General features: G+C 39.4%; 4 protein-coding genes across 4 annotated transcripts in view; 1 reads left to right on the forward strand and 3 right to left on the reverse strand.

The window, feature by feature from the left end:
* LOC140926030 (uncharacterized) overlaps positions 1–5669 on the reverse strand; it is a 23167-nt gene extending 17498 nt beyond the window's left edge. Inside the window, exons 1-5 of the mRNA XM_073375841.1 lie at positions 5544–5669; positions 5362–5444; positions 3200–3277; positions 2543–2666; positions 344–1092 (exon numbers count right to left, since the gene is read on the reverse strand). Of these exons, the coding sequence (XP_073231942.1) occupies positions 344–1092; positions 2543–2666; positions 3200–3277; positions 5362–5444; positions 5544–5586 (1077 nt within the window). The 5' untranslated portion in view covers positions 5587–5669. The remainder of the gene's footprint in view (positions 1–343; positions 1093–2542; positions 2667–3199; positions 3278–5361; positions 5445–5543) is intronic.
* Positions 5670–6435: 766 nt separating this feature from the next.
* LOC140928281 (GPI mannosyltransferase 1-like) lies at positions 6436–10375 on the reverse strand. The gene is made up of 4 exons (XM_073378020.1): positions 9607–10375; positions 8122–8380; positions 7651–7752; positions 6436–6658 (listed from the first exon to the last, which is right to left on the reverse strand). The coding sequence occupies exons 1-4, from the start codon at positions 10335–10337 to the stop codon at positions 6497–6499; spliced, it is 1254 nt and encodes a 417-aa protein (XP_073234121.1). The 5' UTR covers positions 10338–10375; the 3' UTR covers positions 6436–6496.
* On the forward strand, positions 10287–15866 carry LOC140926031 (uncharacterized). The gene is made up of 3 exons (XM_073375842.1): positions 10287–10466; positions 11535–11595; positions 13262–15866. The coding sequence occupies exons 1-3, from the start codon at positions 10395–10397 to the stop codon at positions 15451–15453; spliced, it is 2325 nt and encodes a 774-aa protein (XP_073231943.1). The 5' UTR covers positions 10287–10394; the 3' UTR covers positions 15454–15866.
* An 11151-nt stretch (positions 15867–27017) lies between these two features.
* LOC140928282 (cleavage and polyadenylation specificity factor subunit 2-like) lies at positions 27018–41642 on the reverse strand. The gene is made up of 20 exons (XM_073378021.1): positions 41414–41642; positions 40501–40660; positions 38102–38207; positions 36417–36546; positions 35902–36017; positions 35505–35593; positions 34669–34767; positions 34207–34274; positions 33889–34111; positions 33443–33546; positions 32573–32663; positions 32119–32219; positions 31429–31486; positions 31304–31352; positions 31134–31191; positions 29882–29969; positions 29632–29772; positions 29281–29523; positions 28036–28170; positions 27018–27656 (listed from the first exon to the last, which is right to left on the reverse strand). The coding sequence occupies exons 1-20, from the start codon at positions 41560–41562 to the stop codon at positions 27564–27566; spliced, it is 2301 nt and encodes a 766-aa protein (XP_073234122.1). The 5' UTR covers positions 41563–41642; the 3' UTR covers positions 27018–27563.
* Positions 41643–71791: the final 30149 nt, after the last annotated feature.

The following is a 71791-nucleotide window of genomic DNA, read 5'->3' on the forward strand; positions in this document are numbered from 1 at the left end:
AAATAAGACCCATTGACAGAGATCTTTTTTAGGGAAAGACTAGCTGCTGAGATCTTTTTTATGTTAGACTACCTTCCTACCTTCTCTTTCTCCTCCGAAGAGGCCTCTTTTTGTCGTCGAAAGATTGGGGAGAGGGAAAAATGAGAGCGCACAGGGTACGATGGGAAGAGAAAATAGAGGGAGAGAGGCTCCCACCTTTTCCCTATTCCCATCGCTCACCGCGCGCTTATTATTATTATTTTTTATCATAATCTGTAATTATTGCTATTTTTATTGGAATACCTAGCGGTAGCCTCTGCGGAGGAAAGAGCCACTTTCTAGTGAATTAATATTCATAGCTCACCCCTCCCAACCGGCGCAGTTCCAACGGCATATCATCAGGTGGCTCAACCTGATCGTCACTACCGGTAAGGTTGTAATCGACACCTTCCCAGAACCACCTCTTCCATTCTTCCAACTTCCTCGCGCGAATATCTTCTTCCGTTTCTGTGACACTCTCTGTTGAAGAAACGCGCTGTGCTTCCATAAATTCGTCGATCTCTTCTTGAAATTTTGTTTTAGAGAGTGGGATTTCTTGCTCAACATTTTGAACCAGCGAGAATCGTCTGATCTCTGGTCTTAACACCGATTGACGACAGCGTTTCTCTTCGATAAATTTCTCAAGACGTTTCTTGTGTTCTATGTACTTGGGAACCCAATAACTTATCAAACGCTCCAAAGCCATCCTCTGCCCGGGTATGAAAACGTTCCCTGAAAATATCGAGGCATCGGAGAGGTACATTCGCCTAGAAACACTTTTCGGAAATTTAAAAGAAGATTTTTTTTCCAAGTTGGGCGTTCCCCCGCATATGCTAATCCATTTCATGATCTCAGGAAGTTCCCTAGGGGATCCACTACGTAGATATTTGGCTTGAATATCGCGGAAAACGAACCTCCGGTGCTCCTTTTTTGTCACCCTACGGAACCGCTCTGCTTCGATCCAAAAAAGCAAGATTTTCTGTCCTGAAGTACCGCGCAGGAAAAGATGAAAAGTACGCATTCCCTCGACAGTGCCCAGATAGGTTCTTGTTTGATCAAGGTCCACTGAGGTACCTGCAAGAAGTAGAGAGATTTCAAATGTCATAAAGCCTCTGCATGCTCAAATTACAAGCGGTTGAAATTCAGAACAATTATTTGACTCAGAATCCAAGAATGAGACTGTCGAAACACGTGGCCTCGAGCCAAATGTTCTGTACACGGCAGCATCAATCATTTACTGCAATTTGCAAATTTTAAAACAACTACAGCATTGTAAAAAACGTTTCACTTTAAGTTGGGAACAAGCCCACTTAGAAGATTCACCTTTGTTGAATGTAATGTGGTTAAGAATTGCACGTTTTGGTATAGAGTGAGGGTTTCACAGTACAGTGGAGCCTCTATACAACGAAGTCCTCGGTATGACGAACAATTTTCATTACCACAGTAATAGTGAATACATGAAAAAAAACTCGATAAAACGAAACCTCCTTATAGAGAACATATTCAGTTGTCAGTCTCTTGGCTCTTCGTTATATCGAGGTTTCACTGTATATCCAAGAACTTTCAGAGCACATTTTACTCCCCGCGGGAGTTATTGCAAAGGCCGAAAGGAACATTTTGGCACAAGTATTGCAGGTTAGTGTGTTGGGAAAAAAAGGAGGGCGCAAACGTAGAACCACTTTAAAAAGTAAAAACAAACAAAACAACAAAATTTACCAAAATTTGTCACAACGGCAAACCATATGATCTTGTAAAACCTCAATATTGTAGGTTGAAACAAAATTTCCTGCCGATCGGTATCACCGCAAACCGTTAAGGTTGATTTCCACTGACGCGTTTTTGATGATGCACGTTAACATACGTAAATTTTAATCACGCCAGTAAATAAAAAAGAGGCACCACATAAAGTGTTGAGATTAAACGTGAAGTTGAGCGAGGTTCAACTTTTACGCTTACGAGCAACCTTTCATGCATTGCCTCTATTTTATTTGCGAACGTAAATTTTACGCACGTACGCAGGTTAGTGTTGAGGTGGATCACAGTAGGCTTGATGTACGAATCGTGCTGTATTTTAATCCTCCATCTGTTTCTTGTACCCTTTTCTAGACCAGAATGTTTAGCTTCTATAAACTATTCCAAACGTAATTGCTTAGAAACCGCTACCCTTTACAGCACTAAAACTGCCGCTTATAAGCTCCCCCAAATACCCCTCGGTTGATAAGCCCTAACCCCCCCTCCGCCCCCCTACGAAGACGTATAAGCCCAGGGATAAGGTGATGTTACGCGGTAGAATTCGCAACGACGATTTTAAGCGCAACGCAGCACTACAACATTTTTGCGACGTTGCATCGAATGGCTGCAACATTGTTTCAATATTGCTACGCTGTGTTGCGCTCAAAATCGTTGTTGCGAATCGTCCCGTGTAACATCACCTATAAGCGGCATTTTACTGCGAGCATATAGCTTATAGATGAAAGATCATCTCCCGAGGTTGCATTTGTTAACAGCGGGTAGCGTAGCTAACCTGATGAGCCAGCAGCTTTCTTAAGATGGACATATAACAGGTACTCAAGGAACAAATCTGTTTTCCAGAAAAGGTGCAGCCTTTCATTTCTCACCCACTTTTTCACTCGATAATGTGGTAGGTGCTATCAAGAAAAAAAAAATTAGAATGTATAGCCTTAATTAAGTTACTAGATCATTGCAGAGAGGGAAACAGGCCAGCTATAACGTAAAACAGTTTACTTGTCAATTTATACTATTCTACTATGATACACAATTAGCCCGTAACCCGTAGCCCGAAATCATCCATAATTTGTGTTACTTTTGTGTTACTGTACTATGCATCGCCACCCTTGCTACTAATAGCGAGCTTTTAAATCGCCTGTCAGCTAGTTCATTGCGATCAGTGAATTGACGTCAAAGTTACGTCTTCCCACGATGACGGTAGCCTGATTCTCAGACGTCCGAGGTCGCCCGCGGCCCCTTCGCTTCTCTCCCTCGAAGGGGGACGTCTGAGAATCGGGGTACGATGGTAGCGGTTTATGCTGCATTTTGACACGCGGCACGCCTATCGGCATCCAAGGCAGTCACGGTATTCTTCCAAAACTTGTCTTTCCATGACGCAGCAATAAGTCTGTAGGGAGAACATATTACAAATTTAGGCTTGGTCATTACTTACATAACATGTCCGTGGCGGGGGAGGGTCGATGCTGAAATTATCCTCTGCTGGGTTGTAAGTTAATCGTTTACCAAATACCTGTCAAGAGTGTCACGAAAGCAAATGTACATTTCAAACAAATAACACCGAAGGCCGCTCTGTGACACTATGGTAACAGCCATGTTTTAACCTCCGAGTGAAAAAGAGCCATAACAGAAACTCACTCGATCTGACATTCAGGGATGTGACAATGACCGTTTTCTTCTCAAGATGCATTATCCGTTTTGGACAGGACAAAGATGGAAAAAGAGTTTGATCACTTGTTTCGTAGTTCGTCTAGTTTAGAGAGGAGAAGTGTGACGTCAGGTTACCATGGTAGCAAGATTTCTGGATCTCAACATTCTTCCTTGACAGAGACGGCCATTTGCATTGTCGAACCATGAAAGAAAAGCATTGGCTACTGTTTTCTTACGTGAGTGCAGTCATGAATAGAAAACTCATACATGTCAATTTTTCGTTTTTTCTGCCATATTTGCAGAACCAAGGTTTACTGAGATTTAGAAATTTTGCTACCATGGCAATCTGACGTAACGACATCTCCTCTCCATTACCATGGGCATTAGATCGGTGCGGGTAGTCGAAATATCGACTATGGACGTCACGGTCTTTCATGTCTCTCCTAAGTCCACCCCAGTGGGATAATGCGGCTCCGAGTGAAAAAACCGAACTTCATCCTATCCACTAAAGATGAAGATGAATTTATCTAAGGCTCCGTCCATAACAAATCCAGACATTTTTAAAACCACATTATCGTTTTTCAAGTCATGAATCGGTGTTCCAATCATACGAAGCACGTGAATCCGCTTATTGATCTTGTGGTGAATATACCACTGTTTAGGAAATTTACTGGGCAAAATTGTGACTGTGCAATATTTCACCCATGAGGCAAAAAATATAGGATAAACTATAAGGGCCAAATATTTAAACGTAGCTTAGCCATGCAGTGTTTAACAAAACCGCGCTCTAAGTCATTTTCAATTTGCCAAACTATTTTATCTAAACATCATCTATTGTGAACAGTTTTATGAAAGCATACAGAAGAAAAAAAGACAAGCATTTATCTTCTTAAAACAACCAATCAAAGAAGAGATCTGGAGGTTCAAAGATTCGTTAAACCGCGGCTTAAGTTAGACTTCGTTTGAGTATTTGGCCCTAAAAGTTTACATAACAAAGAAGGAACACCGCATTGCAGCCGGGCTACATGAAACTATGACCATCTTCGATTGCGTTTCCGATTCCGATTCCATTCTATATGTTACAAATTAAAATCACCTATTTCCAAAAATTTCTGAAAATTTCGGTCGAAACATAAACTAACATTTCGGCCTGGAAAAGGTGGTTTGCCTCCAGATATGGTTCTTTTTGGCCAGTCGGTCCGGTGCAAACGAAACTCACCTTTCCATTTTTCATAATTTTAATTTCCAATCACAGCTCACTGAGAAGAAATCGAAATTCCGGTCAAAACTTTAGTGGAACGTTTGGTCGGTTCAGAAACTTTTCAGGTTGAGTTTGTTTCGATAGAACAACAGGAATTTGAAGCAACCAGGACGTCATTTATAAAATGCATTGGCGTTCTTTTAAAATTTATGGCGTTATTTCAGCTGGTTCAATTGGTTAAATGGAAGCGAGTTTTCCTGGATTTGAATTTTTAGGGAGCAGATCGAAGTTTAAAAAGAAAAAGAAAACTTTGCCGTCGAGTGTCTAAGTTCTCTACAATACGTCACATTGGAGGGTTTTCTATTTATGATTATAGTCGTGCAGTGATGGCCAAGAAATGTACAAAAACGAATGGTGCACGTGCAGAGTTTTTGTTTTAGTCATTTAACCTTTTTTTTTTTGACATTCTCGTTTCCGTCGAAGTCGCGGTTCCTTGAACTCCCTGGTATCATTCCATTTTCCTTAGTTTGTTCCACTAGTTTTTACTGAGTTATAGGGCGGTCTCCTATGATGGAAAGCCACCATAAATAATCTTAAAAAGTTGAAATAATTTTCGCGCGCTTCGCACTCGCTTGCTTGCAATAAGATGATTTGACTAAAGAAAACTTTGCTTTGTTACTCGCTTTTAACGATTATCGCTAAAAAGTCAATTAATTTGTGTCATTTGTTGTTTAATTAATACTTACCGGAAGCGAAAGGAACGTATTCAAATACTCAACAAAAGCGGAATCGCTCAAAAGTTTTTCAAAGAGTTCTTCGCTTGCAATTCCTGGTGAAAGTAGAGAAGTAAAGCATTTGCGGAAAGTAAGTTTAAGCGTTTGAACAAACGAAGAAAAAGGGAAGCAAGTTATACGGGAAATGATCTTACCGCGAAGCGTGTCTAAATTGTCTAAAGGTTCGTTGACGTCCATTTTTGCTATCCTACCAAGAACATGCTCTTTTTCGTGTTTTCTTTTCACAGTTTTGTTGTTTTCTTGTTGCTATGCATCGCATCTTGGCGCGCGACGCAATAATCGACAAAAACCGTCTACGTCACGCGTGGTTGCTGTGAGAAGAGCGCAGGCGCAGGAAGGCCGCCGAAAATTCGATTGACAGACAGGCGTAGTGCAACACTTTTTATATTATATCCTGTAACTTCTAAAATCCCCTAGATATAATTCAAATCCGGCCCGGGTTGTCCAAAGATGGGTTAAATTAACCGAGGGTTAGTGCGAAATTGGAATGCAGTTAGGGTTACAGGAGCCATTTTTTGGTTTCCATCAAGAATACACCAACAAGGAAATATTCTACGCAAAAGCCAACCCCTTCTTCCCACCCCACTTGAAAAACTTAAAAAAAGATCTTTCTTTTGATGGGTGTAAGGATCACTAACAAAGTGTTTTTACAAACAAAAATTTCAAAAACCGAAAGAAAAAGAAAAGAGAGAAAGAAACAAAAAAGATTACGCAAAAGAAGAACAAAATCTGTACCAGGGGTGGATCTAGGGGGAGGGTGCAGGGGGTGCGCACCCCCCCCCCCCCCCCCTGAGATGACCTGCAATTTTCTAATACAACTGGTATTCTGCAAAAAAAAAAAACTATGTGGTTTATTGGTGTTGAAGTAGAGCAAGAGACGAGTGCACCCCCTCCTAAAAAAAGTCCTGGATCCGCCCCTGTGTACTTAAAAAAGAGAAATGTAAATCAGTTCATGAATTTCCCTCCCTAGTTGGTTTAACATCAAATATGCACAGCTCAGAAGGCAACAACACAACAAGCTTTCATTGGTAAGTTTTCAAGTATTCTTGTTCATCAAATTCTCACCACAAATTGACAAATGAACTGTTTACACTGCTTTCTTTACTGCTCTGTTCATTTTATAATGTTGAATAATCTGATTTAAAATCACAACATTGATGACGAAAAACACTATACTTGCAGCCCAAACAAACACAAATGTATTCATTCCTTCAAACTCCAAGTAGTATGCAGCAATCAGCCAGAGGCCCTAACATAGTCAAGAAGAAAAGAACAGTTTATTAGGGTAAGTTATGTAGAGACAAGACAAACCATTGATTGGTTCCAAGTGTGTACCTTGAAAAAGACCTTGTCATGGTTTTCGACGCCATCTTGACGAGTAGGCAAACACGTTGAAAATTACAGTGTTTGTATGAGAATCTAATGTTGAATAATTTCTGCAGAATGGCTGTTCTGAAAAAAATATCAATTGTAAACTAAAGCTTCATTCCTAAGGATTCTACTGAAAAAAATGGGGCGGTTACGTGCTCTAAAAGACCTAGAACCACTTTTTTAGATTTTCTATACATTTGTCTGTAAGAAAGTCCCAGGAAAAATTACAGACATATATATGGAAAATCTAAAGAAAGCCTCTGGAGAGATTTAAGCACAGGTACGCCCCCCAAATTTTTTAGTACAATCCTTTGTTTCGTAGCTTTAGTTTACAAGTCATAGTTTTTTCAGAACAGGCATTTTACAGAAATTGTTCGACATTAGATTCTCATACAAACACTGTAATTTCTCACACATTTGCCTACTCGTCAAGATGGCATCAAAAACCCTGACAAGGTCTATAGAGGTTCCAATGTATACTGATAGGGTTTGTATGAAGTTAAGTGTCTCTAAGATCAAGAGAATTGTTTATAATGGACATAATGAGGTGGGGGTAGGGGGAGGAGGTGGTGGAAAGAAAAGATTCAACTGTATCTTGAATCTTTTTGAATCTGTATCTGATTTTGAGTACTTCTCTCTTAATCTGGGGCTCTAATGGCTTTTACAAACACCTACCCCAGAACTCTCTATTTAGTCTGTATGCAGGTATCTCCCAGCAAATAATTACTTTCTTTATTGCCTATGCAACAAACAAAATGTACAGGTTATTCTGTCTTTAGATATAAGCATTTGATAGAGCCAGCTGTGCTTTTGTGACATCATACAGTACGTGAGAAAATTCTAGATAAAGCTGAACATCGTTTCACCTACCTGGCTAACAAACCATGTCACAGTGAGAAGTAATGCTCTGCGTAATGTCATGCTTACTGAATCCACAACAAGCGGCAAAAGACACAGGTACCACAGGAAATACTGCAAAGAAAAAGAATAACTTTGCTTGGGTGGCCGGTGTTGGCTAAGTTGCAACTACCCGTAAGTTGCATTTCTAGTACAATAATAATTATTATTGTACTAGGAAATTCAATATGAGTGCAACAGCTAACATTAGAAATGCAAAATAGTGTTCAATTTGCATGTAATAAGGTATACAGCAAGGTTACAGAAATGAGACTGAAAAATGATAGTAATAATAATAATTATTATTATTATTATAAACATGAGAGGGTGTTGAAGAAATTCAAAACAGTTATGCAAACCCCAGAAGAATTTAAGGGTTTGCAAAACTTTTGAGAAATCTCTTCTCAGCTTCTCATGTTTGATATTTGCCTCTCACTATTTTACCTGTGATGTGCAAACTTTGTTGAAGGTAACAAATGCAAATGTTTGCACAAAGCAGCAGAAAGAAATGTCATGATAATACACAATACCAAACACAACTGTCAGAACAAGCTGGGGAATGAAGGAAGCCAGACCGAGGACAATTGACCATCTAGAACCTTCAACCAGGTACATCATGTAGAAATACACTGAAAAGTTATGCTTAACATCCTTTCTGGTGATATGATATAGGTATGTGTGCTCAAGAAACTCAAAACCATACCTGTAGAAAAAAAATAATGCTGAGACACTCAAAAGTTAGCCTGCAATGCAGATGTTTTTTCTGGGTGAACCTATTTGAAACTTCAACATCCCCCCTGGCAAACCCTGGGAATTTGACCATCAATTGTGAGTGGGGAATTTGACCATAACCTGGTGGGGTGGGGAATTTGAACCAGAAGTTTCAAGTTAACACCTTTGGATGATGTGGGTCTAACAATGTGGTTCAATAGATGCGATCTTCCTCAAAGGCGAGATGCAGGATTATAAAGGTAAACGAACAGTTTATTTGGTAAGGACTTCAAACGCTACAGGTGTGCATTTTTAAAGGTATAATCATGAAAAACAAGATCGAGTGTTTAATTTTTGTAGTTCAGTTACCAATCAACATTATGTGAAGACTGGAAAATTGCAAAACATTTCTTCTTAGGGAGGGCCATTTGACAACTACATTGGGCTAATGTACTGTGATGGGAATTTGAATGGGCCTATTTTAAAAAGTTCAAATCCCAGGGGGATCGACTCTGGGGATGTTGAAGTTTTAAATCGATCGGCGCATAAGTTGCTTGTTTATGTTTGCAACACCATGGCCACCATCTTTGATTTTATAACTGAGGAAGAATGGGTAGAGAAGGAATTATAACCCTTGATGTAGGTGATCCAACCCTCAACTAGTTTTGAATTCCATTTTAACATGCCTTTACAGTATCAAATTTGGGAGTAACTGCAGAACACCTGGCCATTTTGAAGCTATACCCCTATAACAGTGGCTATGCGGCTAAGTGGCTAATCATTAGCCAGTCAGGTTTGTCCTTTTGTGGGTGTTCTGCAGATGGGAACAGACGTTAAGTTCTGCCAACCCTAACCCTAACACTAATCCTGACCCTAACCGTAACCCAAACCTCTGGGGCACACCGTTATTTAGCTACACGAGGGGTAATAGCTTTGAAGTGGCTGGGTATTTTAAGTAGTCCTGTAGCCGCATAGCCATGTAGCCACTGTTACAGGGGTATAGCTTTGAAATGGCTGGGCATTCTGCAGTTAAGCCCAAATTTGTATCTACTCTTATAGAGACAATATTTGCCTAAAAAACTGGGGCAACACTACTACACCAGATGCAAAAGGTCCACTTTGGTTGACAAGTATCACTCAAAAACGTCTTTACTTTAGCTCTCTATTATATCCAGCACCCTAAAGGGCTTAAAAGGTTAAGATTACCAGGAGCCTTACCTTTTATACAGTAGTCCAGTTAATCCTAAAAAGGTTATTGCAGAAACAACTGCAAACTTAACTCTGTGAGGATGAAATATAAACATAAGCGCTTGACGAACATATCCCTGTGAATTTCGTTCATTTTTCAGTTTATGCACTTCAGATTTTTTGCAGCTATAAACACTATCGCCAACAAGTAGAACTAGCGGTAAGCTATAAATAATAGGATAGATTTTAAAATGCACAGAAAGTGCAAAAAGTATCGCAGCCATTGAAATGTTTTTGACAAGGACAAAGTAGATAGTCGCAAGAACCAACACGGCCATTAAGGATTCCGCATTGCCACGGGACGATACAGTTAAAGGAAGTGGGTTGAAGAGCCATAACCATGACGCAAAAACAGCCCGGCGATCAGCACAGCCTCTTACACAAAGAATCTTATATAATAAATATCCAGCTAGCACATCGAATAGTACAAATAGAGCTTTCCCAAAAGACATGTGTAGAGTAATATTTGGAGTTAGGATAAGAGAAAGTAGAGGAGTGTAGCGATATGTCGGTCGCAAATATGGCGAGTTGCCTTCCACCATGTGGCGTGCAGCGTCCGTGAAGACATGGTAATCGATGTCCGTATACTTCACCACCATGTTCTTGTCTTGCCATTCGCCGTAAGCGATAAGGAAAATCCTCAAAATCAAAGCAAAAAAGCATGTCACTCTGATAGTGAAAAACGTCTTCACGTCCGCCATGTTTATACTTGGTAGCCCAGCCTGTAACCCACAATGCAGCTCAATCCGTGAATCAATATGGCGGCATTCGGAGCAGGAGTTTATTTTTCCGCCGCTTTCCAAGTTGATTTAGAGGCCATATATTCCAAGGTAATTTAATTTCACAAATTTTAAATGAGTGTTTTTCAATTTATATGTAGATTGCAATATCGATCACTCCGTTATGGTAGTTTTCCTTTGGGTACAATTCTCATGACACGATATGGAAACTCACGTTACGAGGGAAGGGTGTAATGTAATTTACCTAATCTTCATACATTTCTCAGTTTGAGAGAATGTGATGAAGGATCAAAGCATTTTTGTTTGGTGATCTTTAATTCTCATAACCATATCTTTTGACAATGTGTGGATATTGTGAGGAGAAAATTAATCTTGATCATTACACAGGGGCACCCATTGTCAATTTTCGGAAAATTAAGGTAAAACTAATGATGCCAGTTTTTAAATTGCTCCGCAGCTTCTCATGTCGGACCATTTTAAGACAGGGGCACCAAACATTAATTTTTGGAAAATATCTGTTCCGAAGACGATTTGAGATCTAGAATTTTCGGAACATTTGTTGTAAAATTTCTTGCTTGCCTGCCTCTCCCAGGATTTTCGAACATCTAAAAAATGGTATAATTGCCCATTTTTAACAGATTTTTACCCTAAAAAGGTCACCTAGAATTTTTGGGAGCCTTTTTTCTGGCTGAAATTTTTGAAAAGGTAAGTTTTGATCCCTATGAATTTTCAGATCACTAGACTTTCAGCTAGGAAATCTGAACAGATGAAAAATTTTTAGGGGATAAAAATATGCCCATATCTACCATCTAAATACTAAAATACATTTAACAATGCAATGTTTAAGTGGTTTTGAACTATATTGAAGTTGGGTACCCCTGATTACTGTGTCTTAAAGGCTTGCTGGAGCCTGTTTGTCCATTGGTGTGAGAGTCTGCACACGTGAGAGTTTGGGTGGCAAAGCTGCCATTCTTGTGGCAGAGCTACTGGAAGTGAGCGCCAAAGTCGTTACTCTTCTGTCAATGCATGCAATGACAATCCCATCAACTAAACAGGCTAAAATATTGAAATAGTAATGGTATATTTTGCATTTGTTGTGTTGATGTGCATTTGCTGCAGCTCAGGTTTAATGTTTTGTTAAATGTTTTCAAATCTTAGTACACACAGTCTCAAGATGAAGACACTGATGCGATTTACCTCAGTGAAATTTGTGATGAAGGTATCGTAACTTAATATCCCATACTGGTTTGCTATGTGTTTAGAATCATTTTAGTTGACATTGTCACATAGATTACAAGTACAGTTGACTCCGGATAACTCGAACCTTTTAGGGAAATTGAAAAAAGTTCAAGTTATTGAGAACTCAAAGCAAATAGCCGAAAGTAAGCAAAAAAAATTTACTGTACAGTGAACATTTTAAGCGCATGTTAAGAAATGTCAAGTGAAAATGGAACGATGCTTCTAGATTATAAAACTGCAGAACATAACTTACCAAAACATAGCCATAGATGTGTTACTGTTTCATGTTAGATTTTTAGCAAACAGCATCAGCCTCCACAAACAAACTATATGCCTTGGGTGTACGACATGTCGATGGGAAATTCAATGTTTCATAATGCAGTAAATAGCATTTTTCCCCGACTTGTCACGCAGTTAAAACATGGATTAATATCCAGGGTAAAATTATATAGAAATGAGCTGAGAGGAAACAAAAATTGCTTTGAGTTAGCTGGAGGTTTGAGTTATTAGGGTGCGATTTACCAATGGTAAAATTACAGTAAATGTATGAAGGAAATCCAGGGGAAATCTATTTTGGTTCGAGTTATGAACCACCTAAGAATGTTTGCATTTTTTATGAACGGTTAGTTCTTTCATAGGCAGCATATTCACAGGAGAGAAATGTGAATGTTGGCTTACTGCGAGAGGAAGGACGAGTGTGCTCAGCTTGGACATACAACACGGGCACCCAGCGTCAATTTTTGGAAAATATCTGTTCGGAAGACGATTTGAGATCTAGAATTTTCGGAACATTTGTTGTAAAATTTGTTGCTTGCCTGCCTCTCCTAGGATTTTTGAACATCTAAAAAATGGTATAATTGCCTATTTTTAATAGATTTTTACCCTAAAAAGGTCACCTAGAATTGTTGGGAGCCTTTTTTCTGGCTAAAATTTTCAAAAAGGTAAGTTTTGATTCCTATAATTTTCGGATCACTAGACTTTCAGCTAGGAAATCCGAACAGATGAAAAGTTTTTAGGGGACAAAAATATATCTATATCTACCATTTAAATACTAAAATATGATCAACATTGCATGTTTAAGTGGTTTTGAACTATATTCTCGTTGGGTGCCCCGGATAGAAAATGCAATTCATACTCTTTGGAGATTTGTAGTTGAAAAATTCTCGTCATGCTATTTGCCATTTTCTTCTCAAGTTAGACTGTAGGGTAAGTGGTTAAGTCGCCCAAAAGTCCTCTCACCTGAAGTTATATTTCCCGAAACCAGAGTAATATTGCCCTGAATTTTTAGTTAAGTCACCTGAAATGTTACATAACTCAGCATTTCAGGTGACTTAACTAAAAATTTTGAATGACATAACTTCAGGCGACTTGACCATAAATCAACTGTAGAACCTTCTGTTGAAATGGTCGTTAATGATTTCTGCTCTCGTTCTTGTATTATTTTCTTCATAGAACGTGATAAACTGCATCATAAAGCAAGTTATATCTGGATATATATTGAACCGTATGCATTGACTGAAGTAGCTTTTGTCAACGTGCACTAATAATCAATAGGAAATGTGTACATGACCAGTCAAAAAACCTGCTTTCCTTAATTCTCGTTATTAATTAAAAGTATTGTTATAATTGCTATTTTCTTTCTTTAGAAAGCATTACAGACAGTGATAATGATGGAACAGAGGATGACGTCATTATTGCTACTGATGAAGATGACGATGGTTGGGAGTCTGGTACTAGTGGACCTAGTTACATGGAGGACTTTCCAGATGGGTGCTCTTCTGGGAGTGAAGAAGAGGAGCCTGACTCAGCCCCCATAAGAAGCGACACTTACATCCTGTCTGAACGCAGCCACTGCATTGACGACCCGAAAGTCCAAGATTTTGATAATGAGACCCTTGTTTTGGATAATGGTGAATTAGCAGAGAAATTTCGAAATAGAGCCGGTAGCAGCCCCAGCAAACTTGTCCAAGACTCACTGAAAGGCGCTAACGGCTGTCAGGACAAACACCAGAATTACGATGAACGCGTCTGTGATGCAACATACATCATTGGCGGTTCTACACGGCATAAACCTCAGAGAGACGAAGAGCTGTCCAGTGGTTATAAGAAGCCTGTGTCTGTTGTGCAACCTTTTATTTCTTCAAATACAAAATCGGTAGACGTTGCGTCATCTTTGGAGAAGACGTCTTCATCTAGCGAAGATTATTTGAACATCAAGGCCTTTATTACGCGTCTGTCGATGAATATAAGCCACGCTTCTTGTTCGGGCAAGACCTGTTCCCGTTCGAAGGCTCTTAAGCTTAAAAGAAACAACATTGACTATGCAGAAATGAATTCATCACCCACGAAAAGAAGAAGTATCAGCCTCTGTAAGATGCCTGGATCACTGATTCGTGTCGAACAAGGCTCAAATATAGATGGGTGTCAGATGGATTCGCCGATCAAGTCCCCCTGTACCAGAGAACGGGCTACCTTATCCGGTCATCGCAATGCTCTTTTGCTTCAAAGCCCTGTATCACCTGAACAACCATCAAGGTCTTCTAAGACTCTGCGTCGAAGATCATCACAGTTATTAAAAGCAAGCGGAGATGCAATTTCACGTGATTTAAAAATTACGGAGGAAAAGAAAAGGGAGTGTTTGAAGCAGAAATCAAGTCCTAAAAGGAAGAGCCAAGTCTGGAGGGGTACGTTTCTTAAAGATAGAAATATTTTTCCTCTTAACTATTCACCCGCGACAAAACAAAGCTGGAGAGGTTCTGCACCAGAAACGGTATCTCAACATGATTCGTCAGAGCAGTTGTTGAATTGTAGACCGAAGGCAGAAATCACTCGCTCCGCGATACACAATAATTTAATTCCAAAGTGTAATTTTAGTTCCAATCAACAAAATTCAGTCATCTTTCAAGAAAGTAATGGAGCAGTAATGGATAAATTAAGAGAATGCGAAGGGAAAGTGGAAGCTAAGGCAGATGCTGCGTTCAAGAGCAAGCAAGGGCATACGCTTTCGGCGTTAAAGGATGGAAACATTTTCAGTTCAAGTTCCCAGGGAACGTTTCGTAAGGCAAAGCCTCTGACAAAGAAATGCGATTCTAGTCCAACCGGAATGAGGAACGGTCGGGCTCGTTGGGATCTATGCAAACCCGGCGTGGGTGGAAGAATTGAAAAGCCGGGCGAGAAATCTGTGCCCTTGTTGGAGATGATAGGTGATGGTAGAGACAACGATGACAAAAGAAACAGTCTGAGTAAAGCTGTTGACAGTGGGAAACACCACAAACGGGAGATAAGCAGGGCTTTTGATGAGTTCATGTCTACTAATGATCGTTCGTTAGGGATGCAACCTTTCACTTCAGCTTACAGGAAAGATCTGGAAACAAAGGAAAAAGAACAAGGAAGTGTAACATTGTGTAGTTCTAATCCTAGAGGGAGAGTGAAAAATAGTATTGCACTGTCAGGTGATCTGCAGTGTATTAGTTCATTCTCGGGTAGGTCTTCCGCGCGTAAGAGAACAGCAAGAGAGAGCGTTGCCTTGGATACTCCGGACGTGTTGCCTAGGAAACAACCGAAAAGGGGCTCATCTGTGTCAATTTGTCTCCAACAAGGGCCGACACCACATTTTAGTTCACAGTCTCTACACTGCCAGGAAAAAGAATCTACACCAATAAAAGGAAAGGAGTTTAAGAGGTTACGAGTTGAAGGATTCTCCTCCAAAGACATGAAACTTTTGTCGCCAATCAGACGAGCTGTAGCGAGATCTTGTGATTCCAACCTAGAAGGTCCGTCATCTCCTTGCAAAGGGCTTGGATCGTGTGACAAGTCATTCTGTTTTGAGTGTTGTTGAGTTAGACAAAACTCTTCAGAGTTGTTTCCCCAAACACACTGCCACTGACCAACTACATTTTTAAGTAAAATATGGGACTGGTTAAAAGCGCGGGGGAAAGTGTAACTTGCGCGCGAAGCGTGAGCAAAAGCACATAGTTTGGGAGGAAACCACAACTAGCTCGGGACCAGAGTGAGAGTGCGGGAACAGGGTGCGTTTTAATGGTCTTTTTAAACAGTGCCAAAGGAGCTTGTGAATATTTTAATTCAAAGAATTTTTTAAAATATCTGTATATTTTATTGGGAATGTTTGAAAAGGTTTGAATTTTTTCACATTTTAACCTACTTTTAGAGCATTGACGAAACTCTTTTGGGCGATTTTATCTTTAATGACAGGTTGAAGCTATGACTTAATAATAATGACAGACTCTTCGATTGTGTCTGTGTCTCTCTCTGTGAAATTTCTTAAGGAAGACATCAGCATTTTGCTTGATAAAAGATTATTAAATCCATGTTTTCATAAAGATTTTCGTTATCTCAGCACAGACGTTCTCCTTTCCTAAGACAAATGGTAGCTGTCTCACGCAGTCATTTTGTCTCGTCACGCAAAGCTCCTCCTGAGAAGCGTGACGAGACAAAAACGGCATCGTGGGAGACTATATACAACTGCAACCCTACACTGTTGAAGTCCTGTCAGTGTCATTTTGATGTCTCGCAAGGCACAGGTCGCAACCAAAAAGGGTAGTAAGCATGTGATATTGATCGTAGAAACAGAAAAGTTTTATTCTTCTGCTCAATTCAGCAGTTATGCTAGCTATATATTGACGACTTTACATTAACTATTTAGTGGTGAATAAAACATGTACAATGGTTTTACTAAAAAAAAAAAAGTGCCGTGGCGCTTTGTAAGTTTTTGCCCATATATTTATTAGTGTAAAGGCAACGCTTATTAAAAATTGCTCGTGGCCGAATGACACAGTACCACCTAATCTTTCTTTCTTTCAACAGCATAGCAACAAAATTTGTTCAAAGTTATTTACCCCCCCCCCCCCCCCCTTGAGATAAAGTAAAAAGAAATTTCAATGGAATAAGCACTATTTCGTTGGTGAGAAAAAAATGTGTGTGGTAGGGTTCTTTTACCTAATGCTCATAACTATGTTCAATTTCACTTTCATCCACGTTGCACATTTCCCCTGCATTCATTTCGTAGCCATTAATGAGCTCATTGCTGAAATTGTGAATAAGGTCTTCGAACTTCTTGCTTATTTCTGGAACAGCTAGCCCGGGTGGGAAGTTGCAGGCAACGATATCTGGCGGCGGAAAAGACACTACGGCATTGTGGTAGCATTCGACAAAGTCTTCAACGCCTTTGCAAAGGTTCTCCGAAGTCGAGACCAGTTTCAGAGCACATTTCTGGTGAATCGCCTTAGCGCATGACAAAAGGTTACCTACAATGAAAAATTATGATCGTTACTGGTCATGATGATTGGTCAGGCTGGTTCACACGTCTACTGCAAACAGTAGCCACCCAAGCGAGGTACGCATGTGCAATAGCCAATTCAAACCCCAGCCGAACTACCTACCCCTGTACTAATGGTAAGATCATGCCCATGACAATGTAAAATAATAATGGTTACTGATCATGATGATTGGTCAGGCTGGTTCACATGTCTACTGCAAACAGTTGCAAACCAAGTGAGAAACGCATGTGCAGTAGCCAATTCAAACCCCATGTGAACTACAATCTCATCCCCAGAACCCTTACCCTTATCTAGTGGAACGGGCAACGGACGACGTTAGTAATCTTTGGTGCTTACCAAAGGATCGCAGCCTTTCGGAACGAGATTGGCCGGACTACTGGTAAGATCATGCAGGCCGCTGTACTGTGTTTATGATGTTCGGTCTTGTTCAGATGATCGCGTCTTTCGACGGTAACGTCACGTGGTTGGCCTCGTCTCTGTCATCTTCGAATAGTTCGTTTTGTTATAAGAGAGGTTAAACATCACGTTAACGCCAAACGGTAAAGCGAATTCGTACCACGTGACCAAGTTTCCCCTTTATGCTTGTCGTTTGCTGTTAATCATTTCTACACATAATCAGTGATTCACGCAATTTTTCATCCATAAAAATTATTCTGAGCTGTTTTTATCTGCTCATTTTCTATTTTAAGAAATTCTCAACTTGAATCTGACGTTTGCCGTTTGTCGTATACGTGAAGCTCAAACTCACCATAGTTAATTCGAAGGGACCACACCATTGTTTGGAAAAAGTCGGAACAGGGTCTACCCCTACCTCTATTTTCACCTGGGTGGGTCATAGTAAGCTCATGAAACAAAGCAACGGCGGCACAAAGTGGCGTCTTTGTCCAAGCCTGCTGTTAATAAAACGCCCAGGGTCACATTAGCCTCGCACCTTTTTAACGCCTCTAATTTCATTGGACCCCTATATGACACAGCTCTTTTGGTTTGGTGCTAAGTTCCATTGTTATCTTTGTTTTCCCAACCAATCCCATGAAGTTTTGAGTACGCCTGTCCTTTTGGGAAGTTTCAGAAAATAAGGCCGGACTGTGATTGGAGGCGATGCAATTTTTCTAATGTTTTTAGTCTGTTTAGCTTATTTGGATATACTCTGTGGCGGTTCTTTCTCACATCACGTGATCAAATTCTTTCGTTATAACTTTACAAGAAGATCATAGGTTCGACTCCTGTTGGGAGTACACAGATTTTTTTTCTTCTGCGCCGCCTGTATAACTGATTGAAAAAGCATATTTTCCAGTTTTTTTGTTTAAAGGGTTAACAATTTTGAATAAGGCTTAGGGGAATATCTCAAAAGAAAAGAATTTTCCTCTAATGAACCTCTTCGAAATTAGCCTCCCACGCAAGCTCGCTAAGGACTTCGTCACGTGCTGTGGGGAAGGAACGCCATCTTCGAATACCTTTTTTCGAGATAACCATTCTTCCCCGCTAGCAGAGGTCTCCCACGGAAAGAAAGGAAAGAGAGAGAGACTTCTGCCGGCCTCCGATGCGTTTTCTATCACGCATGCACTGGTGTTTCTTTACCAACCAGTAACGTTTTAGTCACGTGCGACACAACTTACAGAACCGGTCTGCGCCATAACAACTGTGGGCTCAGAAATTTCCAGCGTGCGGTCTCAAAAGGGCACGCACATTCCACCTTAAATGAAACGGGCTTAAAAACGGGGAAACGGGGTGGTATCAATCTCGTTCCCAGACTCTGGGAAGGAGATTGAACCGGTTTTAAAAACCAGCAAGTCTCGACCACAAATGTAGTCAGTGGCTACATGAAAGAACGCGTCGGAGGCTGGCAGAGGTCTCTCTCTTTCCTATCATTTTTCTCTTCCCATGAGAGACCTCTGCTGAAAGGGAATAACCATCCACAACTTCTTAATTTACCTGGTATGACAACCCTGGCAATGCTCAAGTTCTTATATCTGTCGTCATTATCAAAACCTACCAAGAGATTAAAGAAGCTGTGTCACGAAAGTTATCGAAATTCAAACCGCAAGAACCGCCGTTGAACCAGGCAAATTATAAAAGAAACTGCTCCAAACATGAAAAGAAGGTATAAATAACACAGCAAATACAAAAAAAGGAGCGGATACTTCAAGAAGATTGAAACAGATTTCAAATGGGGTTTTTGAAAAGTTGTTAGCCAAACAGTTTTGCAGACTTCATTGTTGTACTGAAAAATTTGCTTCCACCAATCAGAATATCTACTCAGAAGACAGTTGCAGTTGCGCAATGACGTCGTTTGGCTACACCAACCATAATCCTTGGGTGGTTTCTTTTCTCATGCAAAATAAGGTCCATTGTATTCTGAAACCGCACACGTTTACGTCAAACGGTAAAGCGAATTCGTACCACGTGACCAAGTTTCCCCTTTACTTGTTGTTTACTGTTAATTATTTCTACACATAAATTTAATAGTGTTTCACGCAATTTTTTCATCCATAAGAATTATTCTGACCTGTTTTTATCTGCTCATTTTCTATTTTCTAAATTTACTTCAACCAATCAGAAGATCTTCCCAGAAGACAGTTGCGAAATAACGTCAGGAATACTAAATAGGCCACTTCCGAGTTCCTAAAACTCTCACTTTCAAAAAGAGGTCAAGTGCCAAACCTTTCTTGTGAAAATGAGTTTTATTTGCGTGAGAATAAAAAATCATTTTCGTATTAGTGTCTTCGCACTTAGCCTCACTTTGAAAAGGAGGCTTGAGGTAACTCAGAAATGGCCTGTTTCAATAGGAAAATGAAAACGCAACGAATTCTGATTGATGAAGTCAAATGACGTCATTGTAAACATGGTGTTAAACGTCGTGGGAGAAGACCTGGAAAAAGGTGGGTAGGTATTGCATTATGGCATTATTTTGAGTGGGAAGTTTGACCCTCTTTCCTTCGACTAAGAAGTTCATTCCACTTTCTCTCTCTTCACCCAAGCCGAAGGCCTCATGGGCTATTGACTCAGAGGCTATGAGGGCGAGAGAATAGTTGTTTTAGTAAAATCCAACTAGTTGGTCAAAATTGTCGAGAATAAAAAACTTTTAGCTAGTTAAAGCTAGACTTTAATCCTTTTATGCCACCAAAAAGCCCGCGCTTTTCCCTACTAGTGGTAATAGCTTAGTAGTAGCTCAACCAATCAGAACGCAGCATTGAAAAAAGAGCACTAGTTGGATTTTACTAAAAATGGGTACCAGCGACATACTGCTGGGAGTAACCCTGCGATGGACTAGCATCCCGTCCAGGGGGGAGTAGCAATGTTTCTAGGCATGCATTATGCTAAGGAAACCGCGATAAGCTCCGGCCGTTTGGGCCTTTGGCGCGTGTGCCTCTTTACATTTTTTTCTACCCTCCTTTGAATAGCTAGATCGTCCACCATAGTGCAATACACAACACCGCTGACCTCAAAAACTGGCTAATGCGAGTCTTCAAGAAGGTCGTACAAAGTACAATATCGTCACGACAGAAACTTACCTAACCTGGCCACCAGTCGTCTCAACAAAGTGGTGTTATAATTACAGATATGCTCCTTTTTACTTATCAGGATATACTGCAGCGAGACAAAGACCCACTTTTGAAGCACTTCACTGGTACAGTTGAATGTATCCTCAAACCTCGCGGTGACATCTTCGGCGCATTTCATCAAAACCTTCATAAGTGAATATATTTGAAAGAGACTTAACTCGGCTACTGATGAGTTAACAAAACGTAATAGACCAGTTAGTTGGCTTTTACCCACTTCAAGAAGCAACAGTGCGAAGGTATAGAAAGGGAGGATGGTGCTAGTTAGGTTTCAACATTCAGCGCCAATGCTTTTACGTTCAGTCGCTCAGTGCTAATATAAGTGATAATGAGACAAACTGAAAACCCTAAAACCGTTGTCCAATTCTAGGTCCTAGTTTACAATTTTGAAAAAAAAAACTGATTTCCGTTGTCTTTGCAGTCTGTTTCATACCCTCAGTAAACAGGACAGGACTTGCGGGAGAGACCATGCTCGTCCCGTCTTTTCTTCTTTCCTCCCCTCTCTTAGAGCTTGAAAAACGATATTGCCCCTACAAAGTTTGGCACGATAATTGCTGGCTCGCTAATACTCGCCAGCACACTATTTAAAAGGGTCAGTGGCGTTACAGAACACATTTGCGCTGAAACTTGTCGATTTTTTGGATTTCAGGCTCGGAAAATGCGCAATTTGACTTTTTTATTATGTAACATCACAATCAATGATTTGTCCTACCCATTCCAAACTACATGCCTTTTACACTGCACACTGCAAATGTTGCTGGCGGCTTAGAGATTTTGTAAGAGGTGAAAGATCAGGGTGCTGAACGTGTTTCTAAATGTGTGGGAAAGTATCCTTCAAGGTGACGATCAGTTTAGTTATGAATCTCTTGATTTTTTCTACATAATTCAGCGCGGGAGATTGTCTTGCTTTGCAGTTTACCTTCATTCCTTTGCAATAGCGGTATCTTAAGGGCTGGTCTTCGTGTTCATTGTAGTAGTTTTTTATGTTGCTGTTACATCTCTTCATAGCGCTCATGGTAGCAGTCCAATGTTCGTTTATGTCACAGGTTGCTACGCGTTCCATTGTGACGAAACTGTTCATGCAAACCAGAATAGCGACACCAGAAAACAAAACAGACGAGAAATTCATTTTTTCTATTAAAAAAGAAAAGAAACTTACATAGTATCATTCGTTGGATCATTGCAACAACTTAACTAGGAGATTGCCTACGGGTCCTAAAATACTGATGTCATGATACTTTCGTCCCTCGAAGACCCAGAAACTCCAAGGATACGATCCATATTTTGAAATTTGTAATTTTGTTTACCCACGGAGCACTTAGGAGTTCTTAAGAACTCGCTGAATTTGTGTGTTCCAGATCGAATTGGAATTAGGAGTTATTGGTTTTTGAGGGGAGGGGAAAGCCGGAGTAACCGGAGAAAAACCTCTCGCAGCAAAGGAGAGAACCAACAACAAACTCAGCCCACATGTGGCGTTGACGCCGGGATTTGAACCCGGGCCACATTGTTGGGAGACGAGTGATCTCACCACTGGGCCATCCTTGCTGCCCAGAAAAGAGCGAAAATATTCCACATTGATAATGAATCGTGGAATTCTCGGGTTTAATGAAGAAGATGGATTCTGAGATTTCATTCAATTTTCAACCAATTCGCTTTCATACTGTTTTCTTTTTTCTTTTTTTTTTTTTATCCCACGGTACGGTGATAATCAATGATAGAGGGATCTGAAACAACGCACCGTAGCAATCTAAAAAACTATATATTGGATTTTGTTTCTTATTGTTGTTTGTTTCTGGAGGACTAAATTAGCCTGAGAAAACAGCCAACATTTCGCGACGCCACCACTGGTTTCCCCTGCAAAGTGACGTCTGAGAAACGAGCGCAGAAATTCCATACTGATGACGTGTCACTACCCAGATCTGGGTTGTGCTTCTGATTGGTCGTGTGGAGAGAAATTTGCCTCAACCAATCTGAAGCGCTACCCAGATCTGAATAGACTAACCAGACCAGTATCTAATGGAATTTCCGTAGTCGTTGCTCAGACGTCTTTTCGCGGGGCAACCAGTAGTGGCTTCGCGAAATGTCGGTTGTTTTCTCAGGCTATATGACTAAATCAAAATTAAAAGAATTTCATAAATAAAAAGGCTGCAAAAAAATTGTTTCATCTGTCAAAGGCCTGAATCTGAACGTTCGTTTTTCAGAGTCTTCTTTACAACTTCAGAGAAAACCTTGGAACTGGAAGCGCAATTTTTAAGAAGAAGATAGAGTGGTTAGTGAGAAGCCTCTCCTACAAAAATTAATAACCTGTTGAAAGTGAGATGAAAGTCCTATTTAACAGTATGTTGCGAAATTCCGAACCAGCTTTTTGCCAGAGCTGAACATGCTCGCTATAGATGTTAAAGATGGGATTGATATTAATCATCATCTTGCTTGAGGTAAAGAAATGATTAAGACTGTTGCTCATATATTATAATGAATATGTGTGCACTTGACATACAGTCAGGGAGGGTTTGTCGGACTGAATTGCCAGTTGTATTATCATATAGAATGAACATAACAAAAACTTATTACCAACAAAACTTTATCAAAATGAGGTTCATTAGTAAACTTAAGTAAACACAATTCTTCGAGTCGAAGTAAATCTTTTTGCTTGGGTGATGTTTTGAGGTCATATCAAAAAAAGAAACCACGACAAGCGAAGCGCGATCTCAGGGTTTACATGGACAGAATTATCAGTTAGTTTTTAATTGACGTCTGGCAAAAGAAGCAACAACAACGAAAATTGACATCAAAAACAACAACGCAAATATGTCTTTATTTTAAGATGTAGAAACTTTTAAAATAAGCTAAAGACCACGTGACCCGAAACGCATCGGCCGCGCGCAATAATAAGGCCTAGTGACTAGGCAAGGAAATAATGTCGATATTTAGTGGAATATGTATCTCGACTTATAGCGAAATTGGAACCGTTTTTAAACCACCTTTCATATCAAGGTGTGAATATGATTATACATGATTGCAGTTTAATGCGTTTCCGATTTGATTTGCACAGAACCGAACTGCGTGGAGTCACCTGCAGTGTGAATTTAATGATAGGAAAAGCAGCTATGTTAATTCAGGTAAAGAGAAATAAAAACCGGCTAAAATTAATACCGAATCAGACAATTCTTATTTTTTGGTTAAGAGGTTTTTGCGGAAACTATTATCTGTGTGGGTATTGTTCACTGTGCCATTTCAGTCTTTTGTATGCCATTTGGTGATTGTACCCTTCCGCAAAACAAGGAAACTATCCTTAAACTCACTAATCAATATGAAGTTCCTTTTTCTTTAACACAGAGCAAGAAATTTTTTGCTTGCGCCCGGCGATAACAATGTTAACACTGGGCAATTCTCTACACTGTTTTCAAAAAGGTTTTTTCTTTTTCAGAGTAACCTCGAAGACAAAAATTAGTGAACTAGAATTTTCACTACTATGTTTGAAGGCTTCGTTTTCTATTTGGTCTAGAAGGAGGACCCAATGCGCTGTTACTTTTATTTGCACTACCGAATTTTTTCACTGTATCTTGATGTTGGTAGGCTTTCAGTCGTCTTTTCGCCATGGAAGCCATGGCGTTTGTACATTTTTAGACGGCCGAAATGTTCGCTTTAAACGCCCGAAATATGCATGCAGTAACAGTTTCAGTTCTAGCGATGTGTACTTCTACAATCACCATACCAAAACTTAAACCACTTTTTAAGATAAAAACGTTAACGACTTCACCCTGAAAAGTGATGCACCTCGCAGCTCCGGTTTGTTAAGTCTAAAATAATCAAGATTCTCACTCACCTATTTTCATTTGCGATAAATGCCCGTATTTACTCAGAAATGTACAATACTGAAAATTTAACTTTACTATTCCAGCCCCAAATGAAGGCCGCAGGGGCAACTAAAACCTTTCTAGAAGGCAATTAACGTTGATGTGTTTGAAAACATTTCGTCGCTAAAAATTATTACACAAGAGAAAAAAAAGAAAACAACAATTAATATATGTAATCTGGGAGCTATAATTACATCTCCCATGGTCACTTATTTTATTGGAAATAAAAGCTTTCCGTTTTTTTGACTCTATGGTTGTTCAAAACACTTTTAAGTGGCAAGGTCAAACCAGGATTTCATTAGTGAGCTGCTCATATTTTGTTAGTTAACTTCAGGGGCGTAGCGTGAGGTTTTGAAGATGTACGTACGGAAAGAAAGGTTGGACCTCCGAAGGTACTGCAAACAAGGGGGGTCTGGGCTCCCCCAGCCCAAATTTAAGGGCTCAGAAATGTAATTTCCTGCGTTTTCCGCAGGACGTTTTCAGGAAATAAATACGAAGAAAAATGCAATAATTAGTTGTTTAATTTACATCTCTGGTGTTAAGTTATCGGCTGTTAAACTGCAATCCTCACGGGAAAAAAAGATATGACAGTAAGGCCACCATGAAGGTTACAAGCAAAGGGCGAGATGCCTACCCTTCGGACGGGTAAAGACACAAATATCATACAAAGATTTATCAATCTTCCCGATCGAAAACGCTTTCAGGAAATAAAAATATATCTTTTCCTGATTTCACCTGTACGTACGGGCGTATGCGCGTATATGGACGCTACGCCCCTGAATTTGTAATTATTATTGATCTTATTTTATCTTTGAATTGTCCATTCCCGACTTCCAGAAACCCTCACTTTGGAAGCGAGGGTAAGTGCAAAAACTTTCTTGTAAAAATGAGTTTCATTTGCATGAAAAAAAAAACAACAACAACATTTTCCTATTAATTGCCTCGCACCTAGCCTCGCTTTGAAACAGAAGCTTAGGGTAACTTGGAATGGTCTATTGCAACACGTCGCCAGCAAATTTCAGTTTTTGTCAAGAAACCAAAGAACATCATTAACAGGAAGCATTCTGGCCTCAATAAATCCCAATGTCAATGTTTTAGATCACCAAAACGGGGAAATAGATCGCTAAATAAACTACCAACTGAAGACGTTCGTTTCCTTCCTGTTTAATATCTTTGAGCTCTCTTAGACGTTTTTTTTTTCACTCTTACGTTTTAACAGCTTCTCTTTCTTTACTTAAGGAAAATCACCAACTACTCTGGGTGTTTCAGACTGAAGAATACACCCATATTAACTCAAAATATTGAAATTGAAAGAAATATTTTTATTATCTTCTTTGCTTGGAGATCTGGAAATCGGCTCTCCTGCTTCTTTCAATCTTTGCAACCGAAGGGAAGTTCTCACAACTTGAGTTTTCTGATAAGTTGATAAGTAATTAAACATCCAGTTGCAACGTGTATTACTCGGACGTTTTTAGATTGCCTGCAGTGCAAAATACCAACATCATCATCATTCTTCTTCTTATTATTATCATGATGGATCAATTTAAGGTTTCTGGGTAACTGATCCCCTAAGTTAACATAAACACTTACTTCTCACTTAGGGCAAAATTGTGTAATACTAATTCAGCAGTTCAATTTGTTTCAAATCCTGTTTAGGATAGAACTAAGATCCTTTCTAAAATCCTGTTTAGGTTCCAAGGTCCCGTTTAAAATCCTATTGCGAACCAACCAAGATACTGTTTAACCCTTTAAGGCCGAATATTGATCGGCATGAAATTTCTCCTTATAATATCAATGCTTTAGAAAAACAGAGTGGTCATGAGAATTGAGTACATGATCAGGGAAGATGAGGCTAATTGATCTTTCAACAGATTCTCCCTACTACTTTTATTGAAAATGTTTAGGGACAACAAACGAGAATTTGCATTTTGATATTAGGGTTTAAAGGGTTAAAATCCTGTTATATTAGGATCTAACCAAGTGTTTAAAATCCTATTACGATCCAGCCAAGATCCTGTTTTAAATGTTATGGTCCAACCAAGATTTTGTTTAAAATCCTGTTAAGATCTAGCCAAGATGGGATATTGTTCAAAAAAAACCTTATGTAAAAATCCATCTCAATTAGGATTAGGTTAACATTGTTTTGCAAGTATACAAGTATTTGTCTTGCAATAATACCGATAGACGAAGTCTGCTTTGAACTGAATTTGACATTTGCAATGGAAAGGAAGCTTCGAACTTGTGAGAAATAAAATTTGTTTGTTTGAAAGATGTATGCTCTCCTTATAACAATCAATAAACCACCGTAAAGTTTTGAAAAGGATTCATTTTCTGTATTGGCGAATTTTCTCACTTGTTTACCTAAGGAGAAACCACGTGACATTGCTTCTATCCCATCCACCTTCAAGCGCTTGCAAAGATGGCGAGTCTCGTGAATAAGGTCTATTGCGAGAGGATGAAGCGGATCTCTGTGTGGGGATTAGCTGGACATCTGATTCTCGCGAACACCAATATGGCCGCCATGACGTCATGTGAAAACGCCCTATTGAAATTTGCAATACCGCTGAGGTTTTAATACCAATGGCCCTAACCTTGGGGCCTGTTTACATCGAAGTGCAGGGCCCCAGGCAGGTGAGGTAATCCGCTTATGTGGGGTAGCGATTGCCCGCGACAATTCACTCTTTGATGTTCTAGTCGCCTGTACTAACTTTATTGAGCCTGTTTGGGCAAACCAACTGTATTCACTGACTAACGAATGTTTTAAGGGTTGTTTTTAGAAACAGTATTCGCATCAATGATTATATTTTGTCATTATCGTTTATAACTGTAACAATGTCATCGCCGTTATCATCATCAATCACCGTCATCAACGACGCAGCAACATCTCTACTCTTCTACTACTTTTCTTGTTTAACACTACAAGACGCAATAAAGCCAACAGTAAAGCCGCCTTATTGAAAGACAAGACTGGCCAGCTGATACTTGCGCTACAGAACACAAAACGTCTTTCTCCTCATAACAGGCGCAAAAGAGCAGTGTACCAAAAGTAGTTCTTGGTCAGATCACGGACACATCTTGTAATTCTCTCCGTTTGACAAAACCGACATCCTTGATAAAAAAGGGTCTAGAAGACGCTTCAAACTTCATCTAGCGAGTTAGTTTTCCGACCACTAAACTCAATAGCTCTAGCAGAGGCGGAAAGAAAGGGCCAAGGTGTCTTCACCACGTTTCCCTTTACACGACGGCGTATTGTTGGTACAACAGTTCCCGGATCTTGTAATAGTCGTCACACACGGCTCCTTCCAGGCCCACCCGACCAGTCTCGTTCTGAAAAAAACGGCAAGAACAAAATTAGGTTGAGAAGAGCCGTTATTTGCGCGAGGAAACAATAAATACAGTACTCCGGCATTGAAATCACTCTAGCTACGCGCCTGTGTGTACCCTTCCAAAACCTCAAGTAAAATTACAGAAAGTAAGTGGCAGTCGTAATTATGGTATCCCCGAGGGAAAGAATTTTTCATTTCGCCTTTACAATGTTGTTGACAGAAAAATCGAACCCAGGATATTGGCTGATATACGACTTATGCAGCATGTATTTTCCAAAATATCGATGGGCAGGTAATAACGAGCTGTAATTTTTAGGAAAATAAAATCCAATTCTGTGATCCACTACGCTGTATCGAGAAAGTACTAAGGTTTTACTCACTCGTCTAACTGCTACGACATTGTTGCAGATCAAAACACCTCCGGCAAACTCCGCTTGTATTCCAGCCTTGTTTAACACCTGCTTAAAATCTGACAAGCGAGGCTCGTTAATATAAACTGAAGTGTGTCCGGTGATCTGAGGAGAAAAAAACAAAGAATGCACTTAATAACATACTATTTTTTATTTTTTTTATTTTTATTTACCACACAATAATTACAAAAAATATGCGAAAAGAAGAAAAAAAAGTGGCGAGGAGACCTAACAGAAACTATAGGAGCTTATGAGAGGTTAGGCCTCCTCGAACTATGAGCTAGAGCTGTTTCACATCAGTTGAAGAAAAGAAGGCGAAAAGTCGAAGATGGAAAGATTTATAAATTGTTTTCATACTTACTCAATAATTTAATCTTCAGTTTTTTCTTAAAAGAGGAGAGGAATTTAAGAGTTGATGACCTTGTTGTCGAGTGAATTAAAAAACTTAGGCCCTTGAAAAAAGGGCGAGAACTTCTTCGTGTTTGTACGACAATACGGTAGACGGTAGGCCTGGGAATTTAATTTTATTCTTGTGTTCTTAAGAATGGACTGAAACCTTCTAACGCAGCGTGACCGACTGGTGTTTGAGTTGTACTAGCGATTCAGCAATGCTCAAGTTCTGAGTTCGCCATCTTTCTTGGTGGTACTCTCTCCTGCACATAGACTCCCGCTGGGTATTCCAATAAAAATGGCAACGATTAAAAATATGCGCGCGATGGACGACGGGAAGACGGAAAAGACGGGAAACTAGCACCTGTCTTCCTCTCCTTCCCCTTCCTATCGTCCGGTTATTACTTGGTGTTACGGTGCACGAATTTATGCTAAGTAGTATATGCCAATGTCTATGTCATATAATGAAAGTATCGTCCCCCGTTCGCTTTCTTTTTCTTTCTCCTTCGCCTCCTTATGATTTCTCTGCAGATAGCCTCAGCCACAAGTTCCTCCAAACTTTCTTTCAAGTTGCCCCAGAATTTCTGAATTTGCTTCAAATAGCAAAAGTTGCCAGTAAGGTGCTCCAAATAAAGCAAAGTTACCAAAAAGGTACCGAGCATCTTGTGGCTGAGACTATTTGCGGAGGCGAGAGCGCGAACACTACATAGTGTCCCTGAGGAAAATACGGTCTCCTCGTAGTGAATACTATTGGTGAGTTTCCCAAGAAGGCCTGAATGAAACTGAAAAATCTTGAACCTACTAGCAGATGGATTGCCTTCTTACCTGAGAAATCGGAAGTTGTTCCAGCACGGGCACTGTGTCCATTGGCTCCTCTTTACTACCACTTTGATTAGTCTCCATCTTCTCCTGAGCCTCCTCCTCGTCACGCAACTCGCCATCTTCAAGAACCAGCCCCACGTGTGACTCCGAAGCATTAATGTGCAGTTGTCCATCCACCCACGCCAGTTCTGCGTCACGCGCACGAGAAAACTGTAACGAACTAACAAGAGCGTCACGCAACTTGACCTGCAGGAAAAATAATCACGCACATATTGAGATATTGACTAAACAACTGGCTGTAATAACGAGGTTTCCGTATTAAGCGAGTGTCCGTAAAAAGGGGTCCGACTTTACCTGGTAAATGTATCTTTCGCCAGTGGAGTCCACAGTTTCGCCACATTGTGGAGTAAAGACCTGATTGACCTGAATGCTGCTGCTCTCTTTGCAGTACTCAGCTAAATGTTCTGTGGCCTCTGCGGTTCCGTGCACTAGAATCTGTCACAAATGAAAGTGAAGGTTGGTTTATTAAAGGAGCTGTGTCACTAAATTTATCTTGGGTTCAGTTTGTTCAGATGGAACAATTTTGAAGGCGGAATTAACTTACAAGATTCCTTGGGTTAACTAGTGAAAGAATTCTCTTGATGGACTCGCCATCTGAACGCCCTTCAAAGTCAATATGCAACAATGAACACCTGTAAAAAAACACAAAGAAGTCAGTTCACTCTGCGAGCACACACCGCAAAGGTCTTTCAATAAATTCAGAAAACCTGGGAGACGGCAGTGACCACGACATAGAAAAATGCTCAAGGTGAGTGTAAAAGCAAAACTTCATGCACAGTTTGCTCATTTATCAAGCTAAGAATAATAAATCCTCATACGACGACTTACACTAATGTTAACGTACGAATAATTAGGCCCCTTCCACATGAATTCCGACATTTTTTAGGACCACATATTTTTTTTAACCAATCGGCCTTCCGTCCACTCAAAACCAAATAATTTCGCTCACCAAAACCGCATCTTTTTCAAAGCACTCACCAGATGTGGGCATTTTGTATCCGCAAAACGGATTTGCGAATTCGTGTAGACGATTGAAAACGGATATTTTCGAATTCAATTCAGGTCCCGTTCACACGAAACCGGTCGTTTTTGAAACCGCAAATGTTGTTACCCGGATTCGTGTAGACGGGGTCATACAATGTTCTTACTGGGATTTCGTACACTGGGGTCCACAGGATTCCGGTCATTTTTGAAATCGCAAATATTGTTACCCGGATTCGTGTGGACAGTCCTTACAGTGTTCTTACCAGGATTTCGTACACTGGCGTCCACAGGATCCCGTTCACACGAATCGGGTCATTTTTCAAATCGCAAATGTTGTTACCCGGATTCGTGTGGACGGGGTCCTTACAGTGTTCTTACCAGGATTTCGTACACTGGGGTCCACAGGCCCATAGAAAAGCTAAAAGGGGGGTCATTGAGGGTGAGGGAGAAAAGTGGGTCATAATTTTTAGATCAGTCAGCTCAACGTTTTCACAGGTCTGAGTCTTAGATAATTCTGGGTGTTTTCTAAAGATGCCATAATCAATTAAATTTGGTTTATATAATAAGGAAATGTACACGTACGTTTACGTACGTCTTGTAATAGGTTTTTTTCTTCTTCGCAGCCTTCGGGACTCCCCCCCCCCCCCCCATTCCGCGGTCTGGTAAGAACACCGGTCCTAATCCACTGGAGAGCGATTTCAAAAAAGTGCGTTTTCAGAGAGCGGATGTGGATATGGCCTAAGGCCCTGACCGTTCTCCTTAGTTACCTAAGAAGAGCAATGTAGTGAGTGTGAGAGGATAATGATGCTCACCTGATGTTTAGCTTCCGTCTTTCAACTACACACTTTGTTGGTACTTTGGACATTTCTCCTACAAACACACGAACATACAAATGCGTTCAATACAAGAACATGTACCAACATTTGCGCCCAATCAGGGAAAATAAGTAAATCCGCCCCCCTTAGAAGTCACATACACATACCTTGTCCAGCAATGGCCTCAGATTCTGTAGCTTCCTTGTTACTTTGTTCCTGTAGTTGAAGAAGAGCAATTCATTAAGTTGGGAAGAGAAAAGAGATAGTTTTTTTTATTCAAAGCCTTTCTCACCGCTTTAGCTTTTTCTTCTTCTGCTGCTTGTAATTCCCTGATCATGAAATCTTCAGGTCTGTTTAAGAAAAGATTGAAATTAAGACTTCTCAAAAAGCCAAAAAGTTTTAATGACACTTTTTTTGGTAAAGACATGATGGTAAAAATAATCATAAGCTTTTTCAGTTTTAACTTCACGGACACCCCCATACTTCAGGCAAGGATTGACAGGTCCCACAAACGCCATATTGTTAAGAAAATACCAACTTAAATTACATGTCTCTCTCCGAGAGCAGGCAAGATGAGGCAAATTCTGAGTTCTGATGGGATACCCGAGGGGGCAAGATAAGTCTATCGTGTTTGCTCACAATTACCCACTTTGTCCTGCCAAAATAGTCTGGTCAATAACGCATATCCGTGATGCAACCCCCCCTTTTGTAACATGAGTTTGGGCTGCTTGTGCTCGAACAGACTGCTCACAACAGTGATTTAACTGATCTATAAGCATAGCTATTTATCTTTTCAATCTGTTGGGAATGGCGATAAAGTTTGTTTTCACAATTCAGAGCAATTAAACGTAGTGAATTAGCTGTAAAAATGGCTTTTTTGCTGAAGTGATGTTAACGAAATTCTACTTTGAGTACTCTGCTCTGTAGCAGGAGCCATAAGGAGACATCATGCTTCTTGTCTGTACTAAATGTAAGTACAAACCTTATAAACTCTCCATAATCATCCCACTTTATCTTCTCTTCATGACAGGGAAACATAGGATATGATCTTGCCTGTTTAAAAAAACTACTTTTCCGACCACCCTGAAGGAAAAAAAATTCAAAGTAGAATAATGTAATTGACAAGTTTAAATTCCTACCAATATTCTTTCAGATATTCTGAAAGAACAATGTCCAAGACATCTACCTGCCAAAAATTAGCATTTCGGGGTAAATTGTCTTGAGATATTAGCCCAGTTATTTGTATGGAGTCATCCCAGCATAACTGGGCTAATATCTCAGAGACAATTTGCCCCACAATGCTAGTTTTTGGCAGGTAGGTCTTGGATGTTGTTCTTTCAGAATATCCTGACAAATTTATTGTGACGTCACAGTTTAGAACTCTATGCTGGTACTGTGTTTACAGCTCTAACCCCTATGCCCATTTTAAACCATACCTTTTCATCCGCCATCATAAGATCATGTCTAACTCCTCCTTCTAGATCCTCATCGCTGTCACTATCACTTTCCTCTCCTGTCAAATGGTGACTGAAAACAAAAACTCCTAATCACCCTTGTTTAAGGTGTGTACTGTAAATTAACACACACGACTGACAAATGACTCAGCCAGATGACGAATGTCTTGTGGTAAACATGTTCACACCTCAACTAACTGTACTGGAAGTATTTTGTTTGATTATTGATTGTAGAGTTTAAAACCGTGTTTTTTTGTTATGATTCTCAAACTGCTTCACTCAAAAGAGAGAAGTGCATTCGAATAATTATGTGAAATTCATGTATTTATCTTTTCAGTGCTGTAATAGCTAGAAGGATTTATATATTGCAAGTGACACCTTTTCTTATTTGTCCATTGTAAAAGGTACAGTGTTCACATCAAGGACCTCTGGATCTTCTGCTATATTGGTTCATTTTGAAAAGAAAATGTTTTCCATCTATAAACTGTCTACATGCTTGACATAGTCACATACACAAAAAACAGGGTTTGCACTTTGTTTTAAGTCATTGTACTAAACATGTCTTCATACAGTGTAAACAATGTTAGAGAACAGAACAAGACAAAGACAAGACAAAAAGGAGAAAGTAAGTCATGGTAAATGCAAAGTAAGTCGTGGTAAATGCACAGCCAGCTGGGCTGCTCTGAAGCTTCACAACAACTTATCATTTGGAACCGATTTTTAACATGTACTTTGTCAGCACCAGTAGCTTCTTTAAGCAAATTGAAGAAATGCATTTCATATTTTATTAGTATTACCTAGCCAGAAGACGAAAAATAGCCCATAAAAAACAATACCATAAACTACAAGTACCTTCTTTCAGTGGCTTCAATTGTTTGTCGACTCTTTTCCTTTTCCTTCTCTGCTTCCAAATATCTTTCAAGTTCTTCTCCTTCCAGCTTCACTCTTGTTTTCACCTGTACTCCGAAACAATAACAACCAATTAAAATTATTTGAGTAACTGAAGAGTTTTCAGAGTTTTCATTAGGCGACAGAGATTGGAGAATTCTCCGTTTAATATGCAGAATTCTTTGACTAATGTTTGGTAGCTTATGACTATCTTTCATTCAGCTGTGGAGCCTCTTTCAAAATATTCTTCTGTAACGTTACACCTTTCTCCTGCTACTAGGATTCTTAATGAAAACCCTGTGATTTCCACAAGCCCCAGCAACCAACAAAAAATTGCTGTCTAGTTATCACAGAAACACTTGCTAGTCACAGTGAATAATCTTAAGATATGAAAATAATTCTAGCTTTACCTCAATATCAACTGCTTTCAGCTGTAAGTTTTCAATCAAAGTCCGAGCCAGTGTCCCAGGTGATGGTCGACAGGTGAATACTACTGTATTTCTGGGTTCCTCTGCCCACTTGATGAACAGTTCTCGTGAAAAACCACATGTCAGGTCTGCTACTGATGCTAAAACAACTTTTGGTTCTGAAATTTTGGCAAGGTCTGCCAAGCTGTGGCATAATGAACAGTGTCTGCAAAATAGAACATACTTTACAATAGAACAACTAATCAAACAAAACAAAACAAAACAAAAGAACTACCACGCCCATGAACATGGTGTACAAACCTGAATTGATAAGGGTTCATTCGACCAATTTCAAAAGACTTCATGACCTTGTCACTCATCCATTCTACCTGAAGAAGGACAAAACTAAAAATTTATCCACATGATTTCTGTTTTGTCAAATGGGCTTATATAGTAACTTGGCCACCCCAAAAAATATCATTCAAAAGCTAATTTTTTGAGCACTGGGTCATTGTCAGTGATTTTCACTCTCCCATTGAAACAGTGACACAGTTTCTTCAAAAACTAAACCCTTAATGTTATAAGTGGTTTCTTGGTGTCACTACAGTCTGCATGAGTACCTCTATAATTTGGAGAAAGGAGAATTCTATCACCAGAAAGATCGGAAAAAATTCTGACCTCCAGGTGAGAATCGAAACTCGTGACACTCCGAGTTCCTGTTCCATGAGACATGTGAACTCAACATACTGCAGCACTAAGGAAACAATGTTTTCCTTTCCTCACCTGCGACTTGGCAAACTCCACAACATTGTAGCTCACATTGTTAAGCATTGCAAGAGAATATGCTGCTAATCCTGAATCAGCATTACGCCATAACTGATCCTATAATTTTAAACAGATTATCAATAGGTGAATCTTTGCTGATGTTATTGTTTACATCTTTCCTCATTAGCATGCGACTGAAGCCATAGAAGTTGTGGCCATATATACAAAATAAATTCAAAAGTTGAAAGAGCTGATTAACTTGAGCAATTTGTGGAATTTTCATCTCTTCGCAAGCAATATAGAAGGAAATACCAGCCATCGAAAACTGCAAAATTGCTGGGTGGCAAAAAAGTTAATAAGCCATATATTCTTTGTAAAATTTTGAGTTTGTAAAAGAGAATTTCTCCGCAACCATTCAGTATATTGGCTTCAAATTTTCAGATACATGTATAACTGAAATTATTATGCTCTCTCAATATTCTGCAGTTATATTTTATTAGTTTCATCAGATAATGATAAGCACATGTTAATGAGGCAAAAAATGCAAAAAAATATTTGCCTATAAGGAAATACAAAACCTACTTAAAGCCTTGTGTATTCTTTAACTTGTTTTGTTGAAAGCATCTAAGCATAACGTAATTAAACTATTTAGGCTCAAAATATACATATATATTAAAAAAGACAAATCCAAAACGTTTTTGACACTAGGTCACCATCCCTTAATTGCATAATTTTTATTTCATATGCTTAGGTAATTCCCAACAGAAAACATTTTGTCAACAGAGGTGTTAATGTGCTTGTTTTCAAGGTCATGAAAAAAAAAAAAGACAAAACAAAAATTCCAACAATAGTACCAGTAGCTGAGATAACTCTAACACTCTACCAGCTGTATCCACAACTATCAGTACATTGCCATTTCTTCTAGCTGTAGTCAGGATTTCAGCTATAAAAACAAAAGACATGAAAGCATGATCATGACACTTAGTTATATAAAAACATATGGGCAGTCTTTTTGTGTCAATTGTACCAGAGGAAATTCTGTGGATTTGTACCACATAATTATCACGGAGAAGAATCAAAGGAACAAAATAAAGTCGTCAACAGAAACATTTAACAGGACAGGTTGGAAACAGCAAAACAAAATGTTCAATGATAGATCTTATGAAAAAGTGAAAACACACATTGAAGAAAATTGTAGATAAGATGTTTTAGACAGAAATTGGGAATGATTATAGAGCTTAAAAAACTTACTCATAAGTTGTGTGTCCCTTTCTCTCCTTCTGGCTTGTACATTAAGTGCATTAAAGCTATCTGTTATTAGCAAAGAAGGTCTGCTAAGGGTTTCCAGAACAGCTCCATTCAGGTGCCTTGAGAAAGAAGGGGTAAAAATACATGTACATTGTAATACTCATGGGTAGTTAGTGTGAGGGATCGTAAATGGTCATGAACCTGCATATACGTTTCATCTGAACTTGAAATTTTTAAAGTGTTTCTGATAAGTTATAGAGTTTTTATTACATGTATTTTGACTTTCTTCTTGTCTTGGGGTGACTGGTGACTGCCATATGTGGGTAAACGTTACACAGAATGTAAGGCAAAATTTTTAGGAAATTGTTCAGTGACTGCAATACACAGGGTGACCACTATATACAGGGCCACTATATACAGGTTTGACTATACTTATTCCAGTGTCTCAAAAACAAAACTACATGCAAGTCATTGCTCTCAACTTGATTTAGACAGCTGTTTTCACCACTGAAACACACCTCTCTTTCTTATGATTATAGTCCACAGCATAAATAATGTCCTCCTCTCCATCTTTAACAATCTTCCACATTGTACCACCAATCATATGTCCAGCAGCATAAGGAGTGATTGTCAGACCATGACCCTTTCCTAGAAGAATCATTCAATAAAATTTTCCACAATTTTGGGGGAATTTAAATGTACATGATAGACCTTTTTAGCTTGTATGTTTTGTTTTCCCAATTCAGACCAAATGATGTTCTGCAGAGAATTTGTCTTTTACCTTTTTATAAACAAGCATAACGAAAAGTTACGGAGACAATGATCAAAGGTGAAAACACTTTTGCTCCATCACTGTACTTTGCGTAAGTTTCACGTGACAGATAGTCAAAACACGCGTGACAAGATCACGAGTGATAGAAGGTCCAAACGCATCTAATCAAATCGCGTTCCATGCATTCCATTCATTCTTAGTGGAAGTCCAAATGAATGCTGTCTACATACATGCGAAACATGTAATAATAACCTGGAGATTAGGATTGAGGGCTCCTCTTGTCACCCGCAATTGTGCATGACACATGCACATGGATGCATGAGTATAGGATAATATTTAAAAGAAACACTTCCCTAAGGTACTGCTATGTGGTTTGAAATAGGAAACAGGACATACAAGCTAAGCAGGTCTGTACATCACAACTGTGATGATATTACAGTTGGGGCATGGAAACTGGGTCTTGTTAATGAGGCAGTGTCACAAGCCTTCTGAAACTATGCAATGAGAAAATTCTAACATGTTCTTGATCAGGCCCCTGTAGTTCAAATGTTGGATACTTCTATCCAGTGTTGAATGGACAAATCACTACCCACTTGAAAAGTATCAGGGAAGCAAATGCAATTTCCGTTGGATGCAATGTAGCTGTTGCTCTCAAGGGGGTTGGGGGGGGGGGGGGGGTAATAGGGTTAAGTTTTGCTTGGTATGTGCCACTGGCCTCTCAGAGCCCCTACCCCATTATAGTCTATTCTGTGTCCAATTATAGACCCCACATTAGTCACTTTTTGGGTAAATGTAATTTTTTGCAAACCCAACTTTGTCACTTTCAATTTTTGTGTGTACCTTATATTGAATGAAGAATAGTTTACTTTTCACCTACAGTGCAAACATTCTGGTATGTTTGCTAACCATAAATGTGAAGAACTTTCTTACCCCAAAAATCTGAAAATGTGCGACCCCATTCGAGTAACTCCTTTGAAATGCAACCCGTTACAGTCAATCCAGTCGTGAAAAAGCGACCCCATCCAGCGGCACATCCCCATTAGCCTCTTATAAGGAAATAGCCTCCCCCCCCTGGGGTATTGCTAAACTTGACCAGTCACTTATTAAAATAAATCAAATATATAATAAATAAATAGATAAAAAATATCGCGGGCTAGATGGGGTGTTGGCCTCAACTGCATTCCCGCGTGATAAGCATCCCTTCCATAGCACTCCATTCTACCCATACCGCACTACAACTGAAACCACCCCAGTCCTCACTGTTCCTTATTTCATTTTCGGCTAATTTGTATCCACTCAAACGCCGGAAATTCAATAATATTGCCTTCCCAAAGAGGAGTCAAGCTAAGGCTACATAAAACAGTATGGCAATGGTTTTCATTGTCTGCACAATAATCATGAGAGTGTAAGCAACAAAGTTGCCAAACTTACCTTTCAAGCTGACATTTTGAGAGTATTTCAGTTGAATGATTTTGTCAAAAGCAGCATCTACATCATCCAGACTGAAAACTTCAAAATCTTCATAATTTTGATGAGACTGAAATGAAAAAAATATCACTCTTGTGATCTAAAGGCATTAGGGACTACAAAAATAAGCTTACAGTTGTTATATAAAAATAATACAGTCGAAACTGCACTAAGGGGCACCTCTCTACAATGGCCACTAATGACAAAGTCAAGAATGGTGGCCATCAGTGAAGATTTGACAGAATTTGATAGTCTTGTAAGTGATAAAATACAAGTACTTGCAAAAATGCCACCAAAACAGCACAATGATAATTTTTTTTTTTTTAAATGGACTTAATTCCAAACTAAGTACCAAATGCACAATTCTATCCAGGAGATTTTCTGGCCCATTTGGGAGAGTGGGAGATTTGCCCTGTAACTGATGCCTGGTGAGCTCAGTTGAGAGAGCGCCAGTCTGCTAAGTGGGAGGTCGCAGGTTCAAACCCCTGATGGACCAACACTCAGGGTCTTTAAAAAACTGAGAAGAAAGTGCTGCCTTTGTATTGACATCTGCAAATAGTTAGACTTTCTAGTCTTCTCAAATAAGGACAAAGGTCCTGTCTCACAGCACGTTCACTGATCTGCTCTTATGGGACGTAAAAGGACCCACACCACTGTTTGAAAAAAGTAGGGGACGCAGACCCTGGTGGCCAACCTTTACCAGTTATGGGATTGGGTAGGCATGGCACCTTGCATGGGACCTATGAGTCCTGTTCTTGCCCATTCCCTCTGGGCAGACCTTGTCCAGAAAAGCTGGTAAAGAAAAAAATCCTTTCAGGGCTTGTCACAACATTTAGGATGTTCTTGCCCGGCAAACAACAGTTATAAGCAGGCCTGTAGCCAGGATTGTTTTCCGGGAGGTGCGATCCAATAAGGAGAAGGAACAAACAAGTATCTAGGGGGAAAGCTAGGTGTCTGAGACTGCATTAAGAATGCTTTGAAAATCATTGATATTCGTCAAACTTTTACCTCTAAAATTTATTTTTTTTTGGCAAAGAGACTGCTTAATTTTATAATTGTTGATCCATGAAACTGGCTAAAAATAGTAAGGTCCGAACATGAAACCAGTCAGAATGGTTGCACTATTCTAGACACAAAGACAAAGTTTAAAACAATATTAGCTGTAGGGAGCAACAACTGTCATGATAAGGAGGAATAATAAGAACATCATTGTGCTCCAGTCCTACAGTACCATTCAAAAGTAAGTTGACAGTCCGTTGCGAGTCTCGATTCCTGTGTGAATTGAGAATCGAGAACAAACTATTGAGAATCAAGTGGATAATTGATAGAAAAAATGTACGACTCGCATTATTCTAATTTCATGAAAGGGCTTATAGTTGACTGACGCATGCTACACTACAAGGGTAGGATAGCTCGAGCTTCACTATTCTGCAGGTAACACCAACTACAGTGTACATGTGTAGCTGGGTTCAGCATGTCAAACATTTCATTAGCAGGGAATCCCATACTCACTGTTGAAATACTCGGTAACAATTCAGACTTTTCTAGCCTGAGAAAACAGATGACATTTTGCGACGCCACCAACGGTTTCCCCGCAAATTGCAATCTGAGAAACGAGCACAGAAATTCCATACTGATGACGCATCACTACCCAGATCTGGGTAGTGCTTGTGATTTGTTGAAGCAAATTTCACAAGCGGTATGACCAATATTAGAAGTACTACCCAGATCTGGGCAGTGATGCATCATCAGTATGGAATTTCTGCGCTTGTTTCTCAGACGTTAATTTGTGGGGAAACCGTTGGTGGCATCATGAAATGTCGTCTGTTTTGTAAGGGTAAGACTTTGCACAAAACTATGCAAAACAAACCCTAAAGGATTTTGAGCCGCTTTCAAGAATAATAAAGAACATTTTAAAAACCTTCATCTAGGGATGAGAAATCAATTTCTGATAGAGCAAAGATACATGTAAGAAACCACAGGAAATCGCTGTATTGCAAAGGACCACATGACCTATGAATCCTCCAAAACAGACTTAACCCATTGAGGACCACATGAAGAAGCAAGTGACGTATTAACAAGGGGCAAATGCCTTGTCGGCATACCAAATCCTCTTTTTTAACTTTATAAAGACTTTTTGTGGAAAGCTTGTGACTCTTTCACAGTATTTTCAATTTTACTACACATTAATGAGTTAGAATAGAATAATACTCTTAATTCACTTCGTTTTAAATTCTTGCTGAACAAAAACATGGACCCTCTGAAGCCTGTGGGGGTAGGGGGCAGGGGGGGTGCTGGTGCACTCATCCTCACTACGGGCCTGATAAGTTAGAACAAATAATATGCCAGAAATGTAACCATACCTGAAACAAATCATACATGAACATCTGTCCCATCTTATACACAGGAATGGTGGTGTATATTGGACAGTGGAGACCACACTTTCCTACTAAATACGGTAGTGCACCCATGTGATATATATCAGGAAATGTCAAGAGTACTGCATCTATCTGGTGTATGTGTCTGAAGAAAAAACATACTATTGAAAACCACTATCAGCTTATATAACTACTATCAGCTTATAACACTATATTTCAATCCCAGGGATTTGTTAACTGAAAGTCCTGTAACTTTTCTGGACTAAAGCCATAAGTTTTAAACTAAAAACAAATGATAACGAAGATTTTACACATGTCTGATTCTCAGATGGTCCCAGGTTGGTTGCTCAAATTCCCTGTTCTCTGATATCAGTGTACCGGGTTGGGCTCATCTCTAGTGTAATATAATTTATTACTCACATGTACAGCTGACATAAAACAAAGACAACGAAACATCCTTAACAGTGAACCTAACCCTGACAATAGTCCATAAAACAAAGTATACCGGGGAAGTCCCCAATGTCAACTGTTTCCCTGTTTTAGTTAATAGACATTGTTGATTCACAGCAACTGGAGCAAGTGATTAAGTTTTTAGGAAATCAGGAGTAAAACTCATCTTTAAAAATACCAGCCAGATTGAAACTGTTTCATCAGATTTGGGAAAATCGCTTAAGTTGGTGCGGTGGTTATCAAATTGATCTACATAATTTGTACTTCAAAGATGAGGCTACTTTTAATTTCAATATGCAGATCATCGCAGCGTCAAGTTTTACTTAACGTAGATAGCATTTAGTTTGGTCTACTGTTACCTTAACTCGAAATCTGCAAAATAAGAAACCTATCAGAGTATACCTATACAATCCTCAAAATACATGTCCCCTGACTCAAAGCAACTTACTTTTTCACCGGCTCAATAACTTCCGGACTGAAAGCCTCGTTCCATCCGCAATCAAGGAGAAACCTAAATTCGTCGACTTGAAGCAAATAACATAGCGGCCCCTCATCATAAGCACCAGAAAGGACAGTAAGTTTGATTATAGATGTCATCGTGATCTCTCCTTCGTACTTTACAATTGAGCCGCCATCTTCCTTTTCTCCCACAAACCATTGGGGTGCCACGGGGCTCGAGCGGCATCCTGGGTAGAAATTCCCAGGCGTTTGCAGCGTGTTTTGTCCAGCTTATGAGTTGCCATTTTTGCCTCGTTGAATTCCCCACAGAAGTCAATGTTATGTGAAGAAAAAGAGCAGCTGCTTGAGGTGATGAGAAGAAGAAGTAAACCCAGGTTGAGGTGTGGTTTTCATCGCAGTCGCAGCCGCAACACCGGTAAAAAACTTGCAGAATATGGTTCATAGCTGATCCCGCGCGCGGTGTCAAGCTTACGTTAAATTGCTACTTTGCATGTTCGTTTCATTTCTGTGCTTAATGATAGCGTTTTTCTGCTTATGTACGAATGTTTCTATTCTTTCCCAGGAATAGCATAATATCAATAGAATGAACTCATTTACGACTCGGGTCGAAGTGTCAACACTGGTGAACGTACTTGACCACTAAGACTCTTGAGGTAAGGGAGGACACGTTGCTTTTCTCGCTCGGTCACAGGTAGCCCAAGCGTAATGTGAGACAGTGTCAGGTCAGATGATGTAAAAGTACTCAAATCGCGCTGAAACTTCGTAAAAACAAGACAACGACGCCAGGTAACAATATTTACACTTTATTAATAACTTTTATCGGTTTTACTTCATTTATGTCATCTAAGTTTTAAACTCTATTTTTCCCATACAAACTCTCATATTACGCTTGGGCCACCTGTGGCTCGGTGCGGGAATGAAGCTTAAATATTTACCGGCGGTATTTATAGCCTAAAGACTATTGGGGCCGAGGAAATGACTGGAAAAAATCACATGGTTAAGAATTCCAACTGAACTCAACCTCAGGATTATCAAGAACAAAGCTATTGGTCAGGGTGGGACATAAACTGAGAGCCGTCAGACTGCAAGTCCAAAGCTCTAACTACTCAATCCCACTTCCTCTTCCTGCTCGCTCCTGCTTTCTATGTAAGTATGTAATTAAAGACTGGAAACTACCGTATTTACTTGAATAGACGCCGCGGCGTTTATTTCATTTTTTGCGATCCAGCTGCGGCGTTTATTCAAGGGCGGTGTCTATTCGGGGGCGGCGTTTATTCAAAAATCACTTTATTCAGTACTAAATATCAGACGACATATGGTAACTTTTTTACTAGGTAACAGTAACAAATCTCAATATATAAATGTCATTCATTATTGTGATTTTTACACAAAGTTAAACTTCTACTTCAACATCAATGTCCTCCTCATGGTCGGAATCTAATAGCTGCAGCGTTGGGCAAGCGTCTTCACATCTGAGTCTGTACACTCAAACGGATTAGTCTCGGGCTCACTCAAAATTCCCAGTTGTGATTTAAGCACTGGTTTTCCAGAGCTGCATGGTTGTCCTTCCTTTAGGCAGTGAATGTTGTTGTCTCCGGACCCATCTACTGGAAGGTTCAAGGTACACGTGGTAAAGGATTTCTTGATCACATCTGCAGGCATCTTGGCCCAAGAATCCAAAATCCATTGCAAAATGGCTCTTCTTGGGGGTGTTTTTAAATTACCAGAGGCGGTTTCTTCATGTATGCCAACTGTACTTAGCCAGTGGTCATACTTTTCTGTGCAGGAAGACTTAAATGGCTTGTTCCAGCTTACATCCGGAGCCTGGATGTACTTTGTGCATCCTCCTGGCACAATAATGTGATCAATTTTCTTTGACGTTAATGCTTCAGTAACGGTATCTTCAATGTGGCATTCGTAAGAATCCGAGGCTAACAGCCTACGATTGAATGAGAATGACCCAAGGACAGAATTGATCCAGACTTTAGTTAATTCAGAGTCCATCCACGCGTTAGCGGACGTTGCGACAACTGCCCGACCTTTAAACTCTTGATTTAAAGCTGCCACTTCCCTTTTAGCTCCTTTAATTGCAACCATTGGTTTTAATTTGGTTCCGTCAGCCTTGGCTGCTAGTACAACAGATACTCTTGACTTCTCATGACCAGTCGTTTTAAGAGTAACGGTCTTTTTCCCACTTTTATCAAGGGTAGTTTCTGAAATCATATTGCACCAGACTGGGGTTTCATCCATGGCAATTATGTTACGAGGAGCATAATTGTGCTTCATTTGAAGTCGCCTAACTTGAATTATGTAGGATACAAGTTTTGCGACCATTCTTTCGGGATCTTGTTGAGCCACAGATGTCTTTCTTCTCAATGATAAAACATTTCTCTTCAGGAATCTACACAATCATCCTCTTGACGCTTTAAAGTCCTCAGTCGCGGTCTTGCTTTCTGGTGTAATATCGCGATAAACTATTTCAGCTTTTTTCATAATAAGCTTGCAGGAAACTCATAAACTACTAGCGCGCCTGTTGTCAATCCACTCCAGTAAGACTACTTCCATTTAAGTACTCAAGGGTTTCTTTCCATTCCCATTTAATCTGCTTCTTTCTTTACCCTTTTTGGTTTCAAGCAAAGTTTGGATATTTATCTTGTTTGGTCGCCACTCTCGTACTCTCTTTTCATCGAGCTGAAAGCATCGAGGAAGCAGGTCGATTCCCGTGTACTTCCGCAAACGCAATCACTTCTTTCTTCAATGCAAGGCTGTACTTCTGTTTTCTTTTCCCCTTATGAGAAATTATATCTTGAACATTTGAATCGGTGATAGCGATTATAAACAATGGTCAGGACCATATTAAAGCATGTTAAAGTCTAGAGGATTTTGCTTGCTATAGGTGTTGAAATGCAATACCATTTCCTGGTGTACGTGGGAACGGCTCTCTCTGATTGGCTATGACAATATTAAACTGTCAGCAGCCGTCAGTGCCTCACATACCGTCTGCGGTAGTTGTGATATACAGCAGTGTATCAGTTTTAGAGTTATAATTAAGCAAAGCAGTTGTTATTTTGGTCAGCAAGTCCAGCAGAAAACTGAGAAAATGGCAAGAAGCTTGCCAGTGGAATTTAAAATGTATTTCAAAGTTGACTTTGAGACAGTTATCAGAGGACATTATGTTTACAAGTCTGTGTGGTCTCCAGTAATGGATCAAGTACTTGAATGTAAGTGAGACATGTGTGCCAAGGCACAAGAGCATGATTCAAACGCAGTTGGTGTTTACTTAATATCAAACCAAAGGGAGATGCTTGCTGGACATTTTCCCACAGAATTGTCACGCTTATGGAAAAAATTTATTGAAGCAAACGCTAAAAACAAACTTTGTGCATGAGTCACTGGAAAGAGAAAGAGAGAAGTTGGCCTTGTAGTACCAGCGAAGTTCTCTGCATTAACAGCAGAATTATGGGTTGCAAAAATTCTTGAAAGAGAACTTAACACAAGAGCAAAAAAGTACAGTCACTTTGAACTAAAAAATGTTGTTCTAAAAGAAAATAAATTTCCATTGCTGGTTTAAACTTGAAATAGACTTTTCTTTAATAATTATTATAAATCATTATTTCCTTGTATGTGCTCCACTAATGGGAAGACTACAAAGCAAATTAAAGGAAACTAAATCAAATAAATTACTAGGCAAATAAAATGATGGCTTTTGTTGAGAAGGGAAAACTGGAGTACCCAGAGAAAAACCTCTTGAAGCAGAGTAGAGAGCCAACAAACTAAACCCACATATACCGTCCAGTTTGGGAATCAATCCCCATCCACATTGGTTGAAGGAAAGAGCTCTCACCACTGCACTAACCCTGGCCCCCCCCCCCCCCCGCCACTAATTCAGAGTATAAAATAAATGACAGAGGATGTACGTAATAGCAAGAAAAAAAGACTCAAACACTAACCTGTGGAACAGTAAGTGGCAAAGACTTGAGCTTGCAGTGTATGATTGTGGAAAGTGGTACATTTCTCTTGAACAATTCCCTCAACTCCAAGAATATTTCAATTGCAATGAGAACTTTGTCCCCTGCATTAAACAAAACTGGGAAATGGACGACGAGATATGTATTAGAAAATATAAAATATTAGGAAAAGTGAGATATACTCAATAACTTCTGGATATATGAAATGGTAGGGGCTAATGGCAAAGAATAAAGTATTGGAATCAGAAGAGAAAGAGAAAACAATATTAACATTTTTATTTTCGGTTGAGAGCGAAAAATAATGTAGTGTACCAGTTAGCAAAAGGTTGCGTACTGGAGAAAAAGAAAAAACAAAATCACAACCTTTGCTTCTAATGTATGCAACAACAACAACAAAAATGGAAAACTGGTTGAACTGTACTTGGATTGCATTTGAATTAACTTCCAGACATTTACATCTACATGTATTGCAAAAAGATTTACAGAATTTACACTTAAAAAGCCACCCACATGAAGTGCTGAACAACCGAAAATAGGCCCTAGACAGTTAAATGGACACTGTTTAATGGATTTCTGGTACAAGATCACCAACATATGCATACTAGGCAAGTTTGAATAAACAGTATCATACCAAACAAAAATTAAACCAAAAACAGAATTAACCATATTAACAACCACAAGAAAAGACAAAACCTACTACAGTGTGCACACCTAAATCATAAACTTGGGGCTGGTGCATTGCTTGACAGGCTACATTTTGGCACATTCTCACTTTCACATTCACCGGCAAAAAAGGATTGCTGTTGGTGATTAAAAAAGCTTTTCCCTGTGAACCAGGGTGGCATCTTGGTGGATGAAGGGTTGACTCCTTTGGCCATCCACCATCCACACCACAAAGAGTGTGGCTATCTGCATTATGGGAAGCACTTATGACACTTAAAGGAATATGATATGGATAGTGAGTGGCCTGATTGAGTTTCAACGTAGATGTTCTTGCAACAGATGATGTTGGAATGGTACTTGATGTTTCATTGGAGGTGCATGTGGACACTGCTGCGGTTGGCATTGTTGAACTAGCAATTGCTGGTGAAGGGACTTTTCACAAACCAAGAGAACATGACAATAAATGCACATGCAGACACACGTGCCGTGTTTTTAGCTGTTTTCCACCACTGAAAATCCGGCAGTGCTTCACGGAACACAACAATGTGTCATTGTGACTCTTGACGTGGACAAATCCAGTTGTGGCAGAGGTATCAGGAATACCACAAACCACATAACTACTTCCCGATACTTGGATAACTTGTGGGACACCGAGCTGTTTTGCATAATCAGCAGCATCTGTCATATTCCTTAATATGTCAGCCCCACCAGGACACTCTGCCAACTTTTCTGAATTTAAGTGGTGTTCTTCCCTTGAGGGCACACTGTCTTTTACCTTTTCCAAATGGGGACAGGAGAATTTATTAAGTTTTTCTTGTCCAGAAGCAACTGCTAATGCATGCAAATTTCGACAAGAATTAAAATAGCAGACCGGACTTGAGCCAGCCACTGAGCAAAAACTTCTGTCATCTCTGTTGGTGACGTTAATTGGATAAAGTAAATTGTCAGCAAAGGAACTCAGCCCTGTTTGAGAGTAAACAGCAGCGAAACAACTCAAACAAGAAACAAATGTGTTAATATAGCTCATGCAATGTAGAGCTGTAATATATTTTTGACTTTCCATCATTCATACATCAGATAACGGTGATGAATGAGCCTCCATTTGAAAGTGAACAGTAACGAGACAACTTGTAGAAGAAATGACTGTATGTAGTATTAATATCGCTCGTGCACAGTGTACCACGGTAATTTTTTTTGCTGTGGCTATACTTCCCATCGTTCGTACGTCACACCAGCAGTGAAAAATGAGCCTCTGTTTGAAAGTAAACAATAACTAAACGACTCTGTAGATAATCATACTCAACCATAAGTCTTCTTTCATTGTTCCAAAACAAGATCACACACTCACAGCACACGCTTCGATCCAAAAACTAGATCTTATCTGTCTCGCAAATTGATACCACAAGGTCTGTCTGTCTGTCAAACTCTGAATCACGTGACATCTATTTTTCCAATTTCTGTGGACTCGTTAGCCTGGTTGTGCATTCCTTTTGACTTGCTATTGTGTGAACGGAATCAAGAATGAGTCTAGAGCTTTTATTAATACTGAAATGATTGTGCAGTGACGGATCCAGGGGACGGGCTTGGGGGGCCCGGTCCCCCCCCCCCTTATTTTTGGACCTGGCCGAAAAATTTTTTTGGGAGACTCCTCCCCCTCCCCCCTTACATACATACATACATACATGTTTTATTTATTTGGAGTCTTGTACAATAAAGTAATAGTATATCAACTATTTCCAAATAACTAAAATTACAAACAACAAAAAATTCCTAACCAGATATGGCTAATAAGTTGTTAATTAATTAAGTCCTAGAGTATTAACTTTTTGCTATTAGTTTTTGTATTTTAGCATTTCCACTAGGGGGGTTTATTAGAAACATTGCTTAGTCACAGTTTTGTTAGAGCTATTCTGTGTTACGTATTGGTGACCTGATGTAGGTACATGTAATCTTCACATTTGTAATTGTCTATCGTTTTGAATAACTGGTAGGTTCTCATTTTGTTGCTTTGGTTAGCATCTTTTCTGCTGTTGTTATTTATTTCACTTAGCCATCTTTGTAGTTCAATACCCCTAAGTCGTTGCCTGATCATGTTTACGATTCCTATGTCCGCATAGTGTGCTTTCATCCAGAGTTCTCCTAATCCTATCTGTTCCAATAAGCTTTTGATTTTTTGCTCCAGAGAGCTTTATTTTCATTCCATTTGATGTCATTGTATGCTATTTGGGATAATTTGTTTTCATTTTTGGTTAAGGTTAACCAGAACTTAAAGTTACTACATTGGGCTTCAATTCTCATTGGGAACCTTCCTTTCTCAACCCTGCATGCATTGTTATTGCAGTATTTATTAACTCCCAGCAACCACTTTAGGAATTTATTTTGAACTAATTCTGCTGGATCCTTTCCTAATTGTCCATTGCAATCAACCCCCTACACTTCACTCGCATAAAAGAGTATCAGAGATATCAGTGCATCAAATAACTTCATCGTTCATTTCATATTTTCTCTGAAGTGGTTTTCCATCTCTTTTCTTAATTTAGAGTGCTTTAAGTGCAACTTTCTTCAGAACATTGACTGCAATGTGCTAAATCAACATAATAATTGTATAAAAAAATTATACAAGGTATATACCTGTTGTATATGATTAGTCTTGATCTGTACCTGAATTTGTGATTTATATATAACAGTAAATTTTATAAAGTTGAGTATAAATTACATACTTATTGCATTATAATGAACAAAACATATAAATGGCCATTCTCTTTTCTACTTATGCCATATACAAAAAGTGTTTTTGGATTGTCTTCACAAAAGCCTTTAAGGTCATTTTCATGTTGTTTCTATATTCCAGTCCAATTAACAGTGCTCAATTATATTTGTCAAACCTTATTTATGTACAAATTATTTAATATTTTTTTATTATTGACTTGGCATCCATTATCAAACTTTGATTTATTAACACAGCTATTGGTCACCCTGGTGTCTCAAAACATAGTAATAAATTATTAGCTAAACAAAAACAAGTAATTGAACATACCATAGAATATTTATTACATATCAAGGGCTGATATCTGTGGTATATGAAAGATCCATGGACTGATAAGGTTACTGTATTACTTCAGGTCTCATAGGAAACTAGACAAAATCAATCAGATCCTGAATGATGATGGTCTTCACAAAAATGTGGAGATACTCACATCAGTAGTCTTCAAATAACCACAAACGTTTTGTCAAATGATTTGGAATGAATGCTATATACTGAGGGCTTGGTTCAGCTTGGCCATCAAGGTACAGACATTTTCACAGAAGTCTTTATTACTGTTCTTAAAAAAAGTATTTCACTTCATTAGTTAAGTAATTTTCATAGTCAGGCAGGTGACAGAAAAAAAGTAGCTATATAGTTCTGCAAAAATGTGAAAATTTCAAAAGCTGAAAAGCTAAAAAAAGAAAAGAAAAGTTACAATTAACTGGAAAGGGGTTTAAGGATTAAGTTTTAATACCATGAGGGCAGCTCATATAAGTATGCTTTTCTTAATATTATTTACCCACAATTCACTTTCTCACTACAGAACCTAAAAAATCAAACATCTAACAAACTATTTGACAGAAACTAAGTTTACATAAAATATAAGTATAATCACTCAAGCTTACCTTAATTTGCATGATCCAAATGAAAAAAATTGGCCTTATTTAAAATGCATTATCACTGTGGTGCATCCAAAAGCATGAATTAGTTAAAGCTTATAATCGCTGGGTTATTAAGAACATAGATTTGTTGGTCACAAGTATTCAATCAACAGTCTCTGACAGCAGTCTCCAACTGTGTCAAAATAAATTGTGTGCTCAGTTCCTCAAAAATTTATTCTGCTAATTTTAATCCAGGGTTCTTTTAGTCCAATTTTTGTGATTGTTGACTATATATTAAGTTATACGCCTTACTCGCTCCCAAGATCGAGCTGTTAAAACACCAAAGGATACTCTAAACAAATGCAACAGGACAGTAAATACAGTTTGTACAAAAAGGATTTTCTATCAATCCTGTATTTGCACTTAATTAATCACTGATTTCATGCCTTTAATGGAAAGTGAAAGTGTTTCTTACAAGAACTTTGCTGTATTGTCGTTGTTTAAAACAAAATTTTAAAACAGTTCAACTTCAAATGAACGTACAAAAAAGAAATGATGATAAGAATTAATTAAGTAACCGAAGGTCATACTAAAAACTTAAAGGCATTGATCCTTGCAGGTGCTTTGATCGACACCTTTCGAAAAATAGCGTATGCTAGCTATAATTAAGGCCTTAGGTTAATTTGATTTCTCAAGCATCACCCTATTTTATAGAATAGAAAGAAGCAAATTAATAGAAGCTAAAGTGTAGTTCGTCAATCACCGTTTCTGAATATTAGCCGCGCAAATATCAACATCTTTCTACAAAAGGGTAAAATATACAAAGAAAACCCCATTTATCAAAAGGAAGGACAGTACTTACCTTTCCAGCAAATCTTTCAGTTATTAAAGTGAACACTTCATTGAAGAAAAGGATCGCAAATCCTTTTACAGAAAAACAAGTCTTGCTCTGTTCTTGCACTGATCTTTTTAGCTTAAACACGTCATCTCTATCTTTGTTGTTATTGAACGAATGAGGAGAGTTTGGCAGCTGCGTTCAGAAATTCGCACCAAAACCGTCAAATCACGGGTGCTAGGATCCACTCTTTTATTGTCCTGTCAGAGTGCGGCCATCTTGGTTTTTGAACGTTTAAATCTATCTAGATCTTTCAGATCTTTGTGCATCATGCTGTATTTTTCACTGGCAATTTTTGGTTGGTTTCTTGCTGGACGTGTCGTCACCATTTTCTTGCAGTGGTAGAGATGCAGAGATACAAACAGAACCGGAAATTGGAAGTGAGATGGAACTTAGTAAGCAAGTATTTGAACAAAAATCTCAGTTGGAAATTACTTTTTGATGTATTGAGGCACTTCAAAATCAATTATTTTCGGTAGTACAGATTAAAATATTATGACTCTTCAATGACTAGCCTGAGAAGCAAGGCGGTTTTGTCGTGAGCGCTACTGAACAGCAAAGCCAAGAGAAAAAGAAAAACCGCCTGCCTGGATTCATAGCCTTTTCAACTGCCACCCCCCTCAACTTATTATTACGTCCTGTTGACTATGTCATAAAGGAAGTTAAATTGGAACAATAAAGAAGATCAACTGAATTGCAACATCTTTATTCTCGCTGGTGAACAGATCCCCTTTTCATATGTAGATTAGATTGATATACTTTTCTCTGCTCTCTAATGTACACGCTAATTGATGACACACCTTAAAAAATGTCAGTCAATGATACGTTCTCCTATTTCGTAATTGTGGTACACAAAATTCCGAGACACTCCCCCCATATATCTCCAAAGAAGAGAGATGTCTCGAAATATGTAATTGAAATGAAGTGAAATCACGTCAACAATGGAACTTGCTGCATTTTTAAATCAAATAAAAGTTCCCTCTAGTTCAATAAATTGTCAATTTAAAATGATTCATCTTGAGCAATGCTTTGTACGTGTAAATGGGCGGCAATGACCACATCCCTTCTTTGAAGGGTGGAGCTTGTGTTTTTATCTCAGCTGGATGTGAAAGTTGCGAGAAGTGGTTTCCTTGATTTGCCTTTTAAAGACAATGACTCAGTCATTGTAGACAAAGTGTTCACCTTTCAAGATCTGTTACCACTCTTAGTTTCCTTGAACATTCCCCCTTTGATATGAAGCTCTAGACAAATGCCCACTGAGGATGTTGTAAAGACTCAAGAAATTGCCAGTGTTGGCATACACCTAGAACGTGGAATCAACAAGATAAAAATTTTCCAGATTTGGGATGGGGTTATACCCCTCCACCAGCCTGGCCTTGTAAACCAAATGTGGTCTCTGTGTGCAATATTATGCAATGCTCAACCCAGATTATTTCAATTTATTACTGTAAGCTAAACCAAAAGATAATGTGCTAATCATCCTGCCCAAGAAATTGAAGCTACCGGTATTATGTTCCAACAAATTTTAATGACTGGTGACATTTATTTTTGTAAATGTGTCACGGTACCTTGGAATAACCTCACATTAACCTTGAAGTCTCAATGTGGATTGTGAACAGACCAATTCTCTTTTATGGTCCTCCTATTCATCCCATATAAACCTGGTGGGGAGAATTGTTATATTATCACAAAAATTTTAACTGGTAATAATTTTTGTAAGTTTTGTCATTAAATATTTTAGTTTGTTTGTGCACTAGTAAATGTAAACAGGTTAAAAATAATGCATTTTAACACCAGGTACAGAATTGAAACGTAACATTTTCAAGAAATGTTTATTACCTACTAGATGATTTTCCACTGAAGTTTGAAAGTCTGCTGCTGCAAAGTTCAAAAAAATGTTCCAAGAATTAATACTGAAGGTTCTACCAATAGGTTGCATCAACTGGTATTCTCTGAATGTAAATCCCCTTTCCAGTATACACAATGAAATCACACCACTTGGCTCCAGTTGTCCTTGAACTTGGGCGTAATATAGATGGTCCGTCTTTAGTTTACACTCTGTATCACTGACTTTTCCATGAAAAAGGTGGGGTCAGAGCTTGCCTCCAGGAATGTCACATAGAATATTGTGTGAGGGCATTTTACCCACAGGAAAGTGAACATCAAAAGACAACTTTGGCATCTGGCGATGCCCCAAGCACAGGATAACTTTTTGAAACCACAAATCCACTTTTGAGATTTGCAATGGGAGTTTTGCTGTTGAACATACAGGTTTCATATCTTAGTCATGTGTTGCATACTTTGATGAAAAGGGCTTTAGATGCATGACTGATTAAGCAAAACTTTGTTGATTTCTTTGTCGCCTTGTGATAAGCTGGAATTTGGAAGCTGTGAAGTGGTATGTGCATTGTGTCTTCCATTCATCACATCCTGCTTGTTCCCAGGTAGCACTTTCAACTGAATGTATTCTGCCCTCATCAACAGTTAAATGCTTGATTAATGCCTCTTTAGTGTCACTCAGCTCTCTTGGTTGAACCATGTCATTATCATTACTCAAGGGAAATCTAGGGTAATGATTAAGTTCCTGGGCCTTTAACTGGAGAGTTCTTTCTTGGCCTTGAGTTCAGATTGGCTGCTGTAGAAAAGTTTGACTCAGTGATTGACATCTGATAGCTTGAATTGGAGCCAACAGGGCATTTCCCAAATTTAGAGCTTGTCAGCTCAATACTCGAAGTTCCTTCACTCATCTAAGCAAAACCTATATTAGGGTCAAAGGTAGAAAATTCAGATTTGAAAGTATTTTCAAGTACAGGATCATAGTTAGGGGGTTTGTGTGCTTGATACAGCAGGCATTTGACACCCGCACCACCTTTTAGGTTGCTGGTCTGACTTACTCATATACAGCGTAAACAGGGTGGGGTGGGCCTAGACAGGAACCCTGAGGCGATATCCAGGATAATCAAAGTCTTGACTCTTCTGGATATCACGAAACGGAAAATCGAATAATTTTTTTTATTATACATGTACGTGGTTTTAAAGAAAATAGCTATAGGACACAGTTTGACATTGCTCTTGGAAATCATGCATTGCGCATGCAACCTACACACCTACACTAATCTGCTAGGAGATAAGTAAGTTATCTTTAGGTTAATCTTTTTCGCTCTGCTTAGGCACAAATGATGCAACGAGGGACACAAACTATATGCCCTCCAAAAGTCATGTGATTATCATTATTATCAATACACAAATTGTACAAGTTCATTTCACAAGAAAGAATGTTTAACAGAGATTTAGCTTGTAACTATGGTATGGAAAGTTGTTGCTACAATATGATCAGCTAAACAAGAGCCAATAAAATTCCTTTTTGTTTACAATAAAAGTCAAATATATTCTAGTTTCAAAAAGACTGGTAACGGTGATTAGCAAAAGACAGTTTATATTTAAAAATTAATGGCCTTGCCGTTCACAGGCTATGGACTCGTACTGTCTTTCATTAAAGGTTTTACTTGCCATCATCTCTTTAGTTATTCGACAGCATTAGCAGGTTGATGGCAACGGTTCTTCATATTTTCTCTGATGAATATTCATTGTTCCAATCTGAATATTTTGGGTGCAATTTTGGAACGGCTGTGCCAAGGAAATAAAATGGTTTTGGACAAGAGACTGTGGGTTTAAGTTTAAGCTAGGACTGGCTGACCAGGCAGCGAGATTTTGCCTTGTGATTCCTGAAGCTTCTTACTGACCAGTGAGTTGTGGCTGAAAGGTGTCACTTAAAATCTATGAACACCCCTTTTTTGTGCACTTGTTGTCTCGCTGATGTAGTGGGAAAGGCTGCGTTCATCTTTGTGATTGCACAGATTTTCCTTGCGTGTATACTGCGCTGGAACAAAGAGTCACAGTTGATGCACTGCACAAATGCAGTGATTCGTGTACCGATCTGATAACTCTGCTTTGATGGAAATCCTTTTCATCATCTTGCTCATGGTATTAGGCTAATTTCTGTTCCAGTGTGGGGCACTTGCAAAGGTTATATTCTTGGTGGTTGCTTTTTGGAGTATGAATCAGTGCCTTGCAGCCAGGATGAGTCTCGCTGAGGTAAAATGTAAATGCAGCCACTGGATCAAGTGCAGTCAAAGTTTTGTACTTACGTACATCCCAGTATGACTGCTCAGACTGTTTAGCGTCTTTTTGGTAATTTTTAGTTTGTTGAGCAATTTTTCAGCGACGTAACAGGCCCCATTGTCATCAGTTTTTATTTCAAATGACTGCCTTGTATGTTCCCGCCATCCCTCTCTGCAACCGCAAGCAGTCCCAGTTTTGACTAGAAAAAGCTGAAAATTTGGGACTTCTTCCATTATAAAATAAGATCTCCAACCGTGAAACGTTCACTACACAGCTACAAAGTGAGCAAGAACAAACACATCCACAAAGATTCGTGCCAACTCTGGCATTGAAATGGTATCCTCAAGATCTGATTGGCTGAGCGAAGTTGTTTGACATCTCTACAGCCAATCAGAATCAGGGTGGCAGATGCATTTTTAGCCTGTGCATTTCCTGCTTGGCCCGCAAGGGGCAAGTTTTATAGAGGGCAGTTTGTCATTTGGCTACGTGTTTTGGTAATAAGTTATCTTTTGTATACAAACTGTGATGTCCTTTCCTGTTTTGAAAAAAGAGAATAAGAAAACTTTGCAAAAAAAAAAATAGAAATCTAAACAAATGAAAACATAAAACAGAAAGGGAAAAACACTCTGGTAAAAGAAAAGATACATCAGTAAAGCAAGGGTCTTAGGTGTGCAGTTACACCAGTTCTGATGTTTTTTCTGGTACACAATCACTGGTCGTCTTTCCCTGTGTCTTTGGCTTCTAATTTTTACTAGGTTGAGGTGATGATTTTTGGCTTTGCAGTCATAATAGCACTTCACGGGTGATGATTCTTAGCGTTACCGGTGTGAAACCACTTCTGTTTATTTTGGCAGTCAAAAAGCTTTGTGTGTTGATTAGGTGCCGCAGAAGCTGGATTGTTGTAGGAAACAGGGTCTTTCCGGCAGGATTTTGGGCTCATTATTCTCTGGGGTAGGCTAGGCTTGACCAACTGTGTGTGAAGGTTTGATCTAGGAGTCAGACAAAATTACACATTTGGCCTCAAATCACATCCAGTCGCACAATTTGAGGAAAATCGCATAATTCATTAGAAAAATGCTAAATTCCGGCAATCTTTCAAGGGGGGTTCAGGCTTTGTTGACTTTGCTGATCCATCAAATCAAGGTGCTTTTTAGAGATACGCCAAGAAAAAGAGGCGATGAGGAAAATGGCAAAATGGTCAAGTTTTGCAAGGGCAAGTGAGCGGGGGAAGGTATGATGAACAAGGCGAATCTGCTGAAAATGGTGCATTTGGCAACGGGTTTGGAGAAATTCAGTGATAAGTCAAGCAAAACCCCCTGGAAAGAGATGAATTTGACTCTGGCATAATAGGGTTTGGTGAGAATTCACCAGTGGTAACAAAAATTTAAGTAACATCGGGAAAGAGACCCTTTGGAAAGTGAAGAATTTGGCACAAATGAACCAAAGTTGAGGTGAAAGTTCAATATGATGTGAGTGGCTCCTTGGAAGTTGCCAATATGACGGAAACAGCAAATAAGAGCAAAGTAGGTGAGGGAGATGGCAGGAAGATGACTTTTTTTTACAAGAAATGATGAATTTACAAAAATTTGCTATAAACCAGTGGTTTGGCAAAAATCTTTGTGGGTTAGGTAGAGGGGCTGAAGAGTTCCTTGGAAAGTGGTGAATTTGACAAAAAAGCCTAATAAGGACACTAAACGTTGCTTTGGGCATGTTAGAATGGCTCTTTCCCAACCGAGGGTCAATAACTTTCTCTGCGTCAGTAGCCCTTGCAGAACATTCTGTTTCATATCAAAGAACATGAAATTCACATTTTAAAACATGGGATAAATGGTAGGGTTTCTTAGGCATTTAAATTAAAAAAATAAATAATTCCGTTATTTACCATCGGTAGTATTTATAGCACTAATGCTAGTGGGGCCGAACAAATGCCTGTAATAAACTTAACAGGGTTAAGAATCCCAACTGGCCAGAGGCAAACCAGCTGGCTATTTATATATATCAAACATTTTTGTGGCAGCAGAACTGCCACACTGACCTTTCAACGAGCCGTAAACGTACAAACAACAACTCAGTTTACTCAAAGTATCCGCAGAAATTCATTTTTCACGCACTCTTGATTCATACCACTGACCTTCCTTACAAATAGCTGATTCAGAAGCTGTGAGCGAAGCCGTAATGTGATGATATGATGCGATAATGCGGTTACGAAAACTGTAAGAAAGCAATAAAAACATAGCATTACAAGCAAGCACGGAGCGAATACGAAAATACAATAAAACCCTCATTTTTTGCGTTTGCTCATAAGACCTGCACCAAATGCCCCTCCTCTGGGTAATGTGATATGAAAAACCATTCAAGGGGTATCATCAAGTTACCAGGTTGACTCATTGTCACCAATGGTAGGGCTCAAGTAAATAGGACACATCTGATGCGATGGGTGTGGCACTCTCCAAGGGCTGGTTGTCTCAAGTCATATTTAATCCATAAGAGGAGATTTCAAGAGGCTAACCTTAGTTCCTTTCCTGTATTCATAAAGTGCATGACACAGTAACAAGATCTACATACAGATTAAAAATGTATACAATGCTATGCACATTAATGTCACTGTAAATAATATGCAGTAACTTATGCTCATCTAAGGTGCAATCCTATTTAAATTGGTATTTTTTGAAAATGGTGTACTTCCTAATTATTGGTGAGGTAGTTACATTTGCAAAATCTGTGTTCATCAGAATCTGCAATGCCTCTGCATACTACACAAGTTGAATTCGGTTGGAGCAGTTTCATTCGAATTTCTCGTATCATGTCCAGACTTACTTCCTGTTGTTGTTCTATCTCCATCATCTTCTGTTACAGTTCATAGTTCACTTAAATGGTGCCTCATCTGAATTTAAATTCCATTCGATCCTTTATCATTTCCATTTTTGAGCTCAATCCTACAAGAAGTTGCCCTGCGTCAAACACCAGATTAGTGTATGCTTCATAATCTCTCATAACCTAATTTATTCTGTTTTCCTGCAGTTTGAGTGGCATCCTCCAGCTGTAGGTGAAGGTTTTGATACTCAGTTAGGTGCTGCTGCAGCTGATGTTGCTTGTCACGGGTTTCATCCAAAAGTTGTTCTAGATCACCATCGATAGGACATCCTTTTATCTCTTGCTACATCAAGGGTAATGGTGACATGTCTTTTCCTTGGGCCAATCAGTCTTCTTATCGCGCCCAACTCTGCCATCTATTCAGAAGTTTCAGTCAAGACTGATATTTCACAGCTGTTGTTGTTGATTTGTGCGAGCGAGCAGCTTTGTATATTCGTTTTTTTTTCTTCACGGTTTCTTCTTTGTTTTTTCAGTAGGCTGTTAGCTGGAAGTAAAGTGGGTTTTTCAGTGTTGCCTCTCGCTCTACTATGTCGCCAAATGCGAATTTTAACTTCTTTTAATACAAACAAAATTACAACATGATTGTTTCTTGCATGAACTCTGTTCTCCTATGCTCTTGGGATTCCCGCAAATAATGTCTCTTGGAGTGGTACCAGTGGATGCTCTTGTGTGGCCTGTCACTGGCTTGATGACGGACTTTTATCATAAGATCTACATTGTTTCCAAAGATTTGATAACTACTGGGCCTGTTAGAGTATTTGACAACTGTTTGAACAAATCATCAGACAGTTTCATTGAAATTGGTGTGTAGTCAATGTTTAACCTACGCCTTCAGTCAATCACCACACAGGGGAGCTGCACTTTCTTCTATACATTCCAATATAGTTTCCAGGGTCATCTGAATTTTTTTGTCTTCCTTGTTCAGCTATCCACTTTACAATCTTTTAGCATAATACTTTCCAAGCTGTTCCCCTTTGTCAATAGTAGCAGTGTGGCTCACGGCAAGTCCCCATTTAATTCCACGGTCACAAACCGTTACAAGGAGTGAAATAATTATGGTAAATTGACCACTTCTGCTTCTGAAAAAAAAAAAACATTAAAAAAACAATGAAAGTCTTAATTTTTTTAACAGTGGCTGTAGAAAAATGAGGAAAGAAGTTTTTCTCATTATAATGGGTTTGAATAAGAGTCAATATAGGTGTAATAATTGAAATGACATTTTAGTTACGTGTCAAAAGCAGATAGCCTATTGTACAATTAAATTCCCCTCATCAACAAGGGAAAATATGGATGTGTGTTTGCTCAAATGAAGATATGACGTACAAAATAAGAGTAGTCTCCTACATGTAAGTTGACAGATTTCCCTTTTGGTTTCTATTAAATCAATTAATGTTGGTTAACTGACCTGTTTCTTTTCTCCACTGTGCCATGAAACCGTTGAAGCCTGTAAGCTTGTGCACTCATTTTAGGGCATCTCGACTACAGAAGAATGGAGGTGGCCATGCTGATTGGTGCTACAATTTTGGCATGTTCGCTGTTGTATTGGGCTCTTAGACATCAGCAAGGTTTTCTTTCATTGAAGGATTTTTTCCAACTGCAGAAGACAAGACAGCATAGAACACAAAGAGCTCGGTTGGCAAGTTCAGCTACATGATTAGTTTCTGCAAACTGCTTCAGTCCCAGTGGAGACACATCCCGTAAAAACAGATGGGCTCTTGGTGGGACAACTCCTCACATTCGTCATTAATACTGCAGACATTCTGGGGCAATTCATCCCTCACAGTTGGTTTTGAGTATAAGGCATTTATGGCATATCCATTTTGCCCTAGAGCAAGTTGTTTAATGGCTTTACAGTCTGCGTTATCTCTAGGAATATGACTCCTTTTGCCACTCTGATAATCAAGTATCACTTAATAATGTAAAATATCGTCCAAGTTAAAATGAAGAAGTTTGGTTAAAAATTGAAAAAGTAAACAGCGCTTAATCCTCTTCGAGAAACAGCTGCAAAAGTAAGCTAAAAAGCTTTTCAAGACCACTAAAGCCTTAATTAAAACCAGAATTGTTTGGCATTTGGGGTTTCGGATGCATGCACCAAGGGAAAAAATTTAATTTGGTATTGCGGCAGTCTCTTGAAAGCCCAATGATGATAACAGATATGATTTGTAACGATGGATGCTCAGATGGTTCGGAGCAACTACATAATACAGGGCCACTCTAGTAAGAGCGTTAGATGTTAGCGGCTCAGCGGCTCGCCAGTCGCTTTCAGTGATTGACGAACGACAAAGGTATATGATTTAGTGGCTCGGCGGCTCGCCAGTCGCTTTCAGTGATTGAAGAATGAGAAAGGTATATGATTTAGTGGCTCGGCGGCTCGGCGGCTCACCAGTCGCTTTCAGTGATTGAAGAATGAGAAAGGTATATGATTTAGTGGCTCGGCTCGTCGGTTCGCCAGTCGCTTTCAGTGAATAAAGAACGAGAAAGGTATATGATTTAGTGGCTCGGCGGCTTGGCGGCTTGCCAGTCGCTTTCAGTGAATAAAGAACGCGAAAGGTAAATGATTTAGGGGCTCGGTGGCTCGCCGGCTCGCCAGTCGCTTTCAGTGATTGAAGAACGAGAAAGGTAAATGATTTAGTGGCTCGGCGGCTCGCCGGCTCGCTAGTCGGCGATCAAGGAATGTTTTGGCGATAAATTTCGAGTTAGAAGTATTCTACGGGGAAAATAGAAGGGATGTGGACCATTAGTTTCAAAACCTGAGAGCTAAAATCGAGGTAGAGAATTTTGCTCCAGCTTGTCTGCTGTGTTAATATGTTCTTCAAATGCGATGAAATGACTTCAAGTACCGCCTTTTTTCGTCAAAACTTGCTGATTTTCCTGAAATCTATCTTTCACTGCTCCACTTGCTTGAGACAACGCTATCTTCAAACAATCTAAAGCCAAATGGTTAAAATATATTATTTATCACCAGTTATAGTGTTTAGGATTCAGTGGTGTAGTGGTTAAGCCATCTGCCTTGTAGCTTTGACATTTTGAGAGGTGCTGGTTCGATGCCCCCTGTCGCTCTTCATATTGGGTTTGTTGTTTTGTTTTTTCCTATTATTTGTTTTTGTATTTGTTTTTATTTTGGCCTTTTCATGACAGCGAGCCATGCAGGCCATTGAAAACTCATTAAAAAGAAAAAAAAAAAAAAGTAATACGGAAAACATTGACTGAAAGGTAACTGTTGTGAATAAGTGTTTAACCCTAAAAAGCGCTCAACCCTAACCCTAATCTTAACCCTAATGAAAGCTCAACCCTAATCTGTAAATTTGCAGGTTTTACTTGTTTTATCTTTATTTTTGCCGATGGCTCGCGTGTCTCGCATGTCTCGCATGTCTCGCTGGCTCGCAGTTTGGGAGGACCCGGAGAAATGTAAAGAACGACATGTAGTTAGAAAACATTAAAGATATTTATTTACAAGTAAAAGACCGACGGTACAATCTTTCTTTGTACGAATAAAAACCACAATATTGTATAAAAGGAGAATAAAAGTTGTTTGATTGATGCACGGTACTAGTTACAGTACTAAGACGTTCAACACCGTGATTGTGCTGAGTGTAATAGCGTTCGATGATGTAAAGCTACGGCAGCCTTAATAAATTGTCATTAGAGAAAGAAATAAACACTGTTCTTTAATTAGAATTGATAACTCCTTAATGTTCTCGTGCGCGTGAAAAAGTTGCACAAACAATAGGCGTATGTGAAGTTCAATTTATGCAATGTCCGCGCGTGTGATATGTCCAGCATTGACAAGTGCAGTTCTAATATTTTCAGTGATAAGCCTGTTGACTGGCTCGGAAATTCGTTCTCCATATTCTTCTCGCGTGCATGGAGCATCTGCCGGCCAATGGACAATTTCATCGGTTGTTTTCTTAATAAAAACGCGCACCTTCTGAGCGCTTCGAGGGACGCGGATTTCTTCAACACGGCCATACCGTTTAACTGTTTGGGTGCAGTGATCATATTCTGGCTTCTGAACACTTCTCAAAGAGCGGGGGCTGAACTTCTTGAAGGCTTGATAGGTAACCAGTCGTCCCGGAAAGCGTATGATGGCGGTAGAGATGTCCATCTCCGTTGGCTGTGCCCTCGGTTTCTCTATAGCAGGCTCAACAATAGCTTTAACGAATTCAGCAAACATTTCTTTCTGTGCATGTAGATATTCGACGTAATCCACGGCTTTTTTGTATCAGTCTTCAGTAATTTGCTCTGGTGGACTATGTGTTTGATCCTCCTCCAACATGGCAGTGATGAAGTAGCTAATGGTACTCAATGCCACAGCAACTCTTGTGACAAGATCAGTTCCTTTAGATTTGGGTGGTACTTCTCCATTTTCGATCGCAGTGTTGACCGCGTTCACATGATTGGTTTTAAGGCGCTTATGTAGCTGTGCGGCGGCAGGATCCAATGTATAGGATCTGGTGATGTTCTTGTGGGCGGCGTAGATTGCTGCGAAGAGTGGCACGAAATCTTGTAGGGGAAGGTCTGCTAGATAATGTGTTCCTTCTTCTTCTTGTTCCGGTGTCGGCTTTCGCACGTTTGGAACAGTAATTAAGAAGCGATCTAGAAGACAGTGGCCTTTGTCCATTCTAAAAATAAGAATCGCTGCATTTTGGATCTGGGTTGACCCAAGAACGGAGAACGCGGTGTTTGATTCAATTTCTCGCGTAGCCTCTGTCGCGAAATGGTAGGATGCAGATTCCCCACTCCATAATTTGCAGAGTAGCTGTACGTCACCAGTGGCGTTATCTTCGTCGTTTTTGAGGAGTTTGTTCAAAACATCAAATATTTCGGGGGAGACAACAAAGGCTTTACCTTGCTTGGAAATGGTTTTCACAAGTCCGGACGATGTTGTGGCGCTGACAAGGGTCTCCTTTGAGATGGTGTCTACGTCTCGAAGTGCGGCCAGCACTGTCTCTATGGCAGGTGATTTTCCCGTTCCTGGATGACCCACGGACATGGTGTATAGGTTTAGTGGCTGAATGTGATTTCCATTTAGGAAGTGGGCGTCAGTATTTCCGAGGAGAAATGAGGTGGCTGTCATCAATGATGGCACCAGATAACCAATGGAGCTGCCGACGGACTTAGCTTTTGCTTCTAAGAACTGGAAGACAGTCTCAGGAAATAGCTGGTCATAATTGTAATGTATTCCTGAAACTCGACGATGAAATGAAGCCCAGGTAGCTTCGTTTTGAGGAGAAAGACGCAAGATAGGGTTTGATATTGTGAACTGGTTGGCGTTAACACACGAATGAGCAGAAAGAGCAATGCGTTGAGATTAGGATGAAACTTACAAACAAAACGTTTTGTTTGAAAACAAAAGAAATCGGCGAGTGACGCCGTTTGAAGTGAGCGATTTAATTAGTATGTCTGTGAAATTTTTAGTTCATTGAAAATGAACCAATCTAAAGGTGAGACTTTTTGTCATATATTGAAAGCAGGGAAGCATTAGTTGAAACTTGATGAATGGAAGTTTCTAAGTATTATTTTAATTCATTAATAATGAAAGTTACATAGGCCAAGTTAACTGAAATTTCCGAGATAAATTGAAGTAGCGCAAAGACGAAAATGTTGCGGTGTGGAAGCAATGGAAAAGTATATCGAACTATTAGTGTTGAGGTTGGTTGTAGTGGTAACACGAAAGAAGTTGGTACTCACTATTCAAGTGGAAAGGGAAGCTATCAGCGAAAAATAGGTGGTACTTCGCACTGGACGTATGATGAGCTGAAAGACAGAGTTCTCTGCAATAGAGAAACTTTAATCGGATGGTTAATGAATGAAGGAATGATCGCCTCCAAACGCGCCTGCCCCGTTTGTGGTGAAAACATGGAGCTGGTAGAATGTACGGACCGATCAGATGGTTACAAGTGGGAGTGCAGAAAGCGAGTGAATAACAAACGCCATAAAAGTACAGTCAGCATCCGGAAAGGAAGTTGGTTTGAACAGAGTAATCTTACCCTGGAAGAGATTATTAAGTTCACCTACTGGTGGTCAGAGGGACTAACGCAAGGCCAAATAAAGAAACAGCTGCACATTAATGCCAACACAGCTGTCGACTGGGATATGTTTTGCAGAGAAAAACATGTGAAGTGACCATCCAGAAAAAAAGTGAAAAGATTGGTGGTGAAGGGAAAGTGGTTCAAATTGATGAAAGCAAGGTGGGAAAGCGGAAATACCATCGAGGGCACAGAGTTGAAGGACAATGGGTATTTGGCGGTATAGAAGAAGATTCAAGGAGATGTTTTTTGGTGGCAGTGGAAGATAGGAGCGAGGCAACACTTTTGCCTATCACAAAAGACTGGATCGAACCGGGAACATTAATTGTCTCTGACTGCTTGAAGTCATACCACAACTTAAATAAACATGGATATTCACATCAAACCGTGAACCATTCAAAGGAGTTCGTAAATAAAGACGGGTATAATACTAACAAAATGGAAGGTCACTGGCGGCACATGAAAGTGAGTTTGCCTGTATTCGGCACTCGCAAGGACATGTACTCTTCCTATCTTGCTGAGTTTATTTGGCGGCATGTAAACAAAGAAAAAGACTTATTCGCTTTTTTTAAATGATGTAAAAACTCTATCAGTCCGAATTAAGTTAAGGTCAGAAAAATAGGCATACATAAAATACATGGCTCGTTGGCATGCATTTTTCAATTTTTTGTTTCTTAGTTGAGCTTGAACCGAAGTGTTTTTCATGAACGTTTGAGAAAGTTGCGGAATCACCTTTTGTTCTGTAGTTATGTTTTGAAAAGTTTGTTCTCAGTTGAGTTACGAAATGAAAGTTAGAGAAAGTTGCGGTTTATTTCAGTTTTGAGCTGTAGTCTGTGAGACACCCGAAAAAATGTTTTGTTCAAGAAATCTGTATGGTTGTGATAATCATTTTGAAATGATGTTAATGACTCTAGAGATTAGTGCTATAAAACTTTGAGTGATTGTTAGAACATGGAGGTTGTCTGTTTTCGTTTTTTATTTATTTATTTTTGCTACTTTGGCATGCACGCCCATAGTTGGCGAGTGAAATGTTATCATTAAAATAATTAAAAATGTTGAAAGTTATGTAAACCTGCGAACTCACCCACCAAGGCAAGATTTTCAAATGCCCGAAAGTTCTTATGCATACAATTTTGCGGGTCTCGCTGTATCCGTGCTTTATGAATGATATTGTAAAGGATATTGTAAGCATAATTAACTAGCTGAGAAGATGAGACACAAGTGGGCTATTATACAAAGTATTCTCTTCTTTTATTGCTACCGCAGAAAATTTGTCAAACCATCGGATACGTCTCAGAAACGTATATTTATAAAATGTAAACGCTTTACGATAGGTTTTTATACGAGTTACAAGTGCTCACATGCATGATCAAAACAATCGAAGAAACTTCGCTAGTGAGACCAAGGAATCTACTGGCGAGCCGACGAGCCATTGAGCCATTTGAATAATATACCTTGGAATCGACTGACGAGCCAACGAGCCATTTGAATAATATACCTTGGAATTGACTAACGAGCCAACGAGCCATTTGAATAATATACCTTTGAATCGACTGACGAGCCAATGAGCCACTTCAATTAGAATAGTTGGAAAAGTGGCCCTGTATTCTGTAGTTAAGCCGATGGTTCTATAACTCCTTTGGAGAGGAGTTATGCAGTCTCCCCATCAATGATCTATTTTCCCCCACTGAAAATGTGATCTGTTTAGGCTCATCAGCCTGTAAAGGCCTACAGCCACCCTCAAATTCTATATGGTAATGCCTGATGGAATCAAGAATAACTGGATCAGTAGTAACTAATTTCCAGTTGGCTATATGGTCCGTGACACACCCGTCTGAAAAACTAAGACCAATTGAGATAGGTAGTCTGTGTAAACAACAGGTGTAATCTGTTGTCTTACCTCATTAGTTATTGATCCTCCCAGAATGGGGTTTGCTCTTTGTTATGAGCAATCCTTGGTTTGGCAGTTGTTTGGCCAGTTCCTCAATTTGAGAAATGAGGAGGTTTGAGAAGTCTCATTATTCTGAGGTTCAATGGTGTTAAAATGGAGGTCATAAACAGCCGTTGTCTGGCCAGTTTCTCAATTTGGAAAGTTTCATGCGATTGAAAATTCCAAAAAACATGCATTACATTCACACTTAAGCGTTCACAGGGGTTCAAACCAGATTATAACATATTAATAACACGTAAATTTCTTAAAATTTTAGCCAACAAAAGGAAAGCGACCAAGTTCAGCTCTACAAGCACTATCAGAAGCCTTGTTGTTTACATCTTAGTAACGTTTGCAAAATTAAAGGTTTCTTTTCAATTTGTGAGGCGTCACCATCCTCCTCTTCCTCTCCATTGCTTGACCATGTACCGGTAAAGTAGTTTTGGCCATGTAAAGTCCTCTCAGCTGCAGAGCTTAAACTTGGCTGTGCACATTCTCCTTCTTCTTCCTCTGTTTCTTTTTCAGCCATGCACAAAATCAAAACCAAGAAGAGGTTATATTATTTTTTTACATTCAAGTTATTGAAAATGATGAAATATAGTAGCAAACTTAGTAAAACATAAACTCTGAAGTTCACTAATGGTGTCCTTTAAAGCAGAGAGCTCCTTTTTAAGACTTTTCACTTTGTTCTTTAGCCGTTTCTTTGAATGCATTGCTCTTTGGTACTCTTTGTGTTTGCATCCTTTACAGCTGCTAGTACTAGTATGCACGGAGGATGAGGCTGTACAAAATGCTGGCGAATTGTCTGGAGTGGGCTCCTCAGACTCCTGAATTGTAGACATTGTAACAGATGTTAAGGGTGAGAGGATGTTTATGACTTCCTCACCAGAAGTTGATGGCCCAGCCAAACGGTAGGCATTTGTGTATCTTCGGAAACAGCTTCTGATTTTGCACCTTGGTCAAAGGATGTTGAACCGTCAGTGGCTCTGGGTCCAATTTTATCAGTAGCTGGATCCAAAGTGACAGGGTAAGTGGATGAAGAAGGATTTTTCTTTTCATGTGGCACATTCACTTAAGCCATAGCTTCATGTTTTAAAAGATGGGCAAGTCTCACTGATAATGTCATTACAATGCCAGTTCTGAAATACATAAGCTTTGTTTAAATAATACCCTTTCGTAAAGGCTGTTTGATTTTGGTTTTCATTATAGCAGTTTTGTCTAAGGAGAAATTCTAATGGATTGATGTTACAGGAATGGGGTGGGCATCGAACTCAATTGTGGCCCTTTTATTGTTGTAAAAAATTTCCTTGTCGGAAGTAAGCGATTGCCAACTGAACAAAAAGGGGGCAATGCAACCAGCTCTAAAATTCTCCCATTTTCTACGAAGGTAGGTGAGAAGGTCAGGTCTGATCCAGGGGAGCAATCACTTCGTCTTGGTTGACTTTTTGAGCCATACCTTTTGTAAGGCGCTTTTTATCACTGTGGCGATAGGACTGAGGAAAGTTTCCTTACATGCCTCTGGTGGACGTGCATATCTTTTGGCCAATGCCGCTTGCGTCTTTGGTGTCATGAATTTGTTTGGCTAAATCTTGACCAAAGAGGAGATCCAAATGTGTGTCCGATTTATTGACACTTGTACAAAATGAGTGAAATTCAAGCTTCAAGGCAGGTTTAATTTGTTCCCTGCACAAGTGGGATAATTCACCTGTGGTGTGCCCAATAAGAGCTATGTTTCTTTAATCACGTTAGTTTTAGTGGAGAGATTATCGCAACATTGTAAGATGGCGAAGGCAGCCTTTTGTAAGGCCCTGTTGATATTACTAAACCATAGGCCTTTTTTCGTTTAAAATTGGTCAACTGGTTGCAGATCTCTACATTGACCCTCACCACTGTCAGGTTTAGCATGATTGTTTAGCAAAACTTTAAGTTTGTCATTACAGAGGGAGATCCCCTATCTTTTTATCCCTATGATAGCCAGGTTTTGTTAGATTTTCCCACCAACAGCATCTCCATCGTTAGGATCAGCCTCGAGGCTTTTCAAATAAGCCTCCTCTTCGTTTATGGCTTAATTGGAGCAAGGTGCACCGTTGACCTCCTGCGTCTGGGAAGCATGAGCCTTTAATAAGTTGTTGATGACGTTATCTGAAGGCAAAAGGCTCAGTTCATTGTCACATCACCTTCTGTTGTGGTTCCCCTTCAGTTCATGTCTTCCGAATCGCTAGTTATTAAAGATGACCTGCCAGCAAGTTGACGTATAGGAGTGCCAGATGGCACGCATTATTGGTATCATTATTTTTTCCGCTCATCTTTTAAGCGGGAAGAAGGATATCTGAGACAGTGAGTCCATCAACATTGCAGTGCTCAGTCATACTCTTATACTCTATCTTGTAATTGGTACCATTTTTGTTAGAAAATAGCAGTGAGGGGCTTTTGGTCTGTTATGAGCGTGAACCACCTCCCATGGAGGTACGTGAACATTGAGGCGGCTATTGGAGGAACAAGCTCCAGTGAGCGACTGTCAAAAACTCCCTCTGCCGAGAAATATGTCTGTACGTAAAAAAGATAATGACGTCATATGACGACTCTGATTTTAACAGAACATTGCTTATAACAAAATTATTGATCTTTGTCTGGTAAAGCTGTGGTAATCATTTTTCAATACATTATTTAATAGTGATGTAGTTTATGTTCAAACTTGGTAGGTATTGTCCCTGAAAATCCAATCGAGCCACCTGGGTTTCGTGCAAGACAACTGCCCAAGAATGCAAAAAGTTCACACCAAGTGCAATACTCAAAAGTGCCCTTCCTTAAGCTAATGTTCACTAATGCAGAAAACGAAATAATAATAAACAGAGTGTCCTGACAAATAAAGTGTTCCAGCACAATTACAAAGCTGCATCAAAGCTCAAGTTCACTAATGCACCCAGTGCAGTGTCAGGAACTCCTTTGAGAACATTTTCACTTCATTCCTCCTTTCAATCATTCATTTCTTTAATTGCCAGTTCAGCAAGTTCTTTGTATTGTACAATGTTTTTCCAGTCCTCAGGCAGTAAGTCATCTTCATCTGTAGAATAATCCTACAGAAAACTCAGTTAATTAATTCCAGCCATATTGCCAAGCACTTTCTGAAAAACTGAATAACTTTTGTGAGCATTTAAAAATACCATATTCCTACACAGTTACAAGTGTCTGTAGGTTGAAGAGTTTTGGGCAATGGTCAATCACTTGGGAAATCTGAACATTTGAAAACCTAAAGGTATTGTGGTGTAGCCAAAAACCTTTAACTTCCCTCAAGCTTCCTCACACAGGGATTGATGAACAAACGTTTTTGATATTTTCTTAGTTCACATCTAATCATTGAATTTTGTTCAGAAAACAACCATACGGTTTCTCTGAGAAGGTGATACCACAGAGTGAAAAAGACGTCAGCTTTCTATGAGTTCAAACTTGCACCTTAAAGGGCAGTTATCGCCACACAGATGCAACGGATATTTTGTTGAATATTGGACATCAAATAAACTGATCGAAAGCTGACGCCTGCAGGAGTTTGACCTGATAAATTTCTTGATACCTTTATCCTTTACCCTTATCCATGTGTGTCAACTGGACACTGGTAGAGTAAGTAAGCTAGCACTTTCTTGAATTTAGGTCCTAGCATTCTTGGAAGCGCCAAAGTTTATAGTTTGGTGCACTTGCAGCCAACTCCCACCCCAGATGTGATAGCTGTGACTAGAGTTGTTATGCACCCCCTATTGCTCTGGAAGGACTTAAAAATGTGCTCCTTATTCAAGGTGGGTGTGCAGGAGTGAGGTATCTTCAGCAGCACTTTCTATGCATCTTCTTTCTTGGGATCTTCATAGATTATCGAGAAATATATTTGTAGTAGTGTAGACAAGGGCACATTGCTTGTTTGTGTTGCAGTAGATAATTGTTCACGTTGCTTCTGAACAATTTTCCAAAACTTCATTTGCCAACCAGTGAACGTAGTGGCATAAATTGGAATTTTTCATGTAGTTAACTACGTAAGAAATGTTCCTTTGTTCAGACTCTTAAGGTGGCAAATATGCGAACATAAGGCAAAAATTGAGCGAAATATCTGTAGGTGTGCAAAGCCCAGAAAAGTAATAACCTAGATTTTGTTTGGTATCAAATGACTCCTACATCCATGTAATTAACTTCAAAGTCCAACTCATGGTCACTCCATGAATTGATAAGGTGCTAGGTTATCAGTAATATACAGTTGTAGGTAGCCATAAGGGCGTGCGTGCACATGCGCAAACACTTGTTACTTGTCAATGGAAACTCTGATTGCCATGAAACTTTGCAATAATGCTAAAAAATGTTAAAGCTGTGTTCTGAACTAAAAAAAACACAACAATGACTGATGTACTGTCAACCATGGGCATTCACTTAGGATCACAGACTACAAAAATTCAGAATTTTCTTTCAGTGCAGCAATCTGGTCTATTTTACTACAGAACACAGCTCAAATCACATGCAATTTGCACTGAAAATTTCATGAAGATAGAAGCAATACTTTTGTTGGAGTTATTACTGTTTTTGTGACTCATAGAACTAACTTCCGTGTCTTGAGAAAATAGACTATAAAACAGTATAACGGTAAAATGGCCAGAACGGTGGTTCCTTACATCTGTTGTTACATCTAGAATTGTCCTGCTCCATATGTTGTGCCCTCTTTTTGCTTTTTTGTCTTTTCAAACCCCTTTTTCTTTTTTTTTAGAGCTGTTCTCCTTTTTTTGAAGCCTTCGGTGGTCTTTCGCTCTGCATGGTATAACCTTGTGCTGTCTACCCGTCTGATGCCAAGCTCCTGAAAGATGCCTGGTAGCACCTCGAGTGTTTCTAGCAGTCTTGTGACAGAAATTTCACCATTGAAAAGGCAGATGGCAAAATACACTGCAAGCTTCACTATGGCAAGTCCTACATTGCCCTCCTTAGGACAGAGACCCCAAATGACTCCATGGAAAGACTCGTTCTGGTTTTGGTCTTTCCTGTTTTGCACCTTGCTAACAGTGCAGGATCACTCAGCCTCTGAAATATGGGCTTTACTGCTTCCACAATTGCAGCATTCAGGACCTTCTCTTTGTCTGTTTTTTAGTTTCTTCTATCCTTCAGGTACCCTCACCAAGTTTCGGAGCAATAGCTATGTTGGGGCTTAGCATCAGTTGAGGCCCGGTGATACAGTATTGCCCATTCAGCTCTCTGGGTTGCCTCCACATTGCCCAGATTATTCTTGATGGCTCTGTAGTAGTACTTTTGCATATTTTTCATAGTGTTCTCAGTCAACCTTCCAGCACCTCCCCAACCTTTTCCATCTGAAAGAGGTGGGGCTTTCTTTTTCAGTTCTCGAAGAGAGCTGCCCATTCCCTTGAAACATGATTTACACAATCAACTTTGGAAATATTATATGTCACAACCTTTTTGGCTTCATCATATGCTTTACTGTCACCATCCCCTAAGAATTTGACATACTGTAAGTCTTTCTCCTCTGATCTCGCAAAAACAACTTTGTCACCCTCCTGTTCCATGGCCGGCGATGATCCTTCATAATTTTTTTGACATTCACTTTCATGTTGCTGTTTTCATTCTCTGTGCTCCCTTGAGTTTTTATCCATCTTGTCCCCCTTCATTGCACAAGCTTTACAGTATTTTGACATAATATGGCAGTCTAATACCTTTCCTGTGACAACGGACATGGTGCAATATACTCCATAACGAGAAGAATACCCTCTTGTAAGCCATGTGCCATCACATGAAACTGCAATTTGGTATTTACCATTTTGATCTGGCTCGTAACACTCCTTCACCTCCTCACAAGCCACTTGCATGCTTTTTTCAGCAAGTTTCTTAACTTTTTCAACAACCTCTTGGACACAAAGATCATAGCTGGATTGCTCCATACCTTTTGGCATGTTTAGTACCTCGCTAAGTTTGTTCATAGCCTCTCTCCCTCTTCCAATCCTTCTCATTGCAACCACTATTCTTGTGTTTACTTCAAAACGCCCCTTTCCAGATGGCCTCTTTGAGGAATAAAATTCTTTCTCAGTTTTACACTTTGCACACCGGAAAACAAGACACGATGCATAGCCCTGCTTTCTCTTCAGCAAATCAAACAGTTCTATATGTCCAGATTTACACGATGAACAAATGCAAAATGTCAATAACACATTGTTCAAGAGTTCAATGTCAATAAACCTGAACCCTACTTGATTCTTTCCCAATTTGTCGTCTTCTTCTTCAT

Source organism: Porites lutea, chromosome 2 (assembly GCF_958299795.1).
Source record: "Porites lutea chromosome 2, jaPorLute2.1, whole genome shotgun sequence".
NCBI classification, from domain to species: domain Eukaryota; kingdom Metazoa; phylum Cnidaria; class Anthozoa; order Scleractinia; family Poritidae; genus Porites; species Porites lutea.

What these genes read in the sequence shown, in the direction of transcription:
- LOC140928282 (XM_073378021.1), bottom strand. Translation starts at nt 41,562, where the DNA reads ATGACATCTATAATCAAACTTACTGTCCTTTCTGGTGCTTATGATGAG. An exon ending in TATAATCATAAGAAAGAGAG is followed by an intron (nt 36,018 to 36,416) that starts GTGTGTTTCAGT and finishes TTCTTTCTCAAG; the next exon opens with GCACCTGAATGGAGCTGTTC. An exon ending in TGAGGCCATTGCTGGACAAG is followed by an intron (nt 31,192 to 31,303) that starts GTATGTGTATGT and finishes GTGTGTTTGTAG; the next exon opens with GAGAAATGTCCAAAGTACCA.
- LOC140928281 (XM_073378020.1), bottom strand. Translation starts at nt 10,337, where the DNA reads ATGGCGGACGTGAAGACGTTTTTCACTATCAGAGTGACATGCTTTTTT. An exon ending in ACAAAGTTTGCACATCACAG is followed by an intron (nt 7,753 to 8,121) that starts GTAAAATAGTGA and finishes TTTTCTTTGCAG; the next exon opens with TATTTCCTGTGGTACCTGTG. An exon ending in TGACATGGTTTGTTAGCCAG is followed by an intron (nt 6,659 to 7,650) that starts GTAGGTGAAACG and finishes TGACTATGTTAG; the next exon opens with GGCCTCTGGCTGATTGCTGC.
- LOC140926031 (XM_073375842.1), top strand. Translation starts at nt 10,395, where the DNA reads ATGGCGGCATTCGGAGCAGGAGTTTATTTTTCCGCCGCTTTCCAAGTT. An exon ending in TAGAGGCCATATATTCCAAG is followed by an intron (nt 10,467 to 11,534) that starts GTAATTTAATTT and finishes TTCAAATCTTAG; the next exon opens with TACACACAGTCTCAAGATGA. An exon ending in CAGTGAAATTTGTGATGAAG is followed by an intron (nt 11,596 to 13,261) that starts GTATCGTAACTT and finishes TTCTTTCTTTAG; the next exon opens with AAAGCATTACAGACAGTGAT.